This window comes from Callorhinus ursinus, unplaced genomic scaffold (assembly GCF_003265705.2).
Source record: "Callorhinus ursinus isolate GAN/ISIS: 27379988/994484 unplaced genomic scaffold, GSC_fseal_2.0 scaffold6, whole genome shotgun sequence".
Lineage (NCBI taxonomy): Eukaryota > Metazoa > Chordata > Mammalia > Carnivora > Otariidae > Callorhinus > Callorhinus ursinus.
The window spans coordinates 80012747-80084137 of NW_027397068.1; the positions used below are offsets into that span (position 1 = coordinate 80012747).

A 71391-nucleotide genomic window follows, 5' to 3' on the forward strand; every position below is an offset into this window, starting at 1 on the left:
CGCGCAGGGTCTGTTTGGCGATCACACAACATGACAGTGAAATACTCAGTGAACTGCAAAGTGCAACCACTTCTAAGGTGCAATCAGTGGACTGTTTCTTTTCTGTGTATCAGGAGCCAGATTTCTACCTAAGATCAAAATATGCATTTAATATCTATCCAGCACGGGAGACTTTACTGTGGTTGCCATGGACAAACACAGAGACATGACCGTGTCCACCGTTCACAACAGCAAGCTTGCAGGACGGCCTGCGCATCCGAGGCTGGCCACAGCATCATCCCGCGGCTTTTCCCTGTAGTGCCGACTGTTGGGATCTACTCACGTGAACAGGTCCGCTCCGCTAGGTTCTCTTCTCTCTGGTCCAAAGAGTGTAAGACCCACGAAGACCCAGGTTTCCAGGCCGCTGCTGGATGGAGGAGTGAATGGATAACCATGTCCCTTTATGACTTGAGACCCAAAGGTTTTCTAAGACCACGTGTGGTTGCTCCTCCTCTGCTGGATCTGCTTACCTTCCTAATTCTGTGTCCCCGTGCTCACATACAGGCAGTACGCTTTCCTCGGGGCAAGCTGGACGTGGAGCCCTGGGTCACCCCCCACCCCGCTCCACAAGCCTGGAGCGCAGCCACATACGTTTCTGGGGAGTTGGGCAAGCCTTGGCCCCAGCCAGTCCCTCCGACCCTGTGTCTGCACCAACGCTGACCACAGGCATGCCTGTCTGCCGGCCTGGTCCCGACGGGTCAGCTCTCTCCCACATCAGCAGACTCAGAAGAGGCAAGTGTCTGGGTATGTGTGTGCAGAGCTTTGTGTGCGGCCAGAATCAATCAGCCCCAGGAATCTGGGTTCTTCCTGCCTTGGGTCATCGCAATTGCTCTTTTCTGGGAAACGTGGGATCTTGGTGTTTGACAAAATTCATATTACTTATTTAAGGTAAATGTTGAAGCTTTCCATTTCATAATAAAGTAAAAGCTAGATGTATTCTCCCTAGCCATTAAGGGAACCACAAATGACTTGCTGATTTTTTTTTTTTAAGAAATGTTTTTCAAGTTATGTTTTGGCAAGTAATGTAATAGCTATTTCTGGGTTTTAAGCTTTTCTTGACTAAGATTTCTGGACTTCAAATGTTGAAGATTACTTCAGTTTAAAAATAAGAAGATATATGAAACACCATGATGAGATTAATACCCCATAATTTAGTATTATTAAAATATGTAAAACTTGTACTTTATTGAACTACTAGGGGAACCCAAACACGAAATCAACTCCAGTATCTGTAATAACTGAAGTGGGTCTCAAACAGGAAAACAAACAAACACACACAAAAAGAAAGAACAGGACTTAAAAATTCCGAATCCTGGTGGAAGAAAGACAGGTGGGGGGTCTCTGAACCGCAGGAGGGGCACCGACAATGTGAATTCGGGGTGTGCTGCGAGGAACTCAGTGACGGGGAGAGAATGTGCTGAGACCCCGGGGGTCCCATGAGATGCTCGGAGAGTCGCTGTGCACCTGCAGGGCCCCCATTCTACAGATGAGACAAGTAGGTTTCTGGCAAAAGCTCAGAAACGACAGGCCTGGAGATTGTGTCCAAAGTCAATGCTTCCTGTTACAAAGCAGCGCCTGCTTCTGCAAAAGGAAACTTGTGTTCACTCACAGGTAAAACAATATTCCAAGAGTCACAGGATCAAGACTAGGGATCCTGGTTCCCTCACATTTTGCTTTAAGATCATACATGGCCTTTTAGTGCCTCCACTGAGGCCCCCATTTGCAGAAAGGATCATTCTGTCTTCCTGGATCAGCTCATTTGTTATTAAAACTAAGTGAGAAAATAAGGTATCAAATTTCTAGTTTTCCTTTTTATAATTGAATGGTATTTTAAGTTTAATTTTACCGCATCCAGAATATATTTTGGTAGCAATTTCCCTTTCATCACCTTGCCACTGAGCGTGACGAGCAACAGGAGGGTGGGGAGGGCAGCAGAAGAGCAGGCAGAGAACTCACAGAGACCCCATGCTTCCTGCAACCTCCAACCTCATCCTCTCACTTGGCCGAAGACCCGCCTGGAACCTGCTCTGCTCTCCGGGCCCCTCACTAGGTCGGGAAGACACCGCACGAGGATGCCCTCTCCCGTGGGGAGGTAGGACTGAGGGCCTGCATCCCTGCTTGGGGACAGCGTGTCTGGGAGGGGCTTGCGTGGCCCTCCTCCGCCTCAGCACACTTGCTCCCGTGGGCCCAGGCTCTCCCTCATCTTCATGCTCCACCTCCACAAACCTAACCCCATGATCGGACCCTTGGTCCCACCTTCTGAATAGGAGAAGTACCCCCCCCCCATTTTCTGCTCCTTCAGACCCGCAGGGGAGGTGCTATCAGCTCAGGGCCACTCGCATCCCCACCCCTGATGCCGGGGCGACAGGCCTCCTCCGCTCGGCCTCTTCACCTCGCGGATCCATCTGCAGGGCTCAGGTGAGGCTGGACAGACGCTGCCGCAGGACAGACGGGGCCCGCCGAGGGGTCAGTGGCCACAGGAAGGAGACTCCAGCCCCAGGCCCCGAGCCGAGTCCCACTCAGTTTTCAAAGGTCCTAAACTCTTTGCCTTAGTCAAATCTGTTGAAACAAAACCCCATATGCTGATACTACAGAGGCAGCCGTGCCCACATAGGGGTTCAGGTCGGGGGTCAGCATGAGATGGGGAAGGAAGACAAAAACGCCGTGGTGCCCCCTCCCGCACCTGCAGCCTGCCCTTGTCCTGTGCTGTCAGCGCCCCACAAGAGACGGGGGCCCTTCCAGGAGCAGGAATCCTTCCCAGACACAGACAATGCCTCAGGAATCCCAGCACACAGTGCAAAGTGCTGTTTGAACTCAACATGGTGACCTCTAAGCTGGGCCGGTGGGATGCCTGCCTTTGGGATGAACGTGGCAGAAGCCCAGCTTGGACCCGAGGGCACGCCCTCAGGGCTGAGTACGCCGTGGAGGCCATGCCACGGGCAGGCTCTGGGTGAAGGCCTGAGTGCAGGTGGGGGACCGCTGCTCTGCCAGGATGTCAGTGCCCGGACGTGCCCTGTCCTGCCTGGGACAGACCTTCAGGGGCAGAGCTGTCTCCACCGCAGGAACACCTGCTCTGTGGGAGCTGCCGTCCACATGGCACCTCCGTTCCTCCCGCCTCGCGTGCAAGCAGACAGCCTCTGGCGCTGAGCCCCTTGCAGCCCCTTCTTCCTGCTCAGCCCACAGTGGGTGCAGCTCGGGGCCGAGGGGCAGGGGGAGCCCCAGGGATAGGGGAGGACAAACGCCCGATCCCTTTCTTTCACAGGGACCCTCTGGTTCCTCCAATAGCCCCGGGAGAGCTGTGCTGGGTTGTCCACACAGTGATTCACGCTCTGGGTGTGTGTGTTAATCCTCTCCCTTCCCAGCTCCCAGTCCAGCTTCCCAGAACCACCTCCAAACTAAACGACCTAATCGCACACCGTGACCGCGCTCTGCTTTAAGGGAACTGAGCTAAGACAGCCCAGTTACAAAGTTTCCTTGGTTATTAGAGAATCAACCCAAGGAAACTAATCTTTTGTTATCATAAAAGCTGTAACCACCAAACTCTGATAAGCATCGCAGCATGACTGCCTGGTCCTCTGAGGATGGAGCCGTCTGGGCGTTCACACGCTTCCTGGGAAGCCCGCTGGCTGGCCCTGCGGCCGGCCCTCCCTCCCCACCGCCCCTTTGTCTGGGGTCCACGGCTCACTATCCTTTTTCCAACAGCACAGTCGTCTCTTAGCAAATTGACCTACAGAGGAACACATTGAAGCTTTTACAAATGCATTCCTCTGGAAGGTTACACCCAGGATGTTTTGATTAGGCTCTGGGTGTTTCTGAGACGCTTCTGCGTCTCCTTCAGAGGTTGCTGCTTGGGGAGGTTGCCCTCTGTGCCGGTGGCCTCATCCATCCCAGGCTCACATCTCCCAGCTTCGTTCTCCCACACACAGGGTGCCCCCAGCTTGCTCCCATTTCTCACACCTGCCCGGGTCTGACCAGGGCGGGTGGCATCACATAATATTACTCTAAGATGCGGGGAGGAGCCTTGAGCCCGGCTGAGTCCTGAACGTGCTCCACTTTCCTCTCCAGGCTTCCTCAGCCTTGTTTTGTTCCTGCTGAGACCTAACAGAAATCCCCCTTGGAAAGAGGTTCCCTTATAGAAGGCTGCTGATGCAGCCCATCCTTCTGCCCATGAGTGGTACCCAGCAGGTGCACACCGGTGTCAGGTCACCTGATGCAGCCCATCCTTCTGCCCGTGAGTGGTACCCAGCAGGTGCACACCGGTGTCAGGTCACCTGATGCAGCCCATCCTTCTGCCCATGAGTGGTACCCAGCAGGTGCACACCGGTGTCAGGTCACCTGTCACGGCCGCGAGGGCTGGAGAGCTTTCATCCAGACTCCCCTCACCTGTTTTCAGCTCTTTTAGGTGTTTTGTCCTAAGTATTTTTAATGGGAGCTTGTACTTTTTCTCATAAGACAGACAGCAATGTGAGGGTCAAGAAAAAGATGAAGGCTCACTCCCTGCTACTGGCATCTTTGCCTCAGGACCCCTTCTGTGGATGCACATCCTCACCCGCTCAGGTCAGGTCCAAATCCCAAGCTCTCCGTGCCGCTGTTGGCCTTCCTGCGGGTTTAGGAGGAGCAGAAGGACCAGGTGAGCTCGCCCGCCCGGGTCCCCATCCTTCCTGCAGAGCCTCTGCAGGGAGCATGTACAAGTGCCCTGAGCCCAGCTCGGGTTCCCTGCACCAGCTCTGTCCTCAGCAGCTTTGCTAGCCCAGCTGCTTTTCCTCCAGAATCTCCCGTGGCTCCCAGAGCCCCTGTCCTCCACCTGCAGTGTGCGTGCCTCTCTCCTGCCCACAGGCTCCCTCTCGTTCTTATCTTCTACCTTCTCCAAATCACCTCAAGTCCAGTTTCAGTCATTGCTACTACTTTTAATACCCTTTAATTCTCGCAGTAACCCCGTAGGGAATGTGTTACCTCTGCCGTTTAATAGATGGGGAAACTGAAGCTCAGGATAGTCGAGTCACTGTCCCAGAGACACACAGCCAGCGGTTCACGGCTGAGCCCACGAGGGGTGCAGAACCACGTGCCTGCCCAACATGAGACATGACACTCAGAATGTCCAGATGTCTTCAAGGCTGAGGATAGTAACACACTTCCGTGCAAATAACAATGATAATTGCTTTTCAGGGGCTGCCTACTGTCGGCGAGCGCCTCTGCTCAGAGCCTTACATGCACATGTCACTGAAGGTTCAAACCACACGCTGAGGGTGTTGGGACGGGCCCCTCGATTCCTACATGGCCAGCCCGACGTGCCCAAGGCCTGAAGGACTTACCCAAGCCTCAGCTGAGTTCAGGGTCTGCACAACTGGGTCACACGGGCTCCCGGACCCACAGTCATCTGCAACAATCATTTATTCATTTAACCCAATCGTCCCTGTGACTGTTGAGTTCAGCCACACTCTTGTAGCTGTGTAGACAGTCTGGGGCTCCGGGTGAGGAAAACCCATCGCCCGCAGGCTGGATGCACTCCCAGACTCACTCCCATGAGTGACGAAGGCCTGCTGACGACTCGGAAGGCCCCCCACCCGCAGGACCACCAATCCCAAAGTCCAGTCAGGCAGTTAACAGCCCCCTTCTGCTCTGATGGAATCCATCAGAAGGCAGCAGCAACCCCAAATCCAGACTCTCAAACAGATGGAGTTCCTCACAAGAAATCCCGGGCGCCCCACCCTCCAACCGGCGGCCAGGCCTCAGGGAAGCCGCTCACTGTCCCAAGCCTCTGTTTCCTCACAGGGAGGACGGAAACCAACAGCCAACACAGGACGCTTAGAAAACAGTGTGATGCATGCACAGTGTCTGTCCCAGCCTTCACTCAGGAAACACGTGTGCACACGCACCCACACGTGCACTCACCCACGGCATCTGAACAAACTCCCCAGTGTAGGAGTTTTCGACCCTTCAAGATCAAGGAGGTCTTTGAGAAACAAGGAGACTGGTGGTCAGAGAAACGCCCGGGTGCACGTGCCCCTCATTCTTCACGGCGGCTCCGAGGGGTCCGGAGTCTCTGTCTGAGCGAGACCCGTGGCTCGTGTCACACAGCTGTGGCTTCTGCGGAAGAGACAGGGCCGCATGGGGTGGAGGCCAGGCCACGGAGACTCAGCAGGTGAGGTCACAGTGACTTCTCCAAATACCGCGTCTGCCGATCGGTCCCTCCGCTACCGCCTCGCTCTCTGGATCCACCCCCCGACACCCCAGCTTGCCAGCGCCCACAGGGATGAGCAGGGGCCCCCCGAGTCACTCTGAGCCTGACACACCTCACCTCACTTCCTCTCAGGGAGGCTCAGGGGTGGATACGACTGTTCGTCTCCTCGCAGGAAGAGCGAGAGGCTCGAGGACGTAAGTCAGGGTCTGAAGTCAGGTCACAGACACCGACTCCAGGGTCTGGTCTCACCTCTCAGCCTGTTTTCTTTCCTCCCAGGTCAGGATCCCACCAAGATTAAAGGGAATGAGGAGGCCTGGCAGGAATAAAAAGCAGAACCACAAGAGAAGCGTGGAGGGTTGGGGGCGTCCTCACGGCTCCGCGCTGACCGGCCCCTGCTCGCCGGAAACCTGTACGTCCACAGAGCAAACGTCCTGAAATCAGTCTGAGCAGCTCGTTCACGGAGCATGTACCACCGTTAGATCCTGTGTTCCTCACGGTCGTTTTTCTCATCAAGGTGAAGTTCATGGAAACATAAAATTAGCTATTTTAACAGGTACAACCTGGTGGGGTTTCATGCATTCACGACGTGGTAAAACCATCATTTCCGTCTAGTTCCAAATCATGTGATCACCCCAAAAGAAACTTCTGTGCCCACTGAGCAATCATCCCACAGCCCCCGGAGACCACCTGTCTGCTCTGTCTCTTCTTAGCTGCTCTGGATGCTTCAGATAAATGGAATCATACAATACGTAACCTGTATCTGGCTTCTTTCTGCGCTTCCTCCAGTTATGGCTGAATGATATTCCACTACACGGATAAGCCTCATTTTGTCTACCTATTCATCTGCTGCAGGAGGTTTAAACCGTTTCCACCTTCTCACTGTTGTGGATAATGTGTTAAGAACATTCAGGGACAAGTATTTTTTTTATTTTATTATGTTATGTTAATCATCATACAATACATCATTAGTTTTTGATGTAGTGATCCATGATTCATTGTTTCCCTATAACACCCAGTGCTCCACGCAGAGTGTGCCCTCTTTAATACCCATCACCGGGCTAACCCATCCCCCCACCCCCTCCCCTCCAGAACCCTCAGTTTGTTTCTCAGAGTCCATCGTCTCTCATGGTTCGTCTCCCCCTCTGATCCCCCCCTTCATTTTCCCTTCCTTCTCCTAACGTCCTCCACGCTGTTACTTATGTTCCACAAATAAGTGAAACCATATGATAATTGACTTTCTCTGCTTGACTTATTTCACTGAGCATCATCTCCTCCAGTCCCATCCATGTGGATGTAAAAGTTGGGTATTCAGCCTTTCTGACGGCTGAGTGATCTTCCCTTGTATATATGGACCACATCTTCTTTATCCATTCATCTGTTGAAGGGCATCTCGGCTCCTTCCACAGTTTGCCTATTGCGGACATTGCTGCTATGAACATCAATGCCATCCTGATCAAAATTCCAATGACATTTTTCAAAGTGCTGGAACAAACAATTCTAAAATTTGTATGGAATCAGAAAAGACCCCAAATCACCAAGGAAATGTTGAAACAGAAAAACAAAACTGGGGGCATCACGTTGCCCAATTTCAAGTTATATTACAAAGCAGCGATCACCAAGACAGCATGGTACTGGCACAAAAACAGACACATAGACCAATGGAACAGAATCGAGAGCCCAGAAATGGACCCTCAACTCTGTGGTCAACTCATCTTTGACAAAGCAGGAAAGAATACACAATGGAAAAAAGACAGTCTCTTCAATAAATGGTGCTAGGAAAAACAAGTATTTTTTAAAAGATTTTATGTATTTATTTGAGAGAGAGAGAGAGCATGAGTGGGGGAGGGTCAGTGGGAGAGAGAGAAGCAGGCTCCCCGCCGAGCAGGGGTCCCCTGGGGATGAGTATTTGTCTGAGTTTCTGTTTCTAGGTCTTTGGGGTGTGTGTCTAGGAGCGGACTTGCGGGGTCACATGGTAACTCTGTTTAACTTTTTAAAGAACCGCCATACAGCTTTCCACAGCAACGGATCTTCTAATTAAACAATAAATATCACAGGGGTGCCTGGGTGGCTCAGTCGTTAAGCGTCTGCCTTCAGCTCAGGTCATGATCCCAGGGTCCTGGGATCGAGTTCCGCATCGGGCTCCCTGCTCAGTGGAGAGCCTGCTTCTCCCTCTGCCGCTCCCCCTGCTCATGCTCTGTCTCTCTCTCTCTCAAATAAATAAAAATTTAAGGTGTACTCCCACTTTTTTAATCTCTGAAAAATATACCACCAGAAAAGAAAGATCCTGGGAATTTAAAACAAAGAAATTATCTAAGAAGTCCTTTAAATGAGATATTGTGGCATTCTAGCAATGGATTTCTGGATGGCAGATATCATATCCTTTAGCAAATGACATGCAACAGCCCAAACTTGGTCAGCTGTCTAGGTGCCAGGATAGGCCGTTGGGGCATGCTTCCTTGTTCCCTTGTGCAGAGTCTCCCCAAACACAGAAAGAAACTCCAAAATCTGATGGAATCCTCCTGATGTGAATCTCCTGCCTCCTCCCTCCAGAGTAGCTGAAAATCTCTTCCTGAGTGCAGTGATTCTTATCTGCAGGATAGCAACTTCTGAGGAGATCATCCGTAACGGAGAGGCTGTGTCTTCATGAGGTGGGTGTGAAGTGTGTGCATAATATTAAGTACAACCTTAAATACATGGCTTTAAATATTCCACATTAAACATATAGTAACACATTTAATATATATCTTGTTTAGCAATGTAATGTGTTCCTGAAACCATATTAAAAAGAAAAATAGGGTGCCTGGGTGGCTCAGTTGGTTAAGCGACTGCCTTCGGCTCAGGTCATGATCCTGGAGTTCCCAGGATCGAGTCCCGCATCGGGCTCCCTGCTTAGCAGGGAGTCTGCTTCTCCCTCTGACCTTCTTCCCTCTCATGCTCTCTCTCTACCATTCTCTCTCTCTCTCAACAAATAAAAAAAAAAAAACCTAAAAAAAAATAAATAAAAAATAAAATAAAAAGAAAAATAATTCCATTTTTAAGTGGGAAAGATTAAATGCATTCTTTCCCAACCCAGACTAACTAAGCAATCTTCACAAATAAGAAAATAAATCCACAGAACAACAAAACTAATTTATATAAATAAGAAACAACAATCCGAAGGTAAATAAATACCATATAAAATAAAGTGTAACCAAGTTTTATTATATGAACAATTTTTCTTTCTACTCAATTTTTTTTTTCCAAAACCCTTTGGATGCTCACAGTTAACTTGCAGTCAGACTGTCCTTTTAACACAAAGTTATAGCAGAGAGAAAACTCTCCAGGGCAGAGGGAAGGCTGAGTCCCACTCTGTCCCGGGGGGCCATGCGGACAGGTGGGCAGACATGGCTGGGGGCTGGGGGGAGCCCTTCTCCTCCTCACTCCTCCTGGGCAGCTGGTCCCAACACTGTCCCGCATCCACCCACACGCGGGCATGTGACCTAACTGCTCCAGATGCCGAGGTGTCTGCCGGACGCTGGGGTGTCAAAATGTCACTTCTCACAATGCATTTGATGTGTTTGGGGTGAAACAGCCGTTCTATGGAGAAAGCAATGTCTGAAAAGTGGTAAGAGTTTTCAGATGGTCTTGTGTCAGGAGACGTGAGTGGAAACCGGGCCATGAGACCAGCCTGCAGCTACCAGGCCCCCTGACCACCCAGGGCCGGGCCGCCCATGTTGTGCAAGGACAGTGAGGATCAGCTAGGGGCTGCGGGCTGACACTTGGCAGCTCAGGGCCCAGACGTCTTGGCAGGAGTGCCCACCAGCTTCCCCTCGCTGTGCTGACACTGGCTGACCCCGGCCTGGAACTCACCCCAGCCCCTGCCCCCCGCGTCCCTCCCCTGGGAAGAGGCTCAGCCAGGCTCGGCCTTCCCCAGAAGTCTGAGTTCTTCCCTCCCCGACTGGCATTCCAGGCTGTGGCCCAGTCCGATCAGTTGGAGGGTGTTTCCGTCCTTCCCAGAACGTGCTCGGCAGATACTGGGTTTCTGCTTCACGGTGGGCCACGGGGCCAGGGCCGCGGTGGTGTGGGTTTCTCTGCAAGCCCCAGTCCCATTCTGCTGCCAGGGCCAAAACTCGACTTTGTGGAACCCAGACTGAGTAAGACCTGCCTGAGATGTCAAAACCCACAGGAACCTTGGGGAGGGACCCCCACTGAACCTACAGTGAGAGCGGCCGGTGATGGTGCAAGGCCAGGACTCTGTCCCGGAACCGTCTCCCCCTGGTGATTATGGACCCCATTCCAGATCCCTGGGAATCAGAATGTCCACTACCTCATCAACCGGTGGCCCGTGGCAGGGGTGTGTGCTCGCGGCGTGCCCAGCTCTTAGCGCTCACTGCGCCTGGGTAACGTGTCCCGTTCCAGCGATGCCTCGTTCCTGTCGGTCACAGACACAGTCAGTCCTGGGAGGGGCCGGCCCCGGGGGCCATGGACAGGGAGCCCCCAGCCCGTCACAGACTTCTACCATAAATCACAAAAAAATGAACGTGGGCAGAAACATATCTCAGCCTCATGCCTGCCTCTTAAGCATCAGTACAAAACGTGTCGCTTTTATTTCTCGAGTAAAATGTGCATTAAGCTCCCTCCAACATCACCTACAACCAAAATCACTTCCCTCATTGATTTCTTTCTAAATTGTTCAAAGGCTTCCTGTTGGATGTACAAAGACCCAGTCTCTCCCTCCACATTTATGTCACCATTTCACCCCCCAGACGGCCTGTCCTGCATCTTCTTGCTCCAACATGCGTGTTTCCCCATCTTTCCCCGTCTGACTCGACCATAATGCTCGGAAACCCCACACCTCCTGCGACGGGGGGCGGCTTGTGTGTGTCTGTGGATTTGATGTGCACTCCTCTGTCTCTGTTTGGATCGGGGACAGCTCAGAGAAATACAGCTGCATTAGTGGGGGGTTCCTGTGTGGTAACGTTCCCCTGAATCACCTCAGTGATGCTGGCCAAAACCCACTGCGCACCTCTTCTCCCGTTTGCTGGAGGAGCCTCAGGGGGAAGGGGCGCCTGATGACTGCGTCATGCTCAGCTCTGGTGGCCGATGGAACCCATGAGGTCGGCCCTAAATGGAGCTGCCTTCTCCACGAGGACCCCAAACCTACACCTTCACCTCAGAAAGGCAGCAGGAAGACCTGCAACCAAACGAGCTCAAAGCTTCCCTGTTGGGGTTTGTCTCCCTTCCCCCCAATAGAAACTCTGCTACTTCTTTTTAAAAAAGGGAGAGAGATTCATTTATAGAAAACCTTTGTACAATTTATTTCCTGTTATTAATCCTTAAAGTATAAAAATGAGGCTCTAGCTAAATGCAGGGTTTCAGTGGTGAAATGTTGACCATGTAAACAAATAAATAAGTATTTACAGTCTTTGGCAGAACAAATGAAGTTTCATCAATCTGGAAGAGAAGCTTGTTCAAAAAAACATAAATAATTTACCAAAAAACTATGGTACATTCTAAATATTCACATCATCATCCCACAGAACTGTGTTGCTCGGCTAAGGGACACCAACACAGAAACCTCCGCCGTCTCCACGACCGTTACATTTAGTCCGATCTCCCACACCCTGCTGTCCTGGGGACACGGCTCTACAGAAAAGTGCAGCAAAACAAAAAATCACCCTCGAAGGAAGCAACAAACATAACTTTATCAAATGAAATGTGCAAGTTAAGACAAAAGTTATGGATCCTCTCTGCTTTACATAAACATGAGATTACCATCAACAGAAAGGGGAGAAAGATTTGCCCGCCTCAGACAAGACAAACTTCTCTTCTTAAACCCCTTAAGTGGAGTGAGATTAATATTTCCTGTAGGAGGATCATGCAATTTAAGGCAAAAAACAAACACACGCAAACTTGTGTCTATTACTGTATGACTGATTAATGGGTGTGTCTGGCAAGGCTTATGCTGATTTTTCTTCAGCATTCAAAGTCTTAAATCCTATGTACAGCAGGTAGGCAACGGGAAAAAAGACCGAATTACAGTTACTGGCAACAGTATCAATTAAGGTTCCATTATAAACTCTTCACAATCACTGACCTATTCCCCTCCATTTTTAGCGTGCTTTATCATGACAACATACTACTGTAAAGCTTGTATCTTGACAGGAAGGTATTTTGTTGTAACTGTATCTTTATATTATCATATATGCGTTATATGTTTATTCTGAGTAACTGTGCGACATGTGTAACTTGGCATATTTAAAATAAGTTATTGGTGAATGAAGCTGCATCTACAGTCATTTAATAAATATTAACAAAACAGTTTTTAACTGGAACCTTGGTGAAAAGTGCTGCCAGATTAGCTAAGACACTTTGGCATCGTTTCAAAGCCTAGAATAGAATTAGACGCTAAGGTGCGTTTGCGGATGTGTTCGTCTGCTGGTCTGCTCTCCAGTAGCAGAGATTGGCAAGGAAGCTTGAGCAGGAATCCGGCAATGAGAAAGCAAAATCAAGGGACAGCCGGCAGGCGTCCCCTCCAGCCTGTGGGGTTGGAGTGGTCAGCTGCCCTACAGGAGGCTTTGCCGGGCCCACATCAGGACCCATGCTAGTGCCGCTTTGCAGGCGGGCCCCCCTCAGTTACAGCTCTGCCAAGTACGCAGTGGGCAGGGGCGTGGGGGAAGGGGCTTCCATTTGTTCTCGTCATTATTGCTAATGAGCCGATTAGAGGGCTGGCTCCCCACACGTGTGACTGGTCTCCTGCCCTCTCTGCCCCCAGGGCACTTCATACTCCAGCGGTCCCGTCTCTGGGGTCGACAGAACGGGACCCCTGCTAGCGCAGAACAGCTCTAACCCAGGAACGGAAATGGCTTCAAGCACTGAAAGTCGCGGAGCAATATTTTTCCTGCTTAATTTATGATAATGGCTTGCGCACAATATTCCCTTCAACTCCATATACACATAAATACAATAAGTAATTACATTTTATGTAAACGTCATTCATTCTTTTTAAACAAACAAGATAAAAAACGATGTAATGCCATGCTCAGTTGTCACTGCACAGAAAGTCTTGTGCATCATCAAGCTGCCTTCTTGTAGTGGGCTGGATGTCCACCGACACTGATCCTCTGAAGGCACTTGGGCTCGGGGTCGATGATGGTGAATGACCCTCAACGTCAAGGTCAAGGACAGGAGCTGCTGCTAAAGACAGAGAAGCTGGAAGCACCAGCACACGGTGGGGTCTAGGTAACAGCGTCTACAGTACGTCCCTGGAAGCACAGCAAGTCTTGCTTAGACATCTACAAAAATAAAAAAACAATAAGCGGAATTAGGACGGCTGGACCACGGGTTTTGTTTTCTTTTATTTTGTTCTACCTGTAACCTAAAACATCATCTTAAGTTTTTAAAAAATCCACAATATGGACGGATGTATGAATGGTTGGAAAGAAGGAAGGGAACGTGTCATGTCCTGAAAGACAACCCAACAGACGGGAAAAAAAAATCACATCACCGAAACAACGTTCTCATGTTCCCTTTCTCTCTTTATGTGTAATTTTCAGTGTGTGATTGTTGAGAGGTACCTCGGAGCCTCACTGACCTCATGAGTAGGAGGGGATATCTTCAGCGCTCATGAAGGTATGGGGTCAGACCAGATGGGAGCAGCCTTCCAGGTCTGCAATATTGTGATTCAAATACATTCCTCAAGAGATAACTGCAGAGATCCCCCTTCCTGCTTGCTTCTTTACTCCCTCCTGTTCCCCTCCCTTCCTCCCTTCCTTCCTTCCTTCCCTTTCTTAGCAAAGGTAGCAATCCAAAATGCTGTTAGAGGTCCAGAAGGTATACAGAATGTACACAGCTAAAGGAGAGAGCACAATGTGAATAGGCAGAGCCTGTGAATCATTGGACAGTGTTTGTTCTACCAAAGGAATTCACATTCAATTTAAAACAAACAGATAATGAAACAAACAAACAAAAACAAGCTGACCAAACACAAGAGTTGCTTATTGCCCTAATGTGCTGTTTTAATAAAAGGAAAGTTAAAATGCATGTCCCTTCCCCATTCTCTGTGCCGCCCACACAATGGTGTTCTCACCCACCTCTGCATTCATATTTCAGGTCCGAGAAATAGACCATTTCTTGAGAGAAGACAAACAGACCCAGCCGCCCGCCAGCGTAGGTTTGGTCGTAGATTGGTCCTGAGTCCGCCATGACCTGCTTTCCTTCATGCACTAAGACTCTGAAAACAGGGTGCAGGAGAAAGAAAGGGGGTGTGAATGCCGGGGGCTGGGAGGTCAGCTCTCACCTCACGTAGCCAGCCAGCAGCAACAGGTCACGGCTCCAAGACCCCCCACTCCCCACAACTGGCCCCTCAGCCACAGTCGGAGAGCCCTCCGTCCCGAGCTCTGAGAGCCAGACAGCCGCCCAGTGGAGGGAGGATCATTTCCAGGCCCCTCTGCCTGGTGCCCAACCCCCCCCCCCGTGGCCTGCACATGGTGTCGAAGCCACGCACTCACCTGCACCCACCCACTAGTCTGGAACTGCATGATGACAAGACGGGACGCCACCCTAGTGCCCAAAGCAGGACTGCGAGCACCAACTCCTCCCCGACGGGAGGGCGACCCGTGGGAGAGGAAAGACCCGCCCAACAGCGAGCCTGTGCTTTCCCCGCCCTGGTTCACTCATTCACGCTGCGGACACCTAGTCCTGGCCTCCGTGAAGAACCCAACCCAGCCCTGCCCTTTCTAGCCAAGTTTAACTTTGAAAAAAAAACGATTTAAATCACTCACATTTGTTTTCATCAAAATCAATTACAAAAGCTGCCATGCCAAAAGAGCAAATACTGTTAGCCTGATATCTGTGAAAGTTTTATTTGAAGATGTGTTTTAAATTCAGCCATTCACATATCAGAACTAACTATGAATCTGTTCTCTGAATGAAGCCCATGTTAATTTTGCAAAGATGCGGTTAATTTGCACTTTCTGGGGACGCCTGGGTGGCTCAGTCATTAAGCATCTGCCTTCAGCTCAGGTCATGATCCCAGGGTCCTGGGATCGAGCCCCACATTGGGCTCCCTGCTCAGCGGGAGGCCTGGCTTCTCCCTCTCCCACTCCCCCTGCTCGCTGTGTCTCTCTGACAGATAAATAAATAAAATCTTTTAAAAAATAATGTATACTTTCTGTCCCTTGCCCAGAACATTCATTAGGAGGAAAGATGCTCATCATCCTCCGAGTTACATGAATAAGACAAGTTTGATTTTCTCCTCTTCTGTAGTTTTTTTAAAATAAGTGATGTGCAGTAGAAGATACAGGATAGAAAGCGTGAAATGGAAGAGACCGGAGGACAGCAGGTGAGTTAGAGATCCCTCTGGCTGATGTGTCTGTTAATGTTCAGACTTGCCTCCCAATGGAAAGACACTCCTGCAGGGGGAAGTCACTTGGGGGAAGGAGCCAGCGCTGAGCCACACTCACCTTATGTAGCCCGTCTTGGGTCTGTGGGTCAGATGCCACCTGTAAGCAGTGTAGTCTTTCCAGCCGATGTTTTTGGGGTCATGCCACAATGTACGCACCTGCGGAAACACATCAGTCCTGAGTCCAGTTGGTGCTTGAGTCTTGACCACGCCTCGCAGCACCGAATGGGAAACAAAGACGTTACTCTGCAATCCATCCCTGTGTCTCTGGCAGCCACATGCCGGACTGACGGGTTTCAAGGCCTAAATCTCTGGTGTGGCTCGAATCCACTGACAGGGAGCAGTGTGGTCCTGAGCTAAGAGCCCTGGACTCAGAGTCTCCATCCTCTGCTGCCTCAACACGGGGCCTTCGGCAAAACACCTAACCTTAAAACCCAGTTCTCCCTATCTCTAGAAGACGGTAGAAATATGTTTAACTTACGAGAGAATCATCAATTGGGTTTATAAAAGCACCAGGCCTGGCATCTTTAGTCAGGTAGATTCTCCATAAAAGAAGGTTAAAACCAGCGTAACTTGATTTAAACTTGATGACAACACAGACGGGGCATCTTTGGATGGGGCGAAGCCTGCTCTCTTGAGAAGCCATGGTGGCTTCAGGGCCAAGTGCAAGGGGCCCGGCGCCCGGCTGCCTGGGCGTTCTCACCTGACCCTCGGTGTTCCCAGTATGCCACAGGGCGTTCCTCAGGTGCTCGCCGGTCCCCGTGGTGGAGTTCACCACCTTGAGGGACACGCCAGAATAGCCGTAGGCCCGGGTGGGCTGGTCCTCCCAGTAGGTCTGCGTGACCTGCTTCCACATCACCACGTAGAAGCGGCTGCTGGACTGGTAGCCGAACACGAAGCCGGCGTAGTCATCGTCCCGGTCGGTGTTCACGTAGAATGTGCCGCTGAAGTCGACAGACCCAAACTCATCAAAGCCTGGGTGCCAGGGAAACATTGGGTGGTAGGATTCGGTCGGAAACGGCCTTCGGGGAAATGCTGGGATTAGCCCGGGGTCAGTGGATGCAGATATTACGAGGTTCACCTTGGGGTCTGCCACCCGGACGTGGCTGACAAGTGTGGGATTTGATATGTTCAGTGTTGGCTGAGCTTTACTGTATCGTGGAACATTTCACAGACCAAATCCATACAATAAATGGCGTACTGGACATGAGATTCCAGACGAGTTACTCCCCAGTCCCTCGTCGAGAGACCTCCCTAATCCCCCGCACGAGCCCCCCGCGTGCTCCCTGGGCACCTTGCCCCCACAGAGGACGGCGATCTCCAAGGCTCACCAACAGCAATGCCGGGGTCCGAGTTGGCCGTCTGCACCAGCTCCTTGCCTTGATGGCGAATGACCCAGTTGGGGTCGATCTGAGTGGTGCCCTTGGGATCCAGGTGGACCATCTGGAAGTTCCTGAAGTCCGTTTCGCTGATGGCACTGTTCTCGGGACACACGTCGTCGATGTCCGGGACGCTGTCATTGTCAAAGTCGTCCTTGCAAGCGTCCCCACGCCCGTCCCCTGCCACCAGGACAAAAGCAGGAGAACAAGAAAACAAAGAGATGGTTCGGCATCTGCCTTTCTGAAGCATCCTCGCACGCTCGCTGCGATGCCCCGAGGGCCCCCACTCGACACTGGGCCACGGGGCCTGGGGGTTGCCGGCTGGAATACCAAGCTGAACTTGCAGCTTTGCTTTCTGATAGTTTTCCGAACTTCTATCATGACCTCTCTTCAGCATCCTGCCCTAGGTCTTTGGATCTACAGCAGAGTTCCTACTCTATAAATGACTTTCCCTGGGGAGGTTCTTTTTTCTGGAAGCTTCTTTCAACTTGTCAGTGAGGTGGTAGAACGGGTGGGGGTGCGCGGCGGGCCCAGACCGCCGGCTGCACGTGGGGGACCCTTGGCCCCCACAGCGGCCCATGTGCGGTAAGCATGACCACCCCCAGGCCGATGGCAGCTTTCTAACTAGCTCATTTGGGAGCCGATTGCTTCAGAAGGAGAAAAAGGTACCAAGTTCAGCTAATTTCCTGTCACATCCTGGAAACCAGTAATGTGTGTCCACCAGGGGGGACATAGGCGCACACGCCCGCGTGCATGAGGACACTGGAAAGCACTGCGCGCTCCGGGCGAGCCGGCCCCTCCCCGCCACACGTCCCACAGGGCGGCCTGAGCGGAGCACCGTGGGTCCAGACAGGCTTCCCGTGTCCTGCTGGAATCATCCACGTGGCTCGGGGGGGGACCCTGGAGCCGCCCTCAATCCCGAGTCGCCGTGCGCCTGTGAGTCACATCGGCTCAGATGCCCACACCCCGTCTCCGCTCCTGGAGGCCGAGCAGGGCTACACGCACCTGCCGCCAGTTTCTCATGCTCCCCCAGAAGCCCCGAGCACGGCCTGCGCCTCATTATCTACTGGAGGCCCTCCCTGGGGCCCCAATTGCCCCGGCGGCCCCCTGGGTAGGGTCAGCTGCCCGGAAAACCAGTCCCTTTTCCTGATAGTTCACACCCACTATCTTTTGCTTGCTTTGCCCTCGAAAGACTAAGTCCCAACCTTGTCATGACGCCAGGTGCCCACCTCATCCCGTCTGTGACGGATGCCTCTCTGCAGAGACGGCCAATAGCTATGGCGCTGGCACCCCTGCCCCTACAGACTTGGACCCTGCGCTCCCCGCGTGGCACCTACCGTCCGAGTCCTCCTGGCCTGGGTTGGACACCAGCCGGCAGTTGTCCCTGTCATCGGGGACCCCATCATTGTCATCGTCCGAGTCACAGGCGTCGCCCTGGCCGTCGTGGTCGTGGTCGGCCTGGTTGGCATTGGGTATGTAGGGGCAGTTGTCCTGGTTGTTCTGGTGGCCGTCCTCATCGATGTCCTCATTGTTGTCACACTGGTCTCCCACGAGGTCATTGTCCACGTCGGTCTGGGGGACAGAGCAGGACCCACGCTGAGTGCCCGCCCGAGCTGCAGGCCTGGGCCGCCTCGTGCCTGTGAGCAGCTGAGCCCCGGGGAGAGCTGTCGGCGTCAGGGGGCGGCTTCGGGACGCTCCACCCTCCACGAGACCTCTCCATGGGCTCGCATCACGAAAAGAAGACTGGAAAGAATGGACGCCACAGAACCAAGTGCCTCTCTGACATCATCTGCGACAGGAGAGCCCAGGCACGACCGCAATGCGTTATGTTCGGTGTCTTCCGAAGGCAAACCTGGAGGAGAAGCCCGCTCCCACGTCTGCTTCAGGGAAACGGGCAGATAAGCGAAGGAGGCACAGTCCCTTCAGGAAGGGCGGCACAGGCACCCACGCATTTGGCCTGTGGCCACCGAGATACGAGAGTGAGGCGCTGAGTTCAGAATGTTTCCAATTAAAATTACTGAAAAGCCTCTGCTGTCACTCGTTGGCAGAGCTGGTGGATAAGCCACAAAGACACATCTATCTACAACAGATAAGGTCCCGGGCCCCCTTCTGCCCGTGGACACAGCCGATCGCGCACGTCGTCGGTTACCTGGTCAGGGTTGTGCACCAGGGGGCAGTTGTCACAGTGATCACCCACACTGTCCCCGTCCGTGTCTCTCTGGTCAGTGTTGTAGACGTAGGGACAGTTGTCCCGCTCGTTGAAGACATCTGTGGGTATTCCAGGGGAAAACAGGGAAGGCACAGGGCTTTTCCTACTGCACTAAGCAACTGCCAGCCAAACTTTTATTTCACACAAAAGGATCTAAGATTATGGTGAAGTGTAAATATTTTTGGATTCGTGGAAGAACATATGTCAGACTCCCCACTAAAGTTCAAATCCCCTGAATTTAAACTAGAGCCCCCTTCCAGGGCACCAGCCTCTTGGGCGGAACGTGACCTGGGGGACCCTGCAGGCAGCTTTGCCACGGCCGACTCGTGAGTTGTTAGAAGTAAGAGCATGGGGGGGATATCCTCGGACAGGGAGGCAGGCGCTGCCGTCAGACGTGTCTCAGAGGCGCGATCTGGTGAGGAGACGGGACTGCACTCTTAGGGCTCTGACGGGGTTAAGCGCGAAGGACACAGGGCGCGGGACTAGGGGCCTGAGTCACGAGAAGGAAGATGCCATGTCTGCGTCTCTATGAAGGGAGGTCCTGAGGCGGGCGAGCCCCCACGGGCCCCAGGAAGGACGGGTGGGGTGAGGTTTGGCTCCCACGGGAACAGCTAAGCACCGTTTGATCTCATGCCCACCGCAGGTGCGGCCAGCTCACGCCACGCCCACGGGAGGACGATGCCACGCCAGTCGCGAACCCGCATCTATGGCCAGGAGCAGCACTGACCGTCTCCGTCAATGTCCACGGAGCACGCGTCCCCCTCGCCGTTGTTGTCCGTGTCTATCTGCGCAGGGTTGTGCACATACGGGCAGTTGTCACAGCGGTCCCCGACCTCATCCTTGTCGTAGTCGAATTGGCGGGGGTTGAAGAGAAGCTGACAGTTGTCCTACGGAAACGCAAGGGAAGGAGTCAGGACCTGCGTGGGAGCTGTGCCGGGCTGCAAGTCGCGCCGTCCAGACGGAGCCCCTCAGCCCCAGCCCAGTGCATCTGCCTCCCTGTGACAAAGACGGCACGCTGTGTGCTTCATGGTGAGAGCAGGTACGTCGCGTCGCACCAGTGAGCCGGCGTGTGATGAACCAGCCGGTGGCGCGGGGGTCGGGTGGGGTGAGGCCATGATCAGGAACAGGTGGCCTGTCCGGCTGGGCTGCACAGGACATCACGTACGTCTGGCAACACCTTCCTCAGAGAGCGCAAGCAGGTACACGTTGCGTTAAAGGCAAGCGCACGCTGCATGGCAGGGTGGCCACGCTCCTCGCTGGCCCCCACAGGAGTGGGCAGGCCCTGTGCGCGGATCGAGACACTGGACTACTGCAGACGTCCCAGCGCAGCGCCCATGGCCCGACGCACTGCTGGACACCATGTGTCACGCACAGCCTGCGCCCTGCCATGCAGCATCACATGGGAGGGAATACGGGCCACAGACGTGTACAGGGCCTGGGGCGGGGTTGTCCCCCCCGGCCGCCCACTCCGGAGGCCAGAGCGGCCTCGCGGGCCCCACCTTCTCATCGTCCACGCCATCATTGTCATCATCTTCGTCACAGGCATCCCCGGTGCCGTCCTTGTCGAAGTCTTCCTGCCCAGAATTAGGCAGCAGTGGGCAATTGTCCTGTGAGCACAGGATGCACACGAGTTACAGACCGCTCAGGGGGCACAGTGCTGGTGCCGTCCGGGTTGGGAGCCGTCCTCAGCGGGGACGCCGTCCTGCTGCCGGTGCCACCAGACAGGGAAGCTCCTTCACCCAGGACCCCCGTGAAGCTGCCCCACGAGAGCAAGAACCCGAGGAGCGGGAGGGTCCACAGCTCGGGAAGCCTGGAGCAGGGCCGAGCCCGCGGGGCCCCTTGCCGCCCCCGACCCAGCTCACAGAGAGCCACGCTCACGCACCCTCCCCAGCCCACAGGCTCCAGAAGTCGTGTGTGGACACCCACTCAGAAACTGAGGCTGGAGTCCAAATCATCTCCCCAGTGAGTTCTTCACAGACGTGCATAATTGGCCTAATTAGAGTCATTTTGTTTGACTCCAACGATGCTCTAATTCAAACCTGAGCTGCATTTCAGTTCTGTTCCCCCGTGTACCACAGAAGTCCCCGGGATGGCCTCCAAACAGACCAGGCCCACCCGGGCCACTCCTGGAGCCAGCAAAGGGCTCCCTGGTGCCATCACACCCAGGACCCCCCAGTCCCACAATTGTGATGAAACACAAGCGCTCTCCAGCAAGTTACCGCCTCAAGAAAGGGAGCCGTGTGGAACTGAGGATGCAGCTGGAACCACCCAGAGCTCCCAGTTGTTTAGACCCATAAGTTATGTCCAAACGGCCACAACCACCCCAAATGGGAATGCCTGGATGGGTGGGGGGCAGGAGGCACCTGCAGGATGAAACCTGAGGGGTCAGCCCCTGGGGGTCAGCACCTGCGGGGTCAGCACCTGCGGGGTCAGCCCCTGGGGGTCAGCACCTATGGGGTCAGCCCCTGGGGGTCAGCACCTGGGGGTCAGCCCCTGGGGGTCAGCCCCTGCGGGGTCAGCACCTGGGGTCAGCCCCTGGGGGTCAGCACCTGGGGGTCAGCACCTGCAGGGTCCAGAGCCCCAGACCTCACCTTGATGCAGTGGTACGTGGCGTTGGTGGCACAGACCAGGTTCTTGTTGGGCCAACCGTCCAGGTCTGAGTCCTCCCCACAGATGAGCCCATCGCCCGCGTAGCCCGTCTGGCACTCACACTTGTACATGGGGTCGCTGAAATGCCCCAGGTAGATGCATTCCGCGTGCCTGTGGCAGGCATGGGTCTTGTCCTTGCACGGGTTTTCAGGCTCACACACCTGCGGGTAAAGGGCCACATGGTGAGGACACCCGGAGACTCCACCTCTCACGTGCAAGGTCTGAGGCGGGCGCTCGGGGACAAGCTCAGGGGTGCAGGGCCTCCCTCGGTGCTGCAGGGACAGCAGGTGCCGGGCAGGCATCCAGAGACTCGGAGCGATGCTCCCTGGGGGTGTTTCCCAGCGGCTCCAGAGCAGCACCGGCAAGATGCCCAAGCCCACAGGTAATCGTGGGCTGTCCTCGGGCTCCTTGCAGGCAAGCTCTGCTCCCCCGCTCCCGCTGGTCCCATCGGGGTGGTGGACAGGCTCCCACAGCCCTCCGCATGCCCCAGGGAGGCTGCCCCTGTTCTCCTCCACACCCCCATTTGCCCAGTGCCCTGGGCTCTTGCCGACGGATTTACAGCCTTTCCGCAGCACACACAGGGTCGGGGTGCTCACCTGCTTCTCGGTCCTGGCTGCCTCCAGGCCGACGCCAAAGGGCTGGGTCCCTTTGTAACGAGGGGGGCAGGGCAGGCAGTGGAAGCCTGGGTTGGTGTTGACGCAGCGGTGGGCTTTGCTCGTGGCGAAGCAGACGTCCGTGACCACAGTGCACTGCGGGATGTGCAGGCATGAGCCCCGCCCCCGTCTCTGCGGGCGCCCCTCCCCCAGGGTGGGCACCCACCTCATCCAGGTCCTCACAGTGCATGCCATTGCCCAGGAAGCCCACGGGGCAGGCCCCGCAGGACCAGGAGCCATCGGGGAAGCTGCTGCACTGGGCCCCGGGAAAGCAGGGGTTGGACAAGCAGCCATCTGTGTGGGAGGACGCAGAGGTGGGTTAGCTGGGGCTCGCCATCCCTGAGCCACGCACGGGAAGACGCCCCAAGGGGCTCAGCTGCAGGAAACTGAGCTACTCAGGGAGGCCGGGGGCACCTGCAGAGTCACACCTCCAAGAGTAGATCCTGGATGGCACAGACACAAAGGCTACATGGGCACAATGGCTGTTGTCACGCAGACGCTCCCTTCTGCACCGTGCGCGTCCCGTGTTTACACAGGAACGCTGACGAGCACAGCGCAGGAGCGGTCAGCAGCACGGGCATGAGCCGATCTTTCTTTTCTGTCCTGCTGTGTTGCTCTTGGTTTTACCGCTTGTATGCCTGCCCCGCGCGCACACCCACCTACAGGGCAGCTCCTCTTATTGCACATCTGATGCTCCTTGACGTCCCCCACGCAGTCCTTGCCCCCGTGCTGCGGCGCGGGGCTGTTGCAGACACGCGTGCGCTCCCGGATCCCGCCAGCACAGGTGACGGTGCAGGCTGACCACGGGGACCACGGGCTCCACCGGCCGTCGACTGCAAGCAGAAAGCACAGAGCGTCAGTGGAGAAGGCGATCTACGCGGGAAGAGCCGGGTGCAGCAGGGGCTCCACACAGGGCTGAAAACGGGAAGAGTGTGTGCCGTGGCCCTAAGCTCGGGGGTAATGCAGACGGCGGATTTCGGTTAGGGTGGTTTTCACCTCTGGGAAGAGAAATCACACGGGCACTGGGAGTGGAAGCTGACCGTCAGCCGGGCCCTGTGGTGCAGGGGTGCCTAGTCAGGGGAGAGTTCACGTTCGTTTTAATGGACAGCTCAGCAGCGAGAGGAAGCTCCCTGCACTCTCCTTTCCGAGGGCTGTCGTGCAGGGTGTGAATGGGGCTTCTGGAAGGTCTCCGAGCACCTGGTCCCCGGTCTAGCTGCGGCGTAAGCCGTCCCCTGAGACCCACCGTTCCGGGCCATCCACAGGGCCCCCAGAGAAGGGCACGCAGAGACAGTGCCCACAGTTCTGGCTGATGTTCCCTTAATCGTGGATGAGCTCAGACGAGGTCAGAGCCCACAAGCGATCGGATTCACCCCGAAGCCCACTTCCAGCAAGGAGCCAGCCAGGGTTGGGCGGTGCCTCGAGGGCTCCGTCCCCGTCCTGCTGCCGCCGGGTGGGGGTGGCCTGGCCCCAGAGCTCAGGTTCCCGCTGTCTCGAGCACCCGCTCCCGCCCTGCCTCACCCCACCTACTCGGACATGGGGCGCCCTGGCAGCCCTTCGTCTCGCGGCCACTCCCTTTGCAGTTCTTGCCCCCCATCTGGGGGACCGGCGAGTTGCAGAGCCGGATGCGTGTGATGTTGCCGACACCGCAGGTCGCTGAGCAGGACGACCAAGGCGACCAGTGGCTCCAGCCCCCGTCCTGCCGGACTAGCACACGGACAAGGACAAGGACGTCAGGGCGGCCGCTGCCCTGGCATTCGCTCACGCACAGCCGTGGGGGCAGGGAGCACTAGCAAGGGAAGGACCCTCATCCCACAGGAGCCCCCGGTCAAGCCCGAGGGGCCCCAGAAACGCAGCCCATCCCCACAGGCCCTCAAACCCAAAGGCTGGCAACGCTGACCACACCCCCCGACCCAACCCCCCGACACTCACTGCGATTGTCACACTTGCCCAGGCTGCACGCCCGCGTCTGGATGGACGGCCCCAAGCAGGTGTTGCTGGTGACGTCACAGGACCGCCCTCTCTGCTGGGTGCCCGAGCCACAGCTGGTGGAGCACTCGGTCCACTCTGCCCAGGGGGACCAGCCCTCGTCACTATCCAGCACTGCAGGGGAAGCACAGGGCCTGTCAAGCCTCTGCCCAGGGTGGCCGCGGGACAGGGGGCCCGTGAAGAGCTGGCGAGGCAGAAGCCGTGTGCTGGGGAAGGCGGGCGTGCAGAGTACACCCTCCCCTGAGCAGGGCGCCCGGTGGGGCACACCCCAGCGACCCGACATCCACACCTGGGTCGGCGCTCAGGGCTGCCTTCCCAGGCAGGATGGAGGGGCACATGGGGATGCCCGCAGAGTGCCACAGAGGCCATGGGGTCGACCATCTGCGTGCTGGGCCCCGCTCATCATCCGTGTCGGGGAAGGGGTCTATGCGTTTCCTAAGATGGTTCACAGGAGAGAGTCCAGAATCATGTCTACACGGAGCTTTATGGGACTTACTAAGATTTAGTTTGCTTCCATCTTAACCTCCACTGCTGAGTTACATATGATAAGGAAATATTCCAATTTGCTTGAAATTACAGGTCACCAAATTTGGTCCCAAATAATTTAAATCAGGACAAGTTAAATGAAAAGGCAATTTCCTGCAAAGGAAGTCTGCCGAGTGAATTACAATCTGTAAGTAAGAGAAAGACAGTAACTTCCTGCGAGAGATCTGTCTGGTGAGAGCAAAACGCACTGCTTTCCCGCGGTCGTATTTGGGGCACGTGCCCGGCAAGGATTAAATGTCCCAGAAAGCAGGAAACCAGACAAGAATAAGGCCACGGAGACCGCTCTCCACAGCGTGGAACGCCTCCCTCTAGTCGGACAAGGGCCCTGCCTCTCGGGGTCGTGCTGTCATCTCTCGCCGTGCTCGTAAGGCGCGTCACGCGCTCACACGGACACGGTCTACTTTAATATTGTCCATTTTAACCATAAAACTAACCCCGTGTAGTGGGCAGCTTGCAGTTGTCCCACTCCCGAGTGCAAGGCCCTGGGCCGGCCGCGAGTCCGCAGGTAGAGCCTCAGGCTCAGAGCGGGAGAGCGGGCGGCACCCCAAGCTCCGCGTGCACTTACAGCGCAAGCAGGATGGACAGCACTCTCCTTCCACAAAAGATGGGCTGGCGCAGGGGGCCGGGGGGCAGGTGATTTGGTGGCAAACGGTTTTAAATTTCTGCAGGCAGAGAAAGGGGTCCATGTAACACTGCTTTAAAAGAACAAGCATTGGCGCGAGCGCTGCATGGGAAGGGCCGGGAGGACGGCTGTGTTCGTCCTGGCATTGCAGACACTGGAAGTAAAGGTGGGCCATCCATCCACCACGGGCAGGAGGGCCAGGTCTGTGCGTGCTGCAGACCCCGAGGCCGCCATCAGTGGAAACGGGGACCGCTGACCGAGGGGAAGAGGCTAAGTTACCTACCATCACCATGTGGGCAGTGACCTGCACCCGCCGGACTCCATGGAGCCGCCTGGAGTTACACGCACTGGCCGTCTCCACCCCGGCCGCCTCCCGCCCCCCATGGGACAGTCATTCACCTCCTGGAGTTCGGTTTCCTTTGTGCAGAGCAGTGGGGCTGGCTGGAGCCTTACTTACGGTCGACGCTGCCCACACAGCCCCCACACCAGGTCTGCTGAGGCAGCTGCACACATTCTGCAGCTCACCAGGGAAGACTGGGGGTGCAGCCACCCCGCACAGGCCCCTGGACAGGAGGAGCGTCTCCACGCCTCACCTTGCAGGTGCACTTGGTGCAGCTGTCCACCACCCACGTCTCATTTTCCGCGAAGAACCGGCCGTCCTGCCAGCAAGCGGACATGTTCCTCGTCTTAGGTGGGCCGCCGATGAGCTCCCAGAGGAACTGGTTATCGTTCGACTGGAAGGTTGAGGGGAACATTTCAGCGTAGACGGATACAACATACACACTCACCACGCTCACAGACCAGAAAGAACGTGCCTCCTTGACCAAAGAGTGCCCGTGGTCTGGGCTAGAGCCGCCAGCCCTGCGGGAGGCTCTGCGTGCACAACACAGCCCCCAGTCGACGTGAAACCTCCCCCAATCAGGGTCACGCGGCAGTGACCATAGCCAGGCAGGCCTGCAGCCATCGCCTGACAGACGGTCAGGAGCTCGCGGCCGCTGCACGCCTGCCCAGGGATCTCCAGCCCTGGGGCCGACCACACCTCGGGGCCCGGCGGCCGGCGGTGCTGGATGGGGAAGGGACCCTCCCGGCCAAGTGCCACTGAAAACTGACACCCAATTTGTGAATTCACACATTCTTCCAAAAACGACGGACCCGGTCTGAGAACGCAATGGCAAGGATGCGCACAGACCTAATTCTTGCTGTCTTGGGGCCACAGACTAGAAGAATGATCAGGTTTTGAACAAAACCAAGTAAGTGAAAGTGACCCGGGCTGCCCCCGACAGGTGTTTCTGCTGCTCCTCCCACTGACGCACTGTGGGCTCCCCCCCGCACGCGGGGGACTTCTGGGTGGGGTCAGAGCCCCCTGAGAATCCCCAGCCTGTGACCTCAGCCTCCAGGCCACAGACCAGCAGGGGAGGCATAGGTTCTCTCTCGCCCCAGAATGCGCAGAAACACTCCGTCCGTGAGGTCTCAGGGAGGTCACACGTGCCCCGCCCCCAAGTCCAAGCTCAACAAACTTGTCCCAAAGCCCTTTTCATCCCCTCCTGCCTGAGTGACTCCCGGGTCTGCTGCAGCGAGGCCTCCAGAGGCCCCGGGGAACACCCTCCCCTTGCGTGGCAAGAGTGCCCACAAAACAGGCCTCCTGCCTCCGAGTCCCAGCTTCCTGCCCCGCACATGGTGGGCGTGGTTGGGACTCCTGCCCCCTCCTGCACCAGGGCCACATACACGCTGGAAGTTTCCAGAAGGCGCCCAGCCTTTGCCACGAGCTGCTGGAGCCATGCATGTTGTCTCTACCCCCCACGGAGTGGAAACTGAGCCGGTCCCACCCCATCCTGGGCCAGGGTAGGAACGTGGCTCCGGGTCCTTTCCTGGGGGGCAGAGGGTGGGAACGGGCACCACCCCACCGCTGAGCCGCTCTCCAGGCCAGGAGGAGACCCCAGACCTGCAGACCCCCCAGGCCGTCCTCCCTGCTGCCTCTCTCCCTTCTCATGGGTGCCACGATGTTCCTGTCCTGAGCCCGCAGAGGGCACATCACATGGGGGCTGGCTCCCGTCACCCAAGTCTCTGCTTCCTCCCTGATATGCTGGGCTCCTGGCAGGTACCTCCTGCCCCTGTCCTTACTGCCCAGACCTCCGCAGCCGGTCCTCCCCACACCAGACTTTACAAAAAAGCACCTCCCTCTCCCTCAGCAGTCGTATCTGCTGGGGACACGAGCGTCCCCTGCTTGAGAACCATCCCGAGCATGTGGAGCCCGTGGGCCTTGGTGATTCAGAGTTCTCTGCCCCCCACCTGCCCATCTCCCTGCCCGGCGGCTCCACCAATGCCACGGGAAGCGGCCGGCCTGCACCCACCACTTTCCGCAGGTTCTCGTGCAGCTCATTGACGATGACGTGCAGCCCCGACAGCTCGGTGATCATGGTGCCCAGCTCCTCACAGGAGCGCTCACACACCTCCGGCCTCCTGTGTGCGCCCGGACCCGCGTACTCGGGGGCCACCTGCGGGCTCAGGTGCAGAGTCTCTGTGGTCTCACTGATGGCATTGGCTTCAGCTGCAGGAAGCACAGGGACGGCGGTGAGCGCAGCCTGGCCACCCGGAGGTGGTGCCACAGAGAAGGCCGGGCCCACACCGCGCAGGCGCGAGGCCCGCCCAGGAACGGCGAGTGCCAGCACCGCGTCCATCACGGCCTTGCTGGTAAAACAGGACTCTGCCCACTTGGTGACACCTGCCAACAGCGCCTCGGACGGCCACCAGCCGGGCGGCAGTGACGCTCAGGAACAGGGTGGGAGTGGGAGGCTGGGCCTGGAGACTGTCCACCCACACCGGGCGGAGAGGTGCCCCGCGAGGGACTCCGACGAGAGGAGGCGATCTCTGGTGACAGCTGCATTCTTCCATCCCCACTGGATCTGCTTCCCACAACGTGTACTCAGGAAATCCGCGGCTCCCCCCAAGCTCCTCGCTTGCCCATTTTTCTATTCCAAACACCCTATGTGCTGGCCACTTGCTCCGCGTCGAGGCGGATTCAGCGGTCCTCATGCTAATCAGGGGCTTGTCCGACCTCACCAGCCCCCCCCGCACTCACGTTCTCTCTCTGTCTACCCTGCGGCGTCCCCTGGAGGGAAGGGCAGACCCCTCCCACACTCACCCAGGGGATCCCCCTCGCTGCCCCTGTAGGCCGCACAAACTCTGGGGTTCCCACCACGGGATGGGCTGGGACACAAACTGGAAACAGACTTGGGCCGGTCCAGGGAGAGAGGCCATCCCCCGTGGAAGCCAGGCCTGCCTAGACATGGCCATGCCCCCCGCCACGTGAGGGTCATGGGAGTAAGATGCCCTGCGTCTCTCGGCGTCTGAGTTACACCTTGCTAACACGATCATTCTGCTGGGCCTCGCGCTGTTGAGGTTTTATTACTCGGTCATAAATCCTTGCCCCAATCACACTGGCCTTGGGAGCTCCCCCCGCCTTGCTGGTTGGACGGCGGTGCACACCCCACAAACATAAACATACCACTCACTGCACACAGGTATCAGATTAAAAACAGTGAAGCACCCACAAATGTGCCCCACGGCCCACAGCCGCCTGATTTCGGACAGACCCCAGAGAAGCAAATCAGGACGGGACACCCTACAGTCACAGCACCCGATCCCTCTGACGAGACTCACGGCAGGGTCGCCTGTGGGTAGACCTGGGACCGGGACTGCAGTCCCCTTCTCCTGCTGTCGAGGGTGAAGTGTCTCTGCACCCTGCAGGGCTCAGCACCTGGAAGGGTGCTCAGCTTTCCCGTAAACACAAGCACAGCCACCTCGAGTCAGGGCATCCCGAGAACCACTCTGCTTTCTCTGAGTCTGTGGAATTCTCCCACGCAGTTAATGTCAGATGTCCGTTTACTATCCTAGCTTTTTCTGAACTTTTTGCTTTTTAAAGACCACATTCCCCCCAAAAAAGGCAATGGCTTAAATCACAGGGACCAATAGTTGGCCTGTTAGCCGGGCTGGAGACGCAGGGGGTGAGGTCTGAGCCCCAGCGGCTACTGCAAACAAGGGGCTTGCAGCAGGAGCCTGTGTGACGGGGGCAAGCACTGTTACCTCTCTCCACTCCACCGTCTGGCTAAAAATCACTCTCCGAATTCCTTTCCTTCCCTGTACTTAACTGACCCTCCATGGAAGATGTGCAGATGGACAGGTGCTCAGCCTCCGAGGTGACCCCCGGCTGGCCGAGCAGCGAGCCTAGGGCCAGCAGGGCAAACACACGGGGTCCCAGCTCCTACACAGGCCGAGTGCCACTCCCAGCTCCGGGGAGTCCGGTTCACAGAGCCACCGGCGAGCATTAGACATCACATCCTACACACTCTCCACACGTCGATCGTAAGAGAATGATTTATATGTGTCAGACCATGCAGTCGACACAAAGAAGGGTCTCAATGACAATAACCCACAGGAACCTGCGCTAGGAGACCGGGTGGGCGGCCAGCCTGCGGGTAGCCACACCCAGCAGCCATGGACCCCGGAGCCCCAGCTTCTTTACTGAAAAACAAACGAGCCCATCCCAGAGGCATTTTGAAGATTCACTGACATTGAGTTTAAAGAGGCCAGCAGACTGGGCTTCATAAAGTAAATGCTCAAGAGCATGTTGTCAAATTACAGCTGGAGACAAATGCAAAAGGTAATGAACACACAATGTGAGATTATCTGTCAATGGTTCCAACAGTGTAGATGTTTTCATCAATGGGCTTTGTCAACAGCTGTGAAGAGCATGAGAAAACCCCCATGAACCTAGTCGGGCAAATATCTGTGGTGTTAGCTTATAGAGATGGTCTTCACACATTAATAGACTGGAAAATTTGCATGTATTCCTGTTAAAATGCAAGGATTGGCTTTTTGGCTTGTAAAATGGATTATTTTGGATTATTAAAATATATTCAAAATTAATCGTTCAAGCAGTTTATCATTTCCAGGTGTCAACATGTCTAAGGTGACCAGCAAACTCACTCAAAGACAATAATGGCACTTTATTAGAATACTTTTTCTTAAATCCCTACTAGCACCCCCCATGCACACACACACAGTGACACACACTTACACAACGCACACACATCATAGTAGAAATCCATCCAAGACAAGAAAGGAAACATGAAATATGTTATCCAAAGCACACCTACCTCCCTGACTTTGCTGACAGCCTTTCTTGCTCAGAACATCTTCCACTGAATTTTCAAACACTAAGTAGACATTCTGCAGCAAACCCTGGAAATACACATGAAGAGAGAAATAGAGCAGTGGACAAACATCAAATGTTTGAGGCTGAGCTAAGTGACATTTTAAAAATGTAAGATGTTTAAATAGCAAGAACATTTCCTTCTGTGTTTTATGCTTGCAGGCTTGAGCTCTTTATCGTGGGTTATCCCGTGTCCGTTACTCTCAGTGCGGCATAGACCCAGGATCTTACATAGGAAGACGGGGGGAGGGTGGCCCCAAGACACATGGGCTAATTCTGTCTTCCAAACACGTCCGGTCACTTGCTCTGGGCTGCACCTCCTTGGCAGGGGACTCTGCTGACTCCTGGTGTCTGGCTAACGGTCTCGGAAGTGCCCATGGTCTAATCACAGACGTGGTCTCTCAAAGGGGAGAGTCCCTTCCACCCCGTGAGCAGTCAGTGGCTCGTTCAGCAGGGCCCACAGGACCTTCCTGACAGCCACCAGAGCCTCGTTCAACGACCGGTGAGGACTCTAGCCTTCTACTCAAAGAACTGAATTTAAAGACACACTGATTTCCAAAGAAGGCAGATTTGGAGGAGAGCAACGCCCTGACTCCCCTGTGGTTCTAAACACTTGTGGTTGTAGGAAGATCTTCCAAAAACTACTTCAACATGAATGTATTTTAAGATGAACATGTAGCTATCCCCTCATAAATCAACAGCCCTTTTCCTAAAAAGCATGACCATCAATCTGCTCCCCCAGCATCTCAGTGTTAAACGGGGAGCGGGCAGTGGATTCCACATATGGAGCCTGGGATTTTGCCAGGACATTGATGCCTTGGTCATGAAATCTGTCTTCAGTCTGGAAACCAATAACCATTTGCACAGGGTAAGAAAGCACACCTGGGACAATGTGCTCTCCTTGTACACACACCTGTGCATATGTACGTGTGTGGTTGTGTGTGCGTATGCACACGTGACGTTTCTGTGTGCATGTCTCTGTGCATCCGCACAGGGTGGCATGTGTCTCCCAGCCCAGGCCTGACCTGTTCCAGCACGGGCATCACGTTAAGACAGGCCCTTGCTGGTCACTCCCAGCTCCCATTCCCCTGCCTCACGCATCTGCCGGGACCCTGCCGTACGTACCCTGAAGTGACTGTCTCGCGAAGAGCCCTTGGCCACATACATCCTGCTCTTTTCTGTCCGGAGCTGCTCATAGAAAGGCTCGTCCAGCGTGAAGCTGTCGATCAGGTCACAGCCCACGTACAAGCTGTAGGTCTCCCCGGTCACCTGCACGGTGACGTTCTTCCACTGGGAGTCAGCCAGGCCCACGTCCTCCAGGGAGATGACGTGCTGGGTGCCATCTATCCAGTAGGTAAGGTCCAGCGTGTCTGCTGGGCCATTGGAGACAATTTCGAATTGCCTCTGGGAGGTGCCGGGGCCCTCCAGAGCCAGGAGCGTGCCCCGGGACTTGGGGTCCTGCTTCAGGCTGGCCGAGAGAAAGAACCCCTCCTTTTGCCGCATGATCTTGGCAATCCTGCTGAGGTAATCTGCGTTCACCGGCGGAATGTAGTCAAAGCGGACAAAGCGATAGGCAGGCACACTGGGGTCAGGCCCCCGGAACTGCTTGGCCCCGATGGTCTTCCTGTTTATGTTGCTGATGCTGAAAAGGTCGAAGGCCATGTCTTCGTCCTGGCCACCAGCTGCCGGCAGGGACAGAACAGGGAGGTTACCCGCAGGCAGGGCGAGCAGGAACCCAGGGGGGGATTTTTACACGCAGGGAGCAAACCGTGATTTCATGTGTGACTGAGTCCATCCGGCCTCGGGTGTCCCCGGGCTCCCCTCCCTTTCCACCGGGGTGCTAATGGCAGCTTTCACGTAAAACCATTATCCTCTCTCTCCTGGCTGCTTCCCGAAGCAGGGCCCCCAAGACAGCTGCTGGTCACAGATCTTGCTTCCATCCTTGACTGTGCGGGGAGCGTGCACCAGAAGGTAAACCGAGCACGTTGTCTAGATTAGCTGGCGTTCTCCACAGCCAGATTTTCTTGGGAGAGGAAGCACTGCCCCAAGGGGGGCTCCGCACACCTTCCGGAATCCGTCTCCTGCTCTCCCACCCAGATCCAAACCTTAAGTGCGGCCCTGTCTCTACCATTTGATCGCCCAGAAAACAAGCCTGCAAAGGAAACGGGCCTCTGTCCTTGCTATGGATGCATTACATGTTGCTTTCCTATAAAGATCATGTGACTTACACATGTTACATTGTATCTCTTTATTTTGCAGAAGTATATTCTGCGAGTCTCAGTGACTCGCTCTGAGACTCTGAGACAGTGGTGGGTCTCAAGTCTGCAAATCAATGGTTTTAACTCACCATCTGAATGACTGGAAAGAAAAGTGATCGGACTATCCCAAAATACAACAGTTTAAATAATTCAAAATAATTTACTGAACAGAAATTTTAAGCGAGGCAAGTTCAAACATTGTATTCACAATGTTGCTGATCCAAGTGTGAATTCTACCACCTTTAATAGAGCCATTTGGCAATACATCAAAAATCCTTAAAATAATTCAAACCTTTGACTCAGCAATTTTACTTTTGGAACTTTTTCTAAGGATATAAACACAAATACTAGTAGAGATTTATTCACAACTGGATTCCTGGTGGCATCATTTATACTCACAATAATAAAGTAATGATGTAGATGGAGATTGGTCTAAAAATTATCAGGGTTATCTTTTGATGGAACATTATACAGTCCTTAAAGACCATGTTGTATGAAAATAAACACATGGGAAAATTTTATGATATATTTTCAAGTAGGGAAAAAGTGGGAATAAAAGAGTTCTAAAGCACCAACCACCTGCAGTTTTACAAATGCAGCATGTGAAAAAAAAGGCTAAATGTGCACGGCAAATGTTGTGTCTCTAGGTGAAAGAGTATTTTTCTCTAATACCTAGATTTTCCAAAAATAAGTAATTTCTTATTATGTGGACTCAAAAGTAAGTAAATATTTATTGAAAAGAAAGTTCCGGATGTTCTAAGGAACGACAATCACGTTACCTGCTGGGGCCCGATAGTCCCAACAACCAGAGATGCTGTCCACACTCACCTTGCGCACCAGACAAGGCCCAGAGGGCGAGCAGCACCAGCGTCCAGAGCATCCTGCCGTCCACCGCCGAACCCTATGGAGGAATCAGACCCCTGTTACAGGTACACACAGCAGCAACTTTCCACGTCAGCTGGAATGTTCACTCACATGAACTGTTTGTGCATCAGAATCAAAAACAAGTGGATTTGTGGGAAGTAAATGCTAGATAAGAAATTAGCTTTTCAAAGGGGGCTTCCTGACTGTAGCTGGCTTTTATTGGAGTTGCATGTGTTGACAAAGCACTATGCTAATCACGATCTCAGTATTCACATTATTTGATCCTCATAGTGACCTAGGAGGCAAATACTATTATTATCATGCCCATTTTACAGACGGGTAAATGAAGAATCAGAAGAGTTAAGTGCTTGCCCAGAGCAACGCTGCTGGTGGGAAGTGCAGTCGAGACTTAAACCCAGGAAGCATGAATTTAGAAAAGCATCAGCATTATTTAGAAAATCATCTACGAAAGTAAATAGCCAAGAAAACAAAATTTGTGCATGACTTAAATAGAATAAATATTAACTGTGTGCAGGAGAAGTAAATTTAATTTGGTGTATCATAACCACAAAAAAACATAGCATTCTACTTAGCAATCACTTTTACTCGGCTCTTCTCTTTTCCTGCAGGCCTGTTTTTCCATTCTTGAAGATTTTCAGTTGGCGTGGTTCAGACCAGCAGATGCTGGGCCAGAACTCAGGAGAGCTGGACAGAAGCCCGCTCCGCTCTTAACCCCTGCTCGGCCTTGGTGCTCCAGCACCAGCCTCGCATGCCGGCATGTGGGACACAGAGCTCCCTCCCAGCAGTAGGCTGCTTCCTGCTCTGGATCCAAGCCAGCGCTGAGACCCCATCCCCTCCCCTAGGAGGAGAGCAAAGCTCCTGAGCAGCTCAGGACTGAAGGAAGCCAAGCAGCCCCCTCTCCAGAAGGATCTGGTGAACTGGAAGCAGTCGTGTTCCTGGGAGGGAGGAGTGTCCCCCAGGAGTAGAGGCTGCTGTGCAGGCCCCTCGGGCCCCTCTGGAGTCTGGACTCTGCTGCATGCAACCTCTCCACAAACACGTCCACGGGCCTGGTTGTTTTCCAGCGGCGCATTTCGAGGAGACGGACCACAGCGGGCTCAAGGCCGTGCCACCAAGGACGGCCTACTCAACCTCCCACCTCAGCTTCGTCACCTGCCGAATGAAGAACAGTCGTTTGAAGCGTCCACTCACAGGGTCACGGGGAGAACTGAGCTAAGTGAGTCCGTACTGTAAAGGGCGGGAGCAGCACGGCGGGCTCAGGCGTTTGCTGAACGCCCTGCACGACTGTCCCCCAGACCACTCTTTCCATGACTTTCCAGCGCAGTAGGGATGCCGCTATCCGGGTGCTCGAAGGGCTGAGGTCCCGAGGAAGCGCTCTAGGGAACTCAGAATGACACCTGGCACTCAGTGAGCGCCCGTAAGTGGTCTCAGTGTCAACAGTGGTGAGCGTATCAGGAATGCCCCCCGTGTCCCCTCGACCAGATGTGTGCTGTCCGTCCCCTGCAGACACAGGGTGACGGCTGGCTCTGGCAAAGGTGGGCTCCCTCCAAAATGCACTTTTTCGGGGTCTGGATGCCCAGCTTCCTGAGTGTCGACTTAACCAGAGTAACTCGAACTCTGTTACTAACCAAACCAAACCTCTGCTCCCCAAAAGAGGAGTGTCAACGGGTGTTGGCACTCTGGCCAAATGAGTGAGGGGGTCACATCTGGTCTCACGGGGTCACGACAAGACCAGGATTGACCGAGACAGTCGCTCCACTTACTACGTGCTGTGTCCCAGACAACACGCGGTACAGACACATGGACGCACGCTGTCCTCGCTGGGCACTTGACTTCCACACACTCTCCATGTGTTTACGGCTCTATTTTTTCCAAAGAAAGACTTTCAAAGACTTTCTGCAGCAGAATGCAATTAGAACTCATAAAGATCTTTTACAATTCTTTTATATCAGCAATCAAAGCGGCAATAACTTTCCTGAGTGAACTCTAGTTTCGTCTGTCAGGAGGGACAGGATCGCGTAGGAGCACCCCCCCACCCCGAGCCTCGTAGGAGCACCCCCCACCCCGAGCCTCGTAGGAGCACCCCCCACCCCAAGCCTCGTAGGAGCACCCCCCACCCTGAGCCTCGTAGGAGCACCTCCCACCCCGGCCACACAGCAGCCTCCTGCAGGGACGCCCAGGCTGGACTTTCTTGTGCAGACCGGCCACCACTTGCGACCACAGCTGGATTCCAGGGTCTTCACCCACTTGGTCCATTATTCATTAATAACACTCAAGACGCTTCTGAGCTATTAGTAATGTTTAGAGTTGGAGCCTCTATAATCTCTCTGATCGTGTTTTCACTCTCTCAGGAGGATTTTTCTGGAACGCCTCCCACATGGTCCCCCGTCCACGACAAATGCTACTATGGGAGCTTCTTACCCTGTGGCTGAAAACACGAGCCTGTGCCCGGGCTTGCAGGCAGGTACATGCGTGAGCGTGGCAAGGACCGCCAGACAGGACGACCGCCAAGGAAGCTCCCCGCACGAGCCCCATGGACAGAACGCTTCCCCGGGGCTGGCTCACGTCAGCTCTGCTCGCAGAGGGGAGACGGGGTCGCAGATGAGCCCCACCTCACATTATCAATCTATGTGGCACTTTTTCCTGCTCCCTTCTTAGAAACCAAAACAGCTGTTTCCAAAAATTAAAAGTACAATGCAATGACTTTTTAATAATTGTATAAAGTTCTTACCTGGCACGTGAGGCTGCTGAGGCGGTGCTGGGGGCCGAGTCCAGAGGGCCAGGTCTGTGGCGTGCAGGAGGCTCAGCCCTCCCTGCAGACGAGCTGGGGTCGGCACCGCACTGGCCGCCCGGCAGCAGCCGCTGCTTTATATGCTCCGCTCTCCTGGGTGGTGCTGTCAGTCAAACATGGGAGGAAGCACATTTAATTCATCCTTCGAAGGAGTGACATAATCCCCCTCCGATCTCGCATTCGCTCTGAGCACCTGGCACACGGGTGCTGGTGCCGCCCCACTCCGGCCAGCCCTCCAGCTGGGGACGGCAGAGGAGGAGCCTCGCAAGAGGGGAGAGCAAGCACTCGCTTTTCTTGTCTTCTCTCAGGAAATAAAATGCTATAAATACAACCAGCAAGATTGTCTGGAACTCCCCTTTTTGCTTAAGAGAAAGACTGCAGGTTCTAGGGTTTTAAATAAGTTTCACACCAGCCAGACTGAGAAGGTCTTTCTAAACCAGACGAGTCACAGTCATTAAGATGCCGAGCAATCTGCCGGTGGGAGGAGTCGATGTATGGATAAGGCTATAATACGGCTGAACTCATTTATCATGCGCAAAATAAATATTTGACCTAAGAAGAAGCTGGAAACTTTTATTTTCTGCAGTTAGATGACTAAGAAAGAGGAGAGGGAGTATTTATTTCATCAAATCCTGCACCGTGTGCTGTCTGGACCCCCTGGGAGGCCTCCCCTGTGGGCACCCATGACAGGACCACCTCTCTGGCGCTTGGTCCCCAGTGGTACAGACAACCCATCGTCAGCTTCCACGGGCTCCCTGAGCAGGACAGCCTGCAGAATAAAGACTCAGTATAGTAATAGTGGCAAAGGTCAGACACCCTGCCCCTCCCCAGAGCTCAACATCACCCACAGCAAGTGTAGACAGTGGTCAGAGGGAGGGGGTGGACAGAGGGAGGAGGTAGACAGACAGAGGAGATAGATAAAGGGAGGAGGTAGATAGAGGGAGGAGGAGGTGGACAGAGGGAGGAGGAGGTGGACAGAGGGAGGGAGAGGTGGACAGAGGGAGGAGGTAGATAAAGGGAAGAGGTAGATAGAGGGAGGAGGGTGTGGACAGAGGGAGGAGGTGGACAGAGGGAGGAGGTAGATAGAGGGAGGAGGAGGTGGACAGAGGGAGGAGATGAGGCAGCACCCGAGGCCAGGTGGACAGTGGACAGAAGTAGAGATGTGGGGCCAGCTGCACAGGCTGGTCCTGGGCTGAGGGCACTCATGCTAACTGGGCATCAATGTGCACAGCAATGGACAGGTCGAGTTTTCACTAAAGAATGTTAAAAGAGTGTATGGAGTTAACTCTAAGCCACCATGGATATATATTAGCAAGGTAACATCATGAGGGACCTGACATTCACTTCACCTAGGTCCCTACTGGGTTTAAGGAAGTCCCATTGGGGCCATAGAGGGGCCAAGGGACAGCTGTGACCCAGTTCCAGGAGCTTCTGTGTGGTATCTGGAGACGGGGCAGGTAGAGACAGGGATTGCAACTGTATGGATGATGATCCTTGCTCACTATGCATTGTTTTAAATATTTTATTTATTTATTTGAGAGAAAGAGCAGAGTGAGAGAGGGAACACAAGCAGGGGGAGGGGCAGAGGGAGAGGGAGAAGGAGGCTCCCCACTGAGCAGGGAGCCTGACCCGGGGCTTGACCCCAGGACCCTGGGATCATTAGCGGAGCTGAAAGCAGACATTTAACCAACTGAGCCACCCAGGCGCCCCTCACGTTTTGAAAGTCTTTCTACCTAATGCCATGCCACCAACTTTCTTCATTCTGCCACCACTACTCTTCATTTATCACCTGGTAGAGAATATTAATTTCTGATGTGCAAAGAATGTATATGTCTTAAGATAACATTTCTTCCTGTGGCCGGCTAGTTGGTAGTGAAGTCATCATTTGAATAAAAAATATCTAGACTACATCACTAAATTAATGTTATCTGAAATTCCAAAGAAGAATGTATAACCAAGTTTCCCTTAAAGAATCCATAGTAGATAATTGGCCATTTACAGGTTTATCTTACTTTGCTTACTGATTGGTCATATCTGTGGACAGAAAGTGCAGGTTTATATCCCTCACTCCACTGCATCAGCAGAAGATGCTTTGAATGCATTTCTTCTTCTATTTGTTCACTTAGTGTTCAGAGGAGCCCCTGGTCACAGGGGACAGAGAAGAAATTTCTTCCTTGGCATCTTCCAAAGGGGTTGATCAGGGAGGACTTCTTGCGGAGACAGAACATGAGTGGACTGATGTGTAGGGCGGTGTCCCAGGAGAGGCACCAGTGTGGGGAATTAACTGTGTGCAAGAGAAAAATGAGTTGGCACATCTAGTGCAGAGGCAGCTCAGAGGCAGGGCAGAATCCAGCTCCAGGTCCCGGGGATGTTTCCATAGGTGATGAAAGCCAGGGAGGTGCTTGGGGCAGGAAGAAGCCGGACTCCGTCACCCCACTGTGCATGGAGGGGAGGACCCTGGCAGCTTCCACAGGACAGAGAGGACTTGTGTTAATGAAGCCACGAAACAAAGTTGGTGGCCTGGCAGGACTGCCCAGAGTTCTTGGAAGCCCCATAGAGACCTGGGTAAAAAAATCAGCTTGGGAGGATGGGGACAAGTGTATGTCAAAGGGAAGTAGAGAGGGAGAACCAAAGCCGCCCACACGAGGCTGAATCATCCGCCTGGAAGTTGTGAACGTGAACTTATTGGAAATAGGGTCTTTGCAGATTTGGCCGGGTGAGAGAAGGCCCTACTGGAGTAGGGTGGGCCCTAGGCCAACAATTCGTGTCCTTATAAAAAAAAAAAAAGGGCCATTGGGACCCAGAAGAGAACCATGTAAACACAAAGGCAGAGATGGAGTGATGTGGCCAAAGAGCACCCAGGACTGCTGTGGGGTCAGAAGTGGGAGGAGGCTGGACACGCGGCCATTTCCCACCTGGAGCTGAGACTTCCAGCCCCCAGAGGGTGAGACAACACGTTTTGGTCTTTAAGCGCCCCCCAGCATCTTGTGCTTCATGGAGGCAGCCCTAGGAAACCAATACAGATTCCTTGCCAGGTTCCAGAATCTTCCATCCTGACAGTCACTATTTTCCAAGTGCCAGTGTTGTCCCATGGGCCCCCCTGTCCAGTGGGCATCCTATGACAGGTGGGGCTTCTGGTGTCTGTGGAGGGGAGCAGGCTGACATCTGATGAACAGCGCAGCGGGGACAGCGCAGGGCCCTCCTCCAGCCCTGGCCTGTAAATATGCCCACCCAGTGCCCGGTGAACCCCCAGATGGGGCAGCAAGCAGACTCCCCACTGTGGTGAAGCCAGGAGAGTTAACGTATCAGATGATGGAGCAAAAGATCTCAATGGGCTAAAAAATAGGTCGAATCTGACCATCAGAATTGTCACAATGAGAGGTCACTAGTTCTCTGTGGACACTGGGTGGGGCCAGGCCCACGTTTCTAGAATGCCCAACTTGGGAAATCAACACAGATGAGGCAGGAGACAGAGGGGCGGTGACGAGAGGCAGGCTCTGGAGACAAAGCCTGACCGGTGAAGCAGATGATGCCGAAGGAGCCATGAGGAGCCGGTGAGGCCTGAGTATCCGGGCCCAGAATCCCATGCAGGTCCTCGGGCCCGGGAGCCCAGGAAGGAACAAGAGCAGAGGCCCCAGGGTAGGGCAGAAAACCAGCCGATGGAAGTGGGCTCACCTGGTTAAGAGCTCTAGTCCCATCTGTGTCCTGAGCTTCACCCATGAGGTGGGCGCTGGCTGGGAGGGAGATGGGGCTGGTTGCACATCAGAGGACTCACAGACCAGAGAGGGCCAGCCTCACCCAGGGGAGTGCAGAGCCCGGACCTCTTGGGAACAGCAGACAGGTACACAACTGCCCTGGCGCGAGCAAAAACCAGCAGACATCCCACCTAGTGGGTGGCCCCCGGCCACGTCTGACAGGGCTGGGTGGGGAGCTAGTCCACGCAGCAGACGGAGGTCCTCACAGCAGGCGGGGTGGGACTCAATGAAAGGCAGGTCTGGTCCTGGCAGGCTCATTGCTGTCGGCCCAGTACCTTAGGACAGGGTCTCGTGCATGTTAGATGCTCAATAAATATCTTTGAATGACTGGACTCAGATAAACAAAGTGGCCTCGAGTGTCCTTTCCACGTGAAAAGTAAGAGTGGACATGGTTCTAATGGCATTGGAGGGAGGGGGCGGCCCAGCGCTGGCGGGCTTCCAGGCCACCCGGGAAGGGACCTTGGGTCCCTGTGGGAAGCTGGGGGTCTGGGGGTGAGGGCTGGGGGGGGACCACTTGGCATTCCCGTGCTGGTTCTGGGGGTCCAGGGGGGAGTGAGGAGGGCACAGGGCAGCCAGGTCTCTGTGACATGCGGGGCTGGGGGCTGCTCGCATCGCGAGATGTCACAGATCCAGGCATCTGTTTTCTCTTAGTCCCTCCTTGGGCCGTGAGTAAGCAGAGGGCTTTCCTGCCCTCCCTGGGGGAGACCGTTACGGGAAGCAGGAGGAACAACAGTGTGTGGGTCCTGTGTGAGTGTGCCCAGGGCTGGTAGCAGAGGAGAAAATTCCTGAAAAAAAAGCTCATGTGGATGGAGGCCCGGCAGGATGAGGTCATGGGTTATTTAAATTCTTGGCGTGTACTGAGCACTCACACAAAAATGCTGGAGGGGGAGCTGGGGGTCAGATGGACGGGCCCACTGGGCACGCAGGAGGTAGGGCAGCTGTAGGGAGACCCCTTTTCCTGGAAGAGGTGATGAAATGAGATGAGGTGGGCAGAAAGCCCAGGTTCAGGCCCCAAGCCGGCTCCTGGGCCTTGGCTTTCCCCCCCTGTAAAATGGGCACAGTCACGGAACACGTAGAGTCAGAGCCTGCTCCTGAGCAGGGGGGCCTGTGTGCACACTGCAGAAGGAGAAGCCCTGCCCTAACGGTCGTCCCTTTGCTCTCCTGGTAACAGCTGCAAGCCCAACTTCACCAGCATCTCAGGAGGCCCCGCACATCTCGGGCCACTCGGGAAGCAGGGACAGAGAGCAGGCAGCAGAAACCTATAAAAACTCCAGTCAGGTGGCATTGCCAGGAGCAGGGAACAAGGCGCTGGTCTCCCTGCCCCATGCACTTTGCTCCAGATCAGCTGTCTGGGTTACGAAACGCGGGAGCACTGACCCTCTGCTCGCTCAAGGTGCTTACTTCTTCTGAACGCTCTGACCTGCGTGAGAAGAACGGACCCCCTCAGCAGGGCCACTTGTTCTCCAATGGAGTCAGTGAGCACAGGGTACCCTGCTCGCAGTCAGGGGGCTCTCTCTGAGGATGCTGACGCTCAGCTTGGGGGCGGATGCCTGCCGGTTCGGCAGGGGGGTTAAACCTCACCCCTACCAGCCTCCGCCGTGTGGCTCAGACCCATCTCCCCAACTCTGTTCAAGGGTGCCATCATGTAAACCCACGTCCACAAAGGAAGCCCTGATACCCCCACCTTCCCACCCCACGAACAAGAGGGCTGTCCACCCACATTTCTCAGATGAGCAGGTCAGTGGGGATCAGAGCAAGGCTCGTCCGCCTCAGCTGGGATGCGGCCTGGCCCGGGGGCCATGCTCGGGTGGACACTGGCCGATGTGACGGCTGAGCAAATGTGCGTGCAGATGCAGCTGCTCTCGCTATGAGTGTGGGGCATGGCGAGCTGTGGAGGGAGGGAGAGTCACCTCCTTGTTTCACCCAGTTTATCCTTGAGAAAGGCTCTCAGAGGAGAATGTCGGAGACTCATTAATTAATATCTTTGTTCATTTGCTCAATCAATCAGGTACAATTGGTGAACAGCATAGGCCTGAAACCACACTGGTCACTGAGTGCATTCACTGTAGTCACGAGGCTGACAGTGAGAAGGAGCCCTGACTTCTCCCTGAGGGCAACCGCTTACAGAACCCCGCAACTAAGCCGGGAGACATCAGCCGCAAGCGCACGGGCAGGTGTAAGGTGCCGCCTCCCAGAACCAGAAACCCTGGAGAGGCGGAGGGGCCGCTTCTGAGGCTGCTGTTGATGGAAACTGTCTGTGAGCATCCCCTTCTCGGCGGGGCATCTGTACCCGCAGTCCATACCGCCAGTCGGAGACAGACGGGGCTCAAGGACCAGCGGGGGCGGCCCCTCTCTGAAGGGGGTATAGAGGGAACCACCACTGCGCTCAGAGGAAAGAGCAGCCCCGAACCCCGACGGTGGACCAGGTGACCTGGGGGAGGGGAGGAGTACATCTGGTTTGGAACAACTGCGTGCTGGCGGGTCAATGATAGAGAAGGGAGGTGGAAGTCAGCCCACGCACATTCCGTTTATTAAATGCCTACTGTATACTGGCCCCCTGCCTTGCCCCTGAGGTGTACTCCCTCAGTTCTCACAACAAAACCTCGCAGTGGGTGTTACCAACCGTATTTCACAGAAACTAAGGGTCAAAAATGTTCAGTAGCTTGATCGTGTTGACAGCGCAGAGCTGACCACACCTAGGACAGCCTGCACCAAAACCTTGGCCCTCCCTGCCCCGCTGTGTCTCCCCAAATGTGTCTCGAGGGAGGGCATCCCGGCTTACAGGGGTGGGTGGGGTTCTTGGAAATACCAGTGACTACTAGAGGTGGAATGTCCAGCATCCCTCGGACGACAGAGCAGTACATCTTAGCAGAAATGTTCGGGCTGCAAATAAATGGTAAATTTCCTCCAAGGTACGTGTGTAAGTTCCCTGAGGGCAGGAGTTTGTCTTTTTAATGCTCCTTCCCCCAGAAGCTAGCACAAAAGGGAAGGCTTTGGGATAGCCGACTGACAGACGGACAGAAACGTGCCGTCTGAGTTTACAGGCCACAAGGGAGAGCCCGGAGCACAGAGAGCACATTCAAGTGCCCTCACATGAAGTGGTACCATCAGAACCAGAACCAAGAGTCCAATGCCTGCCAAGTCACAAATAAGCCCCCACCCAGGGTTGGGGGCTGTTCTCTGGGCTTTCGGATGCGATGCCAGTGGGATCTGAAAGTCTTTGACGGAAGGGTCTTAAAATCCAAACAGAGGCTTTGGTCCACAGCAATGCTGGATGGTGTGGGAAACAGCCGGTCGCCTCAGGCCAACCACAGGCAGGGAGAAAAGAGCCCGAGACAGTGCAGACCATGGGTTCACGTGCAGGCAGGCCCATCTCTTGGAAGGAAGGACATAGTTGGTGCCCTCAGGAAGGAGTAAGTTCTTCTTGGGTGCCTGACCGTGGCCTCCATCTCCTCGGGCCTCACTGCTCCTGGAGGATCCCGCCTCCAGCTGGTCATCTGCCAGGTCACATCATAACGGGCAGGCTCAAGGGAAGGCACACTAGAGGCCTCCACAGAACGGGGCATGGGAAGGAGACGAAGCAGCTGAAGGAAGCTGTCTGGGGAGAAGCCGGCCCAGTAAAGCCTCCTGCACACCTGCTGGGGCCAGGCGTTAATTCGGGTGGCCTGACGTGTGGCAGAGGGAGGCAGAGCAGCAGGGAGCCTGGAGGCAAACAGTTCACAGCAGCAATGTGCTGGGAGAGGCTTGGACTCTGTGCCTGGCCCCATGGGAAGGGAGTGAGCAGAACCAGGTAGGGTCCAAGGCCCCTGGGGAGGCCCACAGAAGGGATTTGTGCGGGCTTCATGAGAAAGCAGAGCCCTGGGAGATGCTGCACAGACAGGTGGGCCTGTCAATGGGGCTCTAGGTCTGCAGCAGGGCAGATCCAGGGATGGGACCCGGCAGCGTGGGGGTTGCTCGCCTTGGCCTTTGGGTCAGGGTGGCCTCAGGCTCCAGGAGGACGTGGCTTTGGGCAGCCCCCAACCCCAGAAGCGTCTTGGGAGCTGGGCTGACACAAGAACGCAGAAGTAGAGAAATAAAAAGGAGCATCTCCTGTGACGGAACCAGGGAGGAAAGCTGGGGCGTCTACCGCGGGAAACCAGAGCATCCGTGCTCATCTCACCCAGGACGCCCAGACCCCTGGCGTCGAGGTCTCCGCGGCGGCCGCACACATGGCCTCCAGCAAAAGCCGTCTGTGAATTCACTCTCAGGGAGGGTCACGCACGTTCTCAAATTTCAGAACAACTGCCAGGTTCAGTAGAGCTGAGAGAACAAAGTGTTTGCTCGGTTTCTGTCGCTGGAGATTTTTTTTGTACATACGTGTGACACTGATGACCAGTGCTTTTATTTTTCTCACACCTTACCTTAAAGACGGCCGTGCTCTCATACACAACCTACCGAGCACCAGGGTCTTCCGGAACCACCAGGGCCCCAGCGGGACCCAAGTGCTGCAGACACAGCTGGCACACCCCGTTAAATCCGGAAGCATTAGTGTTGGGGAGGGGCTTCTGCAGCGTTTCGCCCACAGTCACTACACTTCAGGAGGGTTTTGCCCCATATTGTGTCTTTCGGGAGGGAATCAGCTTGGTGCTGAATCACCCCATGTGCTGTCCTGGGAGAATGCACACATGGCAATGGGGTTTCACAAACAGATTCATGTGACTGACATTTACACAATATTTTTGTAATTAGGCAGGAATCTAAGCGCAGAGTCAAAGGGGAGGTGCTCGGGCCAAGTGGCTTTGTGCTCACCACTCACTCGGCGTGTGCATGTGTACACCGTGTTATTATGGAATTCATTATTTAGTCAAAAAAGGCAGAAGAATTCCAGTAATTATAAAATACCCCAGCTAGCAAGACAGATGTAAATATGACTCCCAGTATTGAGCAAGCTTAACCTTGCAAAGTGCAATCACAGGAAAGAGTCCAGAAGTGTCTTCTTTCTTTTTCAATACCATTGCAAATTAGTGATAAGGCCTAGCTTTGCAAGAAGTCCTAGACACACAACCTCATAAGAGGGGCTCAGAGACTTTATTCTCTACTCAATTTTGGATTGTTTTCAAAAGCACTTGGCAGACCTTATGTATTAGCCGAGGCTTTCCAGAGAAACAGAACCATCCATACAGCAAGATTTATCACAGGGAAGCAGCTCATGTGGTGAGGAGGCTGGCAAGTCTCAGGATCTGCGGGCATCCAGCTGGAAGCTGGAAGAGCTGATAGTTCAGGTCCAGCCTGGTACACAGCCTGAGGTCTGGGAGGACCAGTGTCCTTCCTGTCTGACGATCAGCAGGCTAAAACCCAGAAAGAGCCAGTGTTTCTGTTAGAGTTTGAAAGGAGGAAAAAAGCCATAGTCCCAGCTCAAGTACAGTCAGGCAAGGAGAGTGCCCTGTTACTCAGGGGATGGTCTGCCTTTTGATCTGCTCAGGACTTCAACTGACCTGATGCGGCCCACCCACATCAAGGAGGGCACTGTTTTATGCAGTCGACAGGTTAGTCTACAGAGCTGATATCACTAAGGGTATAAAAGGAAACACTGTCAGGTCTGGTTTTGAAGCTATTGAAAAATAGAAATAAATCATAGGAATGTTCTGTAATTATAAAGTTTGATCAAGTGTTTTATTGTATTCATTCCGAAGAGCACTGAGAAAATCCACATGAGGTGTTCTTAATTAATTTATTTTTTAGAGGTCTATTAATTTATTTGATAAAGCAATGGGGTAATTGGGTGATGGGCATAAGAGGGCACTTGTTGGAATGAACACTGGGTGTTATAGACAACTGATGAATCACTAAATTCTACCTCTGAAACTAAAACTGTTTCATGTTAACAACTGATAAATTATTGAACACTACATTTGAAACTAATGACTTACTATATGTTGGCTAATTGAACTAATTGAATTTAAATAAAAATAAATAAATAAATAAATAAAAATAAATAAATAGAATTTAAAATTAAAAATTTTTAAAATAACCTAGGAGTAATACATATATTTTAAATTGAAATTGTCAATTCAAAAATGAAGCCACTGATCCAAAGCCAAAGGAAAATTGGGCAAAACAAAGTAAGTTTTGGGCTATCCAAGACCCAAACCAAGCATTATATAAAAATGTTAAAATTTAACTCAGATTTAGGTATTTGCCTTTCTCTGGACTTATTCTACTATCTAGTGTACATGTCTATGACCAAATCAAGAAATCTACTACTTTTTTATAGTTATTTTAATAATTTTGTGTTCTAACTTCATGCTAGGGTTAAAAGTGATTTACATGCTGCCCTGAAGTGACACAGCATTCCTTAGGTGTCAGGTCTTTATCTTCCCTTACAAGGCTCATTCTTTCATACACTTCTGTGTTCATTCAGTGTTGAAGATATTCCATAGCACTTCTTTAAGGCAGGTCTAGGGGTGATGAACTCCCTCAATTTTTGTCTGGGAAAGATTTCATCTCTCCATTTTTTTCCAATTTTCTATTGTACAAAATACACATCATATAAAACTTACCATCTGAATTAGTTTTCAGTGCACAGTTCGGTGATGTTAAATACATTCACAATTTTGTATAACCATCACCAACATCCATCTCCCTAAAAAATGGACTTACCTTTTATGATCTTTTCTTTCTTTTTTTTAATTTATTTTTTTCTATTATGTTCAGTTAGCTACTGTTGAGTACATCATTAGTTCTTGATGTAGTGTTCAGTGATTCATTAGTTGTGTATAACACCCAGTGCTCATCACCACACTTGCCCTCCTTAATGCCCGTCACCCTGTTACCCCCTCCCTCCGCCCCCCTTCTGTAACCCTCAGTTTGTTTCCCGGAGTCTAAGAGTCTCTCGTGGTTTGTCTCCCTCTCTGATTTCTCCCCCTTCGGATTTCCCTCCCTTCCCCTATGGTCCTCCATGCTATTGCCTATGTTCCACATATGAGTGAAACCATATGATAATTGTCTTTCTCTGCTTGACTTACTTCCCTTAACATAATACCCTCCAATTCCATCCATGTCAATGTAAATGGTAAGTATTCATTGTTTCTGATGGCTGCGTAATATTCCATTGTATATATGAACCACATCATCTTTATCTATTCATCTGTTGAAGGACATCTACTAGGTATTTACCCCACAGATACAGCTGTAGTGAAAAGAAAGGGCACCTGCACCCAATGATCATAGCAGCAGTGTCCACAAGAGCCAAACTGTGGAAGGAGCCAAGATGCCCTTCAACAGATAATGGATAAAGAAGAGGTGGTACATATATGATCTTTTCATCTTATGAAATTGAAACTCTACACTCATTAAACAATAACTCCCCATCTCCCCCTCTCCTCAGCCCCTGGGAACTACTACTCTACTTTCTGTCTCCATGATTTTGACTACTCTAAATATCTCATATAAGTGTAGTATTATAGTGCTATCATTTTGTGACTGGCTTATTTCATTTAGCATCATGTCCCTAAGGTTCATCCATGTTGTAGCAGGTGTCAGAATCCCCTTCCTTTATAAGGCTGAATCATATTCCATTGCATGGATATACCACATTTGGTTATCCATCCATCAATGTACACTGGCTTTGTCTCCATTTTCAGCTATTATAAATAATGCTGTTATGAACATATGTGGACAAATATCTCCTAGAGACCCTGCTTTCAGTTCCTTTTGGTAAATACTCATAAGTGGAATTGCTGGATCACATAGTAAGTCTATGTTTAACTTTTGAGGAGCCATCATACTGTTTAACATAATGGGTGTACCATTGTCCATTCACACGATGAGTGCTCAAGGCTTCCAGTTCCTCCACATCCTCACCAATAGTGGTTGGTTTTGTTTGTAGTAGTCACCTAATGAATGTGAGGTGGTATGCCATGGTAGTGTGATTTGCATTGCATGGTACATTGAGTATAGTGCTCAGAAAGTTCTTGCCTTGGGAAGCGAGAAATAATTAGCCCTAAATTATGTGCTGCTTTCATGCCACCTTGTGAATCTCAAAAGCAGGACCTGAAAGGGTTAAACTGCCCCCAACTAGTTTAATTGAATCCCAAAGTTGAATATAAGAATATTTATAGGGATATAAAAAATATTCAGTATGGCACAGAGTAAAATATTCAATGTCTGGTATATAATGAAAGATTACTGCATATGCACTGATGAAAGAAAGTAGAACCTACAAAGAGAAGAATCTAGTAAAACTGCCCAGAACCCATGTGGATGTTAGAAAGAGCAGAAAATGGCATTAAAACATTTCTTATAATTGTATTCCATATGTTCCAAAAGTTAAGTAGAGACATTGAAGATATCAAACACATCCAAAGAGAACTTCAGAGATGAAAACTATAATGTGTAAGATGGAAAATACATGTGTGCTGATTATACATTGAAGAAAAAGATATCAGTGAACTTGAAGACCTAAGAAGAGGCACTTTCTCTGAGAAAATACAAAGAGAACAAAGGATTTTTAAATATAAAGCACTAGTGAGTTATAAGGCAACGTCAAGAAAATATATATACTTGTACTGGGAGTCCCCAAAAGAGGGGGCAGAACATAATAATGCCAAAAATTTCCAAATGTGTAGAGCACTATGAAGCAACATATTGATGAAGCCCAATGAACCCCACTCATAAGTAAAATGAAAACTACACCAAGGTCCATCATAGTCAAATTGTCTAAATCAGTGGTAAAGAGAAAATTGTAAATACAGCCAGAAATAAAAAAAAAAACACATTACAATTTAGAGGAACAAAATTGATAATGACAGTCAATTTCTTGTAAGAAACAATCAAAATAAATGAACAACGGAGCCCCATATTTACCATACTGAAGTGAAAAAACTACCAGCTTAGAATTCTATACCTAGCAAAAATATCTTTCAAAAACAAAAGTACAAGAAATACTCTATCAGACATATAAATTGGAAAGAATTGATCACCAATTCTTTTAGAGTTTAGACAAAATGATAGAAGAGCAACCTGATAAAGGGCATCTATAAAAATCCTACAGCTAACAACACACTTAATGATAAAGACTGTTTTCCCCTGAGATGCAGAACGAGACACAGATGTCTTCTCTTATCGCTCCTACTCAGCATTGTATTGGAAATTCTAGCCAGTGCAACAAGGCAAGAAAAAGAGTATTGAGGCTGGAAAAAAGTAGAAACAAATCTGTCCCTTTATTTACAAACCACATGACCATCTATGTAAAAAATCCAATGGAACCTATAAAAAATTACTACAAGTAATGGGTTTAGTAGGGTTGCAGAATATAAAATCAATATACAAAAGCTGCTTGTACTTACGCACTTAGCAATGAAACATCAGAAATTGAAATTTAAGATACCATGTACAATAACAAAAACACAAAATACTCAGAATTTAGTCAGACAAAATAAGTGCAATTCCTGTCCACTTACAACTTTAAAACATTGAGAGTACTTGAAGAAGTCCTAAGTAAATGGAGAGATATATACCATGTTCATGTGTCAGAAGACTCAATATTTTTAAGATGCTAATTATGCCCTTATTGACTTGTAGATTCAATACATTCTCAATCAAATTATGGGCATAAATTTTTGTAGACATTGACAGATTACAAAATCCATGTGGAAATGCAGAGAACTAAAATAGACAAAATCACTTTGAAACAATAGAACAAGTTTAGAAGTCTACCTGATTTAAAGTCTCATTATAAAGCCAATCGAGACAGATAGTATTGTTGAAAAAAATAGAAAGATCAATAGAACAGAGTAGAGAGTTATGAAATAGACACATTCATGTATGAACAACTGATTTCTAACGAAGTTACAAAGTTCAGGATAGAAAGGATAGTTGTTCCAACAAGTGATTCTGGAAAAATTGAATATATGCAAAAACAAAACAAAAAAGCAAATTAAACTTTTGATCCATATCTTGCACCATATACAGAGATTAATTAAAAAATTACATCTAAATATAAAACCTAAAACTCTAAAAAGTCTGCAAGAAAACACAGGAAAATATTTTTGTGGCCATGCTGAAGGCAAAGACTTATTTGCTACAACATCAAAAGCATAATCCATAAAAGAAAGCATTGATAATCGGACTTTATCAAAATTAAATAGTGCTGCTTTTCAACAAAAATGTTGGAAGAATGAGGAACAACCTGAGGGTCCTAGAGGGGAGGGGGTGGGGGAGGGGTGAGCCCGGTGCTGGGTGTTAAGGAGGGCACGCTCTGCGTGGAGCGCGGGGTGTTATCCGCAAACAATGGATCGTGGATCGCAACATCAAAAACTAATGATGTAATGCATGGTGACGAACATTAAAAAAAAAGAAGAAGAATTTGAGAAGATAGCCCTCAGACCGGGGGAAAAATTTGCAAACTTTATCTCTGATAAAAAACTTATATTGGGAATATAGGAAGATCCTCATTTGAGAGGGAGAGAAAGATTTTAAAAGATTGGAGCAGGCACTTCATCAAAGAATATATGAGATTGAAAAGATGCTCAATACACCAGTCACCAAGTCAACAAAAATTAAAACCCCAGTGAGATTCCACTCCATACCTATGAGAATGGTTAAAATTAATAAGATTGATCATACCAAGCATTGGCAAGGATGTGCAAGAACTGAACTGTAACTTCCATGCACTGGTGTAGGGAAGATAAAATACCACAGTCACTTTGGAAAATAGTCTGTCCACTTCTTCAAACGTTAAACACACACCTGCCATAAGATCTGACCATCCCATCCCTGGGTATTTACACAGAACAGATGAGAACTTATTTCTGCTCAGTTTGCCCAAGAATGATTATATTAGCTTTAAGTAGTAGCCCAAAAACTGGAAACAACCTAATGTCCATCAACAGGTGACTGACTGAATACAATGTGGCATGTCCAGTCAAGGGAGCACTACTCATCTATAACAATAAATGGGTGAATCTCAATATAGTCATGCTGAGTGAGAAAATCCAGACAAAAGAGTACATAACATATGAGTCTACTTATGTAAACCCTAGAAAATGCAAATTAATCAGTAGTGACATAAAGAAGATCACAGGCTGCCTAAGGTGCAGGGATGGGATGGGGGGCTAGGAGAGAGGGCTCACAAAGAGGCAGGAGGGAGTTTCTGTGGCGATGGACATGCCAGGGATATTGTATGTGTGTGGTAATGGCTTCCTGAGCATATCAATATGTCAAAACATATGAAATCTTACAGTTTAGATAAGCGAAGTTTATTATATACAATTATAACTTATTGAAGTCAAAACACTAACAGAGACCGAATAACAATATGCTAGAACAGACTTGTTCTGCTTTACCAAATCCAACTGTTAGATTTTCAGGATTTTGTGGGCCACTTAGAGTCAAATTGGTGGGTTGTGATTCCCACGTGGGGACCACCTACATCAAGGAAATGAGCATGTTTGTTTATACGTCTGTTTTCTCAAAAGCTGGTTGACAAACATTTACCAGCACACCACTGAGTTGACTGACAGTATAAAAATATGGTCAGAGGATGGAGTTACTTGTAGAAAATATTTTTCCTTTTGATCTTTAATTACACATAGGTAACATATAAACTACTAAATTTGTTTATATAGCTGAATATTACCAACTAATTAAATGGCAATAACACAATTCATTTTTAAACATTGAATTTTAATCTTCTATCAAATTAAATTTGGTAAAATACTGATGGAAAAAGTCATGAAGCACTCGCCTTCTTTCCTCTCCCTTTCAAGAAGGGGAAAGATATGATCATTTTGGCTCTCTCTCATTTTTCATTCTGGGAACTCAGAACCACAAAATCTTTAAGCTCCCCATGTTCTCCTTCTGAACATAGTGTTCTCTCTGCCTGGAAATCTTTCACCCATATATCCCCATCCCTCTGCTTACCCGACTCCATGCCTGGTTCTAGGAGGCTAAAAATCAGACTTCTTCCCCAGCAGAGGCTCAGCATCTGGCCAGGACCCTGCCATGCCACAGGGAGTTCATATTTTTTATGGGTACATGATTGAATTAATGACTTAATATTCATCCAAGAGTGTACTTGGCTTAAAATAAAATATGGGCGAAAGTCCTTGACAACTGTTAAGTTCTATAGGAAGGGATGACATAATTATTTCTAATTTTTAGTTTTAAATGATAGGCATTACTTGGATGTTAATTATGTAAATGTATCTTTCTACATAGAAAGACCTCAAAAAATTCTTATCTCTTGTCTAAACAACTTTCTCACTTTATGATGAAATTTAATGTTCCAATAGTAGTGTAATTTCTGTTCTTGTTTGATAAGAGATCAGTAAATAACTATTTCTGTACACAGGATTGGTGATGGATTTAAAGGAGTATTTTAAGGGGCACCTAGGTGGCTTAGTTGGTTAAGCATCTGACTCTTGATTTCGGGTCAGGTCATGATCTCAGGGTGGTGAGATCAAGCCCCGAGTCAGGACCGAGTATGGAGTCTGCTTGGCATTCTCTCTCTCTTCCTTCCTCTGCCCATCCCTGCACCCTACTCTCTAAAAAGGAATAAATAAGGGAGTATTTTAAATTTTTGATGTTTAAAATGATTTATTTTCATTGACATTGGTGGCATATTCATTAAATCACAAAAGTGATTTGTTCTGTTTCCTAAAGCTGATGGCAGATTAATAATTAAAAGTACCAAGTAGCATTTGTAAAAGCAAGCACATTTTCTATGGCTACAAATGAATCCTTTTCATGTAACAACAGAATAAACTATGTATAAATACCCAGCCTTAGTGTTTTATCAGATTCACTGTCTCCATGGTGTTTCTGCACGTTTTTAAATGCAACTTATTCCCTGTAGGTGTGTCTTTTAACATTGTAGTTTATGTTTCTATTTCTTTTTATTATAGTCAATCCTCACTTGATACTCATGCACATTTCAAGCTTAAGATTATTTTTTTTCTTTTCAAGGAGATATAATTGACATACAGCACTATATAAATTTAAGGTGGACAGCATATTGATTTGACTTACATATATTATGAAATGATCACCACAGTAAGTTCATCATCTCACACAGATACAAGAGAAGAAATGTTCTTCCCTTGTGATGAGCAACCCTAGGATCTACTCTCAGTGGCTCTCCCGTGCACCCCACCGCAGGGTCAGCCACAGTCACCACACTGCACAGGACACTCCCAGGACTCATTTATCTTAGAACCGGAAGTTGGTGTCTTTGACCCCCTTCCTCCAGCCCCCCTCCCCACTCCCTGCCTCTGGTAACCACAAATCTGATTTCTTTTCCTAGACTTTGGTGTTGGATTAGATCATACAGTATTTGTCTTTCTCCGTCTGACTTATTTCTCCAAGCATAATACCCTCAGGGTCATTATATAACACATTTTGCCTTCAGATCATAACATAGTCCATGCAAACATCTGTTTCAACATAATTGTAAGTAGGCTCATGATCATTTTCATGTGATGAAAAATCTGTCCAATGCACTTAGCTTCCAGCAGTAAAACGCACTAGGTACATTGCAAAAGAGTAAGTCTGTATGCCTAATTTGTAAGAGAATTTTAAATGTCCAAAAGTATTTTCTTAGCTTTAAATAGAGCACAGAGTATCGCTCAAATGATGGCAACCCAGGCTACCTAAAGTTGAGCCTGAAAGCATTTCCTAAACTGAGAGAGAAATACAACATCTGCCTCGAATCTGCCTCTGGTGAGGAGGTTAAGCTCAGTGACGCGGAGCAGGCTGGGAGACCCAGATGTGAGTTCTGCTCGCTGGTTTGGGGTGCAGTCCTGACCTCATCTCTAAAGCAGCCCTAAGTGCAGCGGCGAGCACCTCGGGTCATGCTGAGCATTGACGAGAGTGCTGAACTCTGGATGAAGAGCGAGCACCAGCACCTTCGTTGTGGGCATCCTTGTCTCCTCCAGGGTCAGGGTAAACAGCGCAGCTCAGCTGGCTTGGAATTTACAGCGCTTCTCAGATATGCTTACCCCAAACTCTATCTATGTGTCAACTGTTAGACACACAAATCTGTTTTTAGACTCCCCCCTCCCCCCCCCACAGGGGCTTTCACAGGACTTGCTGCCAAAATCCTGGAGGGAGAGACCAACGCCTGGTGAGGGTGGTGGAAAGAGCGGTGAGGACTGAGACCCACACTCGCGGGCTCCCACTGGGGCGGCGACCCAGCGCGCAGGTCCAGGACGTGGTCACGGCCTCTGGCAAGCAGGGCTGTTATCGCTGGCCGGGTTCTCTGACCTTCCCTTTGACAAGAGCAGAGCCCCCGAGCCCACCCCGAGCCCACCCCTGTCTGCACACGGCACCCAGCGCTCCCTCGGAGGCCCAGCCGCCCACACGTGGAGGACATGTGTGCGTGTGCATGCAGGCCCAACACGGGAGACACAGGTCGGGTTGGGGGTCCCGAGCGTGTCACAGGACAGTTGCATAAACCGGCAAGTCCTTCCCTCCGTGCTCTTGTCAGTGAGGCCCACGGTAGCTATCACCACGCGCCTTCCAGATCCAAGCTTCTGCGAGAGTCAAGCTGCACTATTAGAGCTCAACTATGTACAAATAAGCCCAAGTCTGTGCACGCACCCAGAACTTTTCAATCAAATAAAACAGGGAGCGAAGGAAGGAACCCCCACATTTCCTTCAGCTGTATCAGCACCACCTATAACTGGCTACTTCTGTGAGTAGTAACGCTCTGGGAGTGAGTGTCTGTCCACCTCCCTCTGTCGTCCGACAGACTCACCCAGGGCGCAGTCTGGATGAGCACGTATCCCCTAAACAGAAACTGTGAGAAGCAGTTAACCTCAGCACAGTTCTCAGAGCTCATACAGACTGTGATATTTATTTCCTTTTTATTGTTATTTGGAGATTTTACTTATTTATTTGAGAGATAGCACGAGAGAGCACAAGCAGGGGGAGCGACAGAGGGAGAGGGAGAAGCCGCCTCCCCGCTGAGCAGGGAGCCTGATGTGGGGCTCGATCCCAGGACCTTGAGCTCATGACCTGAGCCGAAGGCATTTGCTTCACCTACTGAGCCACCCAGGCTCCCCTGTAGTATTTATTTCTTAATTGGAAGAGTTTTCATTTTAACTACATCTTATACATGGTCACTTTTGGCACGTGAACCACACTCTACCACTGAGCTGGCCTCAGGTCCTGTGTTCTCGTATTTTCCACTTGGATATGCGGTCTGAGAGCGGGAACCTGGCTCGGCGGTGGCTTCCTGAGAAGCCACAGACCCTACAAGTGCTGTCTCCTAACATCCCCGTTTAAGTTCACTCTAAAAAATCATTACAGCTCGGCAGGATCGTCACTGTGCCACCCGTGACCTGTGGTAAGTATGTTCGGGGTCAGCGTCACAAGAACAGGTTTTTGAGATGTTGACAGACACTCTGCAGAGAAAAATGATGCTGGCCGACTCCCCCTCTAAAATGCAGTTGAATGTCCTTAAACGTGGCAAACACACTTACAACCATTCCTGTCATTGCGTGATATTCTGCCTTTAAGAAACCTGAGGAGTTTTACAAAAGTAACTGAGAAGTACCTGGCGGAGGCTGGGAGCCATTATCCGAGCACGTTTACAAACTGCGCCTTCTCCAGAGATGAGCACGTGCCTTGGTTTTGTATCAGTAAAAAATGGCCGAGTATCTCCAGAGGCAGGAAGGGACACAGAAAGGATTTCTTTGATAAGCAGTTTGGAGTCAGCCGTGAGACCCTGAGGATCTCCCTGAAGGTCATAGGTGGTCTGAAACTGACTTCTAAAAAGGACTGAACCAGGTAAACAATGATCGTCTCTAGCTGAGTGGAGTAAAGGGTATTGATCCGAATCGTCTGCCAAATGACACAGACCAACAGAACGTGCTGGGTATTAAGTCTTCAGAAGCATGAGCTCTTTTGGCCAGATATTGCAAGAACTCAGCTAGGCTACCTGACCACGCGTGAAAGATTAGAGCTACTATATGTAAACCCCTGAATATCTGCCCCTGGCTTCCGAAATTTTGTTTTCCATTGCAAGGGGGCACTATAGAAAATCAAGACAATTGAAAAAAGAATTTAGAAATAAATAAATAACTGGTTTCCCCATCACTCCAAAATAATCTTTGTTGTCTTTTAATAGGCCAGAGATTCTGGAATATCTCCTTCTGGTTGTTTTGTTGTGCATATTTTTATATTTAATTCTGACCATATTTTAAAAGAATTTTAGGAGTCAACATCAACTGAAAGTTTTTTTAAAAAACAATTTATTTATTTATTTATTTGTCAGAGAGAGGGAACACAAGCAGGGGGAGAGGCAGAGGGAGAAGCAGACTCCCTGCTGAGCAGGGAGCCCGATGTGGGGCTTGATCCCAGAACCCTGAGATCATGACCTGAGCTGAAGGAAGACTCAACCAACTGAGCCACCCAGGCGCCCCTTGACTAAAAGCTTGTTATATTAACATTTATATATTCTGAACTAATTTGCCCAAAATCAAAGTTGATTTCAGGACATGGTCATGTCCAGTGGGGAGACAGTGTGTTATTTTTCTAAAAGAAACTATATGCCTGCTAAATGATAATACGTGAAGTAATACTAGCTACAGAGCTTCCACACTCCTCGTGAGCGCTCCCGGTGACACCCATGGCGGCCTCCCTTCGTTGGGAACGGGCGAGGCTGAATCCACACGCCACGTGCACAACATTTCCTATGCAGATCATGTGAAAGAGCAGTGTCTGTATCTACCAGACAGGCTGAGAGGTGCTGTCTCAAGTTGATGTATTCAACTCCCTGAAGGTAAAACCCTGATTGGAATCATTTACTATTTAATGAACATCTGTTATGTGCATGATAGGCTATGTTAGAAATTAAAAATCTGATATTTTTTCTTTACATGTTGTAGTGGAGTTGTGTAGGGAAGTTGCTACGAATTAGGGAAGGAGGAGAGGCCAGGGCGGCTGGTTCCACGGACACCGCACGGGGACCGAGCCTGAGAGGGCGCAGGGGTGATGCAGGAGAGACCCCAGGAGGGGGATGCCGCCTGAGCAAGGGGAAGACACAGGTGTGGGAGGCACATCTGGGCAGAAGACAGTGCTCCCCGGCCCCGGAAGGCAGCCAGGCCCACACCCCGCAGGGCTGTGTTAGAAGGAGCTTAACCTCCACTCTGTCAACACTGGGGCTCTGGATTTTGCTTGTCTGTTTTAATATTCTTTCATTTTTTTCAATGCATAATAAGTGCATATGGCAAAAATTAAAAACAAATCCAAAAGGACATTTCGTGAAATGCAAGCCTCCCTGTCCACGCCCACTTCTGCCCCTGCCTTCCCCGTGGCTAGGGCGCTACGGGGCTCCCGGTTCCTTGTGTGTCTGCCGGAGGACACGCACAGACAAACACCATCACCTGAACGGTAGCATGCTAGAGACTGTTCTGCAGCTTACTTTCTACCACGGCACAACTGTCTCCTGTTGGGTTGCCCGGACTCAGACTTTTAAAAAGAGGTCATGTGAGGGACGTGTTGAGACGGGGCTCCCTAGAGAGACAGGCGGGTCTGCACCTCAGAGCTGGCAAAAGCAAGCGTAGAAACGGATGGCAGGGTCTGGAGGGCTCCCAGGGGCTGGGCAGAGTGCGGCGCAGCTGGAGACCTCCCTGCAGGGCACAGGACGGACCACGGCACTGTCGGCCATGACAGCACACCTTGTTTGTTGTTTGGATGATGCCTTTGTTTAGCCAGTGTCCGTGCTGGTGGACAGTCAGGATGCCTCCAGGCTCCAGTGTTTGTGCCCTTCTGTGTCCTGCCCCTCGCCTCTGACAGTATTGCCATAGAATACAGGATCAAAGGGTGTGTGAGTTTTTGATTTTGGAAAAGTACGGCCAAATTCCCCTCAGCAGAATGTGCCCCAGATTGCCCTTCGTCCAGCAAAGTATCAGGACAGCTGATAGTTCTTAACCAGACGTATCCCTTGGCCAGGTCTGCATTTAGAAAGACTGTCCCGGCCACAGTGTGAGACACAGGGAATGTCCTAGTCTGTGCAAGGGCCCCAGACACTTCTCTGCTACTCGGGAGCGCAGCTGAGGGGCGCAGGGAGGACAGCCCTGCCTGCCTGTCCCACAAGTGGTGGGGCTGAGGCTTTGACCTGGGCCACAGGTGGAATGTGAAGGACTCAGTCAGGGCAGGGAACAGAGACGGGGCACAGGTCGAGGGAACACAAGAAGCTACAAGGCTAGCGTCGGGCTGGACACCTGCCCCCCTCCCCGAGGGTGCAGGCGGCTAGCCCCGTGAGGGGGACCACAGAGAAGAACCAGCCCTGTGGCTGCAAAACGAAGGTGCCAGGCTCCACAGGGTGGCCACCAGCTTGCCCACAGAGGAGGGCACAAGGAGAGTCAATGGGTGAGTGGAGTTGGACCCAGGTCAGGAAGCCCACAAAGAGCAACCAGGAGAGCAGGAAGCAAAGCAGGGGTGGTGGAGGAGAGCCAGGGACACGGGGAATGCCTCCAGACCCCCTCGGCCAAATCGATGCCGAGTGACACAGAATCCTTCCTGTTCTGATCAGAGCATCACCTCTGATAGCTGGTTGGAGTGGAAACATCCTGGGAGAGTGCTGACATAGATCACGGGAAGACCCAGCAAACGCCTGCCACCTTCACGTCTTCCTGCGGCTTGGAGCAACTACCTCCCCAACTCTGGAGAGTCCCGGGAGCTACAGATGTGAATCCCGCTGGATATCACCCCAAATGCTGCAAAAGCCAGACTCTCCACTCTCCCAGCATCACCCACCCTGGCAGAGCGAGGATGAGTCTCAGGAGAGCATCTGTCCCATGTTTAGGGAGCATTGCTGGCTGGTCAGAGACCCAGGAATGTTCCGCGTCCTGAGAGGGTGCGTGGCCCGGGCCACCGAGGTCCATAGCAAATAGTAGGAAGGGAGCTTTTACTTTTTGCTTTTGCTCCAGTGTATTTTCCAATGGTGCTCAATAATGTGCTCTGGAAAAGCTAATTCTGAAAGCCTATCTGTACAGCAAGCACCAGGTAATTCTGCCTTGTCATCCGGGCATCATTTCTGGGAACGTGGTGTGGTCGCTGGAGCTGACCTTCAGGGCCCGGATGCCCGGCCCCCCTTTCCACACTGGACCGCGTGCTGGGTCTTCCAGCCAGGTCCACTTGAGTCCTTCCTGGCTTCCACCCAATCAAGAGGCTATAAATAATTATGGTTTGATTTTTTTTATCCAACTTTATTAGTTTTGCAACCTTCTGAGTGGCCCCAAAGTTGACGCTAAATCAAAACGTAGTGACGTGACTCATAACTTTTAACAGTTCTCATGAACCAGGTATTTGGAAGTCAGTTTATACCAAATGTTAAATACCCTGCAATGACATCACTTAGTGTGCCTAATTATCTCTGCAAGGATATGCCTTGGCATGTTTTTGTTGTTTATGCCAGATAAATAAGAAAAGTTCTAATTTTTCTCTTCTATTTCTTTATTTCTTGATTAATAAGCATTGAGAAGTGGTATTACAGAGCTTCACTGGTGCAGGCCTGGGACCAGGGACCCACCTAGACCTCTGCACCAGCTGTGTGACTGTGGGCAAGGTACACTGCATCTCAGATGTATTTAAATAAATGTATATGTAGATTCATTTTGAGAACTACACGAAGTCATTTGTGAAGACTGAAGACACCGGGCATATACGAAGATTGTGGTACCGCTGTCATTATTACGCTGAGCCACGTCATGTGGCATGTGGCACAGTGCCCATGGAAGGAATGAGTGATTTAAACGTGGACTGAGCACATGAGACAGACGCAGCCCATGTGGATGGGACCTCCAGTGCACACCCCCGACAAGCACTCTCTGTGACCTCATCAGCCACCAGAATTTCTTCTGTTCCTACTTAGGCTGAGCTCCTTCCTATAACAGGAGTAAATCCACACATTAGGTATTTCTGTGAGCCCCTGCATAGCACGCATCCACGGAGAGATCCTCCCCGCTGATCCCTGGCAGGTGCGTGTCCTGGATAGATGGCCTCTCATGAAGAAAGCAAAGGGAGAATCAGAACTCTCGGCATTTGGAACTTGAGAACGTAGAAAAGGGGAACGGTTTTCTTTGTTTCTTTTCATTAACACGTTAAAGATCCCCACCAGGTGCCCTGAAATTGGGGCAGGAGGACCCCGCTGTGTCAGAAGAGCCCACTGAGAAAGGAGAGCAGAGCCGCCAAAGTGCCTCAGGTGAGCTCCAAGAGGGCAATATCATTCAGACCCCTGATATTTTGGGGACTGGAGAATGGTGTTTTCAATAATAGGGAATAATTGTTCACTTGAAGCTCATCACGAATGCTGGCCTCTGGGAGACCCCCTGGGATCCCCAGTCCTCCTTCACCCCAGGCAGCAGGGACCAGCATTCTAACTTCATTCCCTGGCTTTGAAAGGAAAGAGTATTTAGAAAGGAACTTACAAAAGCAATTGGAGGCTTTGTCCATAAGCAGAAGGAAAATCACGGCTCAACGAAGCTTCAGCTTATGAGTCTTACTCCTGTTCCGTGGCTAAGATGCCCGAGGAAGGACAATCCACATCACCGGCTGCCACCGAAGATCGTGCTGAGATCAAGGGTGGGGTGCTCAGGCCTAAATGGGAAGTCCAGTCTTTTATGAGTTATAGTTAAGCCACATGAGTGAACATAAGTTAAAACAGCAGTTACTAACCCTAAGTGAACAAAGGAGCAAGAAGTACTCCACAACGCGAACACCTCAACCGCCCGTGACACTGAACGGGAAGAGCCCTCGCAGCTCACATCGGCCCGTGCCGCTCTCCCGTCCTCTTCCTAAAGCCCGAGACACGACACCCCCCCCCACCGGGAGGGGCAACTTTTACACGTTTCTGAGCGTAGTTGACACCGATGTTGCACTTCCTTCGTGGTGTCCGACGTGGTGATCAGACAAGTCTTCTGCTCACGGATGAGGCCGCCATCTGTCACCAGTGACTGAGCTCTCGACACTGCACTTTTCCCTGTGAGAGGGACGTTTACAGAAAGTCTCTTTCCCAGCGTCAACCACGGAAGGCTCTTAGTCAATACAGCCTATTGTAAATCAATCTAATCAGATTGTGTTCTTCCTATTTACCAGTGTATGATCAATATGACAATGAAGGTTTCGGTGAGAAAGAAATAAAATCACGCATCTTCAAGGGCCCCGGGGGAAGACGGACACGGACACGGTGACACTGGGCATGGTGATAGTTGTGTTAGGTGGACGGCTGGCCAGAACAGCACCACGTGGGACCGTCCGGTTTATTTACACAGAATACTGGGCGGCAGCTGGGTGGGTGGGCCCTTGGGTCTGTCCCCAGCCTTGCTTTTGCTGACGCACCGCGTGTGGACCCGATCCCCAGGTCATCTCAGGCTGTGGTGGCTGCGTGCCCAGAGGCCGTGTGGCCTTCACCCGTGGGAGACCCCTTTCTCGAAGTCGGTGCCACGTGTCCACGTGCACCTCACAGACCAGGGCCACTGCCGAGGACGCACTGCTGGACACGGCGGCTCTGCTCTCAGCAGGCACCTGCCCACTGTGTGAGCCTCTCGCTGCCATGGATTACCACGGGCTCGGGGGCTGACACAATGCACACCGACGCCTGCGGCTCTCCGGGTGGGAAGTCTAGGGTTGGCTTCGCTCGGCCAGCGTCAAGCACTGATCCCCGGACGGAGATCAGTCTCCTCTCCAACCTCTCAGACTCATCAGCCCCAGGCCCTTCCTGTGCCTCCTTCAGAGGCCAGACCCCTGTCTCTCCTCCCCTGCCTCACACCCCCGTCCACCCCCTGCAAGGACACTGGGATGGTGTCAGGGGCACGCGGACCTTCCAGGGCCCCCTCCCCCGGGAGACCCTGACTCCATCACACCCGCAACGTCTCTTCAACACGTAAAGTAGCAGGACGGGTTCTAGGGGTGGGGCTGCACACCTTCAGGCCATTAGTTAGCTGACCGCATCTGCTAAAATTGTTCAGGGACCGTATTCCTGAGGAAGGAGGAGAGAGTGAATACCAGCGGTCCGGGGGCTTTCTCCACAGAGGGCAATAGGGGTTAGGGTCCCCACTGAGGATGGGGACCCCACCTTAATGGGGGCACAGACCGTGAGAAGGACCCAGTGGTCGCGTAAAGGATGTGAACACTTGCCAAGATCAAATTTGACTGATTCACTGAATTTTCTTGAGGGCAAGGCCATGTTCTACCCACTTTCCACATCTTTCCAGAAAAGTCAAGTGGCAAAGATTGATGTTTCACGGAATTCAAAGCAACGACCCCCTCCGACAGCCTGGGCCTCACTCTGAGTCCTCAATACATGGGGAGAGGGAAGTCCAGGCCCCGTAGAGATGGGTTGCTGGTGGGAAAAACAAAAGTCTTTAGTCCCATCCCTCCCAGGACTAGGAGAGTGATTGGGTGCATGGCCGCGGCTGAGGGAGTCCTGGCCCCAGAAACCAGGGACCCGAAGCCTGTCACTCTTGCTCCAGAGGAGGCAGGACGCCGGGGACCCGTGCAAAGCAGAGCCACGTCCTGCAGGAGGCGACGGTTGGCTCCCCTCTAAGAAGGAACACTCCTGACTGCTTCCCTGTCATGAGGAGAAGCTCCGTGTATTTGGCAGCCCCCCGCGGTGCTCCGTTAGCACATTCAGGGCAGATCGCAGGCAACCCTCAGCGAGGGCACCTGTTCCTTGTGGAAAAATGTAGGGAGTGAGTCAGCCCAGTGCTCAACCTCAAAGAGCTGAGAGTGAGGAGATTCTCGTCCCCCGGCAGCTCGTGTGCCGAGCACGCGCAGATTAGGTGGTAACTGTTTGCAACTCTACCAGCTCTCCGGGACGAGAGTCATCACCTCCTGGCCCTCTGGGGTCACCAGTCCTGGGGCAGGTCGGATGGAAGCTTTGCCACACAAGCCTGCATGGGATCAGCTTTACTGAGGCATCACTGACAAATAATACTGCAAGACATTGAAAGGGAACGAGGTAGCAAGTTGATATCCATGTACGTGACACAAAAACGTAATTTTATTCTGGAAAATGAAAGTTACCATTACTGATCACAGCTACGACCCGATGCTATTACGAGGGTCACTGGCCTCGTTCTCGGTACACGACCCAGAACTGGCGGAACACTCGCTCAGGGCTGCGCTCCTTGCCCTCACGCTCGGTGCACCCCTCCAGAGCCCGGAGTGTGCTGGGCTCGGGTACCCGGCTCAGATGCGGTCCACACTCCACGCTCTTCGAGGCTGATGTGCTGAACAGTTCACATGTCAACGGTGCCGGGGAGAGGAAGCAGCAGGTTCACGGGGACGCAGCCGGCGGGCGCAGACAGACCCACTCCTCCGTGTCCGTCGAACACTTGCAATGTGTACCATGCCCAAGTGTTCACTATGCAAAAATGACTAATATCTATCTTGAATGTATCAATAGGTAAACAAAAATGAGGAAACCATATTTATTTTTTTTTATTTCTTACCATTAACATGGAGGTAATTTTCATCGGGTCAAATATAAGCATTTACAAAGAGCACTGTGCTATTAATAAATAACAAAAGAAACTATTTTAAATGAGCCAACTTGATTTTTAAATGTATCCCTAACAGAAATGCTTTTCTCTCATCTTATGTTTGATTTATACTCTAAAAATGTGTTTTTACTCAAATGAAATACAATATCAAATCATTTTCATTCTAAATGAATAACACTGAGTAACAAAGTGAGACAAAGCAGGGTTTCCATTTTTTTGTTTTTTGTTTTTTTAGATGGGGTCAACTGGTCCCTGGATTCAAACAGAAGGGTAAAAGGATGATTTTTAAAGATCGAATGTTCCAAGAAAGCGAAGTAATTTCACTTTTGAGGAAAACTTTTTTACTCAGAAGTAAGAACAACTAGAAAATGGTAACCATTGGCACACTTACAATTCTGTTTTTTCTGCACAAAGAATATTTGATACAGAGATAATGGGATGATATTCTAGATAAAGCCTTGATTTCCAATGACCACAAGAGAATCATCAGGAGTCCAAATGACATGACATATAATGAAATCCTGTTGTGCGGGCACTTTAGGCTTATTTTAAAATATAAAAAAGCCTGAAACAAATATTCAAAGTGAGGAAACTAAATTTGGATGATGCCACCGAAGCGTGATCATCCTTCCTTCCATTCACGGTTTGTAACGGCCCCTTCATGCCCACCCCAGCCAGCTGGGAGGGACGGCACGAGATGCTGAACACTTCGGCTCTGAGCCTGAGCCTGAGCCAGTGTCGGGTCCACGAGGCTGGCGCCGTGGGCACGACCCTCAGGGAGGGTCCCCGTGGTGACACCAAGAAAGGGGGTGCCAGGCTTCAGTCCATGGGGAGCAGAGGAGGGGCAGAATCTTCAGGGCCAGCAGGAGTCACGCACTGCAGGCTGTGCTGGGCGGGACCCCGCATGGACCCCACTTGGGCAGTGCACATGGGCACAGGGACCCGCTAAGACGAAACCGTCCACAGAGCACCGTCTGCACGGGACCAGAGACGGCACATGCCCTATCGTCCGAGCAGCCACAGCTGTGGGCTCTTCACCTGCCGAGCCCCAGCTGAGCCTCTCCCTCCCGACACCCCTGTCCATTTTACCCACCCCGTGAGAGAGCGGGCGCCATGTTTCATCAGCTTCTCCTGCTCAAGATTCTCAAACCGCCATGCTACACAGGGAAAAAGGAAAAGAAAAAGAGCAAAGGTAAGTGTAAACACGCTAATAAACTGAAAATGCAGCAAAGTGCGGATGCTGCTGACCAGATCGACTCGGAGGCTGGGAGGCTCAATTCACATCATCGCCACTATTTGCTCAAATACCTAAAGCAAGAAGCACGCGCATAACTACATCGTCAGTGGATTTTCAGGCCAAATAAAGATGAGGTTTCAACAAGGAGTCTAATAGACTCTGCTGAACTCCAAAATAATCACAAGTTGATTCACATCACACTTGATGTGGAGGAGAGGGGAGAGCAGCAGTGCGTTCACGTTCACGGTGGGGAGCAATGGCGGTTCTCCACCCCCAGGACCCCGCGCCTCGCCGCTGCTCTTGCTGACCCTCGCGGGTTCCTCTCCACCCACCCGAGTCCCTCGTGTGGATACTGAGCCTCTGTCCTCACTCTTCCCCTGTTCTCCTCGCTGTTCCTTCTGCATGACCTCATCCATTCCCATGACCTCAGCGCTCCCTTCTATACTTCCAGATTCACACATCCAGACCCAAACTCACTCTGAGTTCTGCATTTCCGGTCGCAGGGTGATGGCCTGAACCAGATGTTTCCTGGTGCCTTGGATTCACCTCAGACACAGAGCACATGACTGTCTCCTCCCAAACTCCCTTTGGACCTCCAGGGACAGGCGATGGCAGCAAGGATTTCCTTCTTTCTTCAATACACCTACCTCCAGAGCGTCTCCCAACCCGATCCCCCACCCTTGTCCCCTGAGACCCCTGACCGGGCTGGTCACCTCAGAGCTGCACATGGTGACAAAGTGCCAATGGAGTGGTTAGCATTGCTAACGGTTCCCAGTTACGCACCACAATCTGAAGGGCTGAGTGTTATTATTCAAATTTTATAGATAAGAAAACTGAAGTTCCAAGAGCTTCACCAACCTGGTGAAGCCCCCAGCTAGTGAGGCGCAACATCATTATCGAAATGAGGTCCATCCAGCTGCCAAACCCACGCTCCACTGGGTGAACCCTGTGCCAGGCGGGCCGAGAGCCTTATGCACATGCAGGCCAGCCGCCATGGAAGGCCGGGAGCCCCCGAGCTGGGGGAGGGGACCCCAGTCCTGACCCTCCATGACCTCTGCTTGCTTTCAAGTCCATCCTTGTCCACACTTATACCAGAAGTTTCTTGTGATTCCCAAGCAGATCCCATTCAGGGGAGGCCCAGTCTCTTGCGGCTCTTGGTCCATTGGCCACACACGAGTCTCAGATTTCTCAGAAAACACATACGAACCTCCACAGCCCACTGCAGCCAGCACGCCCGCCCGGATCTTCAGGTACCACGAGTGCAGATCCACCGGCTCTTTCGTGTCTGGTCCCTGCAGACGCCGTTACGGTCTGGAATGCTGCTCCCGCCACCCCACCGTGCTCCTTCACCTGGGTCTCGTTCAAGACTCAGCTAGAAGGGAATTCCTCTGGACACATCTCCCTATTCCCAGCAACCAGGGTAAACGCCCCACTGTGGTCCCGTGACACAGACCACCACAAACACACGGTCCACCTGCATGGCTGGCTTGAGGACTGGGCTGTTTGTCTGTGGACCTCCTAACTGCTGTCCTGCTTCCCCTTCACCCTCAGCATCCTGTGCAGCTCATCCTGCCTCCTTCACCCCGTTTCCAAGCCACACGGCCCCACTGCAGCCTCACAGTCCCACTTGGAGAAGTGCTGTGGGGTCTCAGGTGATGTCAGCCTTGGCCAGCCTCGCTTAGAGCCCTCCTTACATCACGATTCGGGTCTGTGACCACTGCTTTTAGACAGGAACCACCTAAACTGTAGTAAGTTGGGGCTGGTGGTCTCTGACAGTGGCAGGAATGTTGTCCCAGGAGCTGACAACCCTCAGTGCATTGGGATGGCCGCTCAGACCGAATGTAGCGCCATAGGGCTGAGCCGTTTCTTTGGACGTTAGGGCAGGTGTTTCGACGAGGTAGTGAAAGAACATGAAAACAGTAAAGTTTTCAGTCATTATGAAAATACGACTAATGTCCCTTGTTTGTGACTCACACTCACACCCTCATCGTCCACACACACGATTTCTGCCTCTGGGTTCACGGCCGCGCTTCTGTTGGGACTTCACCCCCCTCCCGGCCTGGGCCTCCCTCACGCTGAGCATGTTGTCCGAAAGCTCAAGCTTCTTCCATCTCCTCTCATGACCACTTGAGCTCGTTACTCACCATTCTCCTGTCCCTGCTGTGTTTGCCGTGGGGGTGTGGACTCACCGCATCCTCTGGATGAAGTCTCCTTGACCTTTGTATCATTGTTGCATCCATCTGGCCCCAGAAACCTGAAGGAAAGTGTCAGTATCAGGGGATTTGTGTGCTGGGCCTTCAGGGACCCCCTCTTCATGCTGTGAAAGCACCATCTGCTGGAAGCGGGGCTGCTCCCGTGAGCTCATCAATGCGTCCGCCGCATGTACAGACCTGGATATTCTCCAGCGGTGTGCTGCCACACGGGGACTCCTCCAGGTGCCCACGTCCGCTGGGACATCTGCAGCCCCACTCCGCCTGAGGGCTTGACCTGGCCTCCTCCCCAGCCCCTGCGGGACCCCGCGGTGAGAAGGCTGTGGGTTGTGCAATCAGCCCGGCCCCAGTGATCCCCTCACTGGGCAGAGGGACCAGAGCTCCCTCTGCTAGGTGACTCATGCTCTGCCTTTCATCTCGCCAGACAGGGTTTTGTCTGTAGCTGCCTCAAAATACTCTTTCCATTTCATCATAGTTTAATATTTTATAGGCTTGTGCTCTTCAACAAATAATTAAAACCATCCCTAACCTCCTGGGGCAGGAGTCCACTGAGGAAAGGCTAATGAGATATTTCTGGACATCGCACACGACTGTCGTACATGCCATTTACGTTACTCACCCGATATCCAAGTTCCACATATGAACGTAAAAGGGGGGCGGTTATTACCAAACGATTATAAAAAATTAAAACATTCAAAGTAGTTACTAATAAGAGCATTTTGCAAACATGACTAAATCAGATGGTTTTAATTCATTCATTGCAGAATAATAATTAGAATTAGGTGGATTGAACCAGAACCTCAGAACAAAGTGTATTCTCTGCTCCCATGAATCTCTGACGTTTTAAATAGTTTCTGCACTCGAGTCAGCACCATATTCCCAAGGTGGAGTTTCCTTACATGAGAACAAAAAGACTAGTTCCACTGTTTTAAACATCCTATAAATATTTGTCTGACACAGATGTGTTTGACAGTCACCCAGAAACACCCCAAAGTATGAGCCGTTTGCTCCTTGAAGACACCGCATGGGCTCAGCACACGACTTGTGTATCCACTCCCTGCAGAATCTCAGCACATTCTTCACGGCGGCTGCTTGAACCCACACGCTCCCCAACAACAACCCCACAGAACCGAACACAGCAACCAGACTCGGTGTCTCTTATACTAAGATACACTGAGGTCTAATCTACACACTGGGTAATGCACACACCTCAAGTGTACAGTCCGACAAGTTCTGACGAATGAGCGTGCCGAAACCACCACCACCATCAAGACGCAGAACATGCCCGCAACACCAAGATTCCCACATGTCCCACCACCTGGGCCCCAGGCAGATACTGACTCGCTCATTGTCACTACAGCTTTTGCTTTCTCCTTCTCTAGAATTCCCATAAGTTTAATTGTTCAATATGTGACCTTTCAGTTGTTCTTAACTTTAGGAGCTTTATTGATGTGTCCTGTGGCCCATCCTTTAGATCACAAACACTCTGACAGGTGAGTGATGCTGCCTCACGTGGTTTCAATTCGTGGATTCCTCACATGTAATGATGTGGGGCACTTGTTCATACATTTATTTGTCGCCCATCATCTGTCTTGTTCGATGAAGGGTCAGTTAAATATTTTGTCCATTTTTAAATGGGCTGTTTTCTTACTGTGAGTTTTGATAATACTATTTATATTTGGATACAAGTCTTTGATCAGCTACATGGTTGACAAACAAGTTGTCCCGGGGGGGGGGCTTATCTTTTTATTCTTTTAGCCTTAGAAAGGCAGTTGATTTTAAAGTAATTAGAAACTGTAATTGATATTTTCAGAGAAGATACTGCATCCGTGAAGCAGGAGTAGGCCTAGTGTAAGGCAGAAAAAACCAGAGGATGTGGAGAAACCCCAAAATGAAACACAGTAATAGGAATTCCAGTTCCAGACTGACACACAGAGAGCTTAGATAACCGTCTCCTCTTCAGAACAGTAAAATTCTGGGAAAAAAAATGGAAAGTCAGCAACTTTGCTTAGATCCATCAGAGAACGGAGGTCACAGGAAACGCCTCCACCCTGAAATCTGAAGATGCAGGTGCATCCAGACTTACAGAGACACAGGCTGCAAGCTGGTGGTAACACCTAAGTGGTAGTTTGGACAAACTGCATCGCAGGAGTGGAGTGTGGATGGGCATGAAGGCAAGAGCCCCTGGGCGACAGTCTCCGGGAGAGGACTCCCACATTCATGGGTTTTACCTCCTAGATTCCCCAGTTATTTGTGATGAAGAGCCAAGAAAGAGCCCTTGTGTGGTGGCAGAAGGAGGGGGAAAGAAATGATTTTGCAATGTGCACAGAGAGACTATCACAGCAAAAGTGTGTAGTCCAGAGGGAAAAGGACTCCCTGCCCTGCCTGGAGGCTGGCGGTACTAGACTCCAGCCCCCTCCTGCCCCCCGGCTAAGTTAAGGCAAGAAAAAGCCAAGACTCATATGAAGGGAAGAGCCCAGGGGCAGGAGCCCAGTACATGTGGAAAGTCAACAAAAAAGTAAGTCAATAAAATGCTTCCCCTCCCCACGCTGTACTGGGCAGGTGGGGCCCCCCTATATGACAGTTGATTTCAGCCTGAAAACTCTAGCTGAGGAGAAGTTCTTGGGAGATGAGCACGAGGACATGGAGGAATATGGGAGGTCCTGGCACCACGGCCGCAGGGGACTCAGCCAAGCCCACGTCCCAGCTGACTCCCACTGAAGGCTCACCGCACAACTCGTTACGTCCGCTCCAACCCAGCCAACCAGTGCTAAGAGACCAGCAACAGCATGGTGTGAAGAGAATTAGCACACTAGCCAGAGGCAGCTCTGCCGAGAGTTTAGGGATTACCAGACCAGGACTGTAGGACCACGGTGACTCATACACTAAGGCTCCAATTTAAATAAAAGTATGCAAAATACAAGAAAAACGGCTCATATCAGCTTAGGGATGGAGACTCTAAGAATGTATCAAAAGGTACTGCTGTAAATAGAAACACTGGCCATACCGGAAATAAAGAAAGCCCCCTGGGCCCACCGGTGGACGGGACGCAGCTGAGGAATGGGTCAGTGACTGGAAGGTACGTCAATAGAAATTTCCCAACTGAAATGCAACAGAGAAAATAATTAAAAAAAAAAAAACAGAACAGTGTATAAAAGAATTGCAGGACAACTTTAAAACGTTTAACAAACACATCATTGTAATACCAGAAGAAGAAATAATGGAGCTCAGAAGTCATTACAGCCAAGAATCCCTAATCATCAGGGATACACATCAAAACCACAATGAGATACCACCTCACACCCGTCAGAATGGCTAAAATCAACAACACAGGAAGCAACAAGTGTTGGCGAGGAAGTGGAGAGAGGGGAGCCCTCCTACACTGTTGGTGGGAACGCAAGCTGCTGCAGCCACTCTGGAAAACAGTGTGGAGGCTCCTCAAGAAGTTAAACATGTACCTACCCTACGATTCAGTAATCGCACTACTGGGTATTTACCCAAAGGAAAAAAAAACTCTTAAAATTTAATGACAGAAAACAAACCACAGATCCGGGAAACTTAGAGAATAATACCCAACAGGATAAACACTGAATGCACACATACACACGCACACATATACACATACATACGTATACACACACACTTTGGCATAAGGCAAGTCATATTTAAACTATAAAAAGACAAGAGAAAATCTTTAAATAAATCAGAGGGTAAAAAAAAAAAACAACTTAACCTAAACAGGAACAAGCATATAAATTATAACTAAATTTTCCTCAGAAACCACACAAGCAAGAAGAGAGTAGAATGAAATATTAGAAGTGTAAATATAAAAAGTCCACCAAACTAGAATTCCATATTCAGAAAAATTACCCTTCTAAAGTAATGTAGCAATAGAAAATGTCTTGGAGAAA

At 51.6% G+C, this 71391-nt stretch overlaps 1 protein-coding gene across 2 annotated transcripts; it reads right to left on the minus strand.

Annotated features, from left to right (window-relative positions):
- Positions 1-11504: 11504 nt before the first annotated feature.
- Positions 11505-36747, minus strand: THBS2 (thrombospondin 2). Of its 2 annotated transcripts, none has more exons than XM_025866536.2 (22): positions 36730-36747; positions 33945-34017; positions 31984-32540; positions 30803-30887; positions 27998-28194; positions 26240-26380; positions 25590-25686; positions 24422-24592; positions 24020-24196; positions 23152-23325; positions 22659-22786; positions 22436-22588; positions 21782-22000; positions 20690-20797; positions 19918-20077; positions 19131-19249; positions 18319-18553; positions 16934-17161; positions 16306-16577; positions 15664-15761; positions 14293-14432; positions 11505-13494 (listed from the first exon to the last, which is right to left on the minus strand). In XM_025866536.2, the coding sequence occupies exons 2-22, from the start codon at positions 33994-33996 to the stop codon at positions 13487-13489; spliced, it is 3519 nt and encodes a 1172-aa protein (XP_025722321.2). In that variant the 5' UTR covers positions 33997-34017; positions 36730-36747; the 3' UTR covers positions 11505-13486. The 2 variants fall into 2 exon arrangements, with proteins under 2 accessions (XP_025722321.2, XP_073750341.1); XM_073894240.1 differs by lacking the exon at positions 36730-36747 and adding an exon at positions 34581-36008.
- Between the last annotated feature and the right edge of the window lie 34644 nt (positions 36748-71391).

Bases quoted from the DNA above. Each gene is read 5' to 3' on its own strand.
- THBS2 (XM_025866536.2), bottom strand. From the start codon at position 33,996: ATGCTCTGGACGCTGGTGCTGCTCGCCCTCTGGGCCTTGTCTGGTGCG. The intron at 23,326-24,019 runs GTAGGTGGGGTG...TTCTGCTTGCAG, and splicing joins CCAGGGCGCCCCATGTCCGA to TCGACGGCCGGTGGAGCCCG. The intron at 22,589-22,658 runs GTGGGTGCCCAC...CACATCCCGCAG, and splicing joins ACTGTGAGGACCTGGATGAG to TGCACTGTGGTCACGGACGT.